We start from the raw sequence: 72,089 nt of genomic DNA, 5'->3' as shown, positions 1-72,089 counted from the left end.
TTTTCCTCTCGATTGCATACATGGCCAAATAGCTACATATTACACTAATCAGATTTCAGATATAGGCCTATACAAACAATTGTTCTTCTTCTGACACATATCTAAAGGATATTGTGGTGTATAAATACATAATTGTAAGCCTGATGAGTGTGTGTTCTTAATAAATAAATAAATAAATAAATATATATATATATGGTAATTTGCTAGATGTCGTTGCATATAGACCACTTTTACACTAAACCTAACCTTAGTGTATACAACATATACTAAAACACTAACCTAACCTAACGTAACCTGTCACAGATTAAGGTAGAGGTTAGGTTAGGTTAGTTTAGGATTTTAGTATATTTTGCAAAAACAAATTTTAGGTTTAGTGTAAAAGTGGTCTATATGCAACGACGTCTCCTAGCAAATTACCCGGACATCAATGAAATCATCGAGGATCAGCAAAAAATTAGGTTTGATTTGTTCACGTTTTTAATATGCCTTGCATATATATCAGACTATACAAAAAAAATTTGAACAAACGAAACCTAACCTGTCACTGATCCTCGATGTCCGCCATATTAACCGAAGTACAGTTTTCTTTTTGATTTAAAAAAAAAAAAGGCAAATGTCTTCCTTTCGTAACACACTAAATACAGTGGCTTGGCCGTGAACCATAATTACATAAAATGAACTTATTCAATATCACAGTAAAACATTATTACGACAGGGAGATAAAAAGAGAAACGATAACTTGTACCTTAATTACCAATCATAATGCACATATTATGCATTACTGTACCTTAAGACTGCGAAGCAAGTCTACATCATCACCGTCCCTCTTGAAAGACATAACCTACGAATGAAGAAAATAACAGAGTATAAAATAATTTCCAAATAAGGTATTTCATGTCTCTCATTTTCGAATATAAGCGTACTCACGCTGCTAAGTACGTGCTGTACACACTTAAAACCAAATGCCACTACAAAATCACAAAACCAGAACACCGGGAAACAATACAATCATGGGTAACGCCGCAAATCCGCAGACAAGATATTTCTGAAGTGAAGGATCCAGTGTTGTCAGATTATGTTCCTATAATTTCCCTCGATATAGGTTGAAATTTCCCTTCTACGAACAAACTTTCCCTCGACCACCCTTACATCATGCAAGGCTTTTTTAAAGCTAAAGAGCCTTGTACATCACGGCCGCGCTTCACGTATGTTATTCAAAAGTTCCCATTTTGAAATGGTAATAAGTTCGTCAAATTTCTAGATTCCACAAAAATAAAAATACGAATTTGTTCGCAAAGAAATGGGATTTTATTCAAACACGAAAAATTTAAATATGACCACCACCGTTGTTCAATAAGAAATAAGTTTTTTCTTTTATGCTATAAACGGCATTATATAGTAAGCACATTCTTAGGGATGTTTTCAATGACATCCGGTATTGATTGTACCAGTTACTCACGTGTAGTAGATCCACTAAGAAATACATTTTCTTTTAGATAACACCATAATCAGTAGCCAGCGGGATTTATGTCTGGTGACCTAGAAGGCCAACTGTTCGGAAAATGCTTACTAATTACACTATCACCAAATGTGTTGCGCAATAGTGTTTTTACATTATTGTGTACGTGAGGTGGAGCGTAGTCTTGCACGAAAACAAAGTTTTCGATTTCATGATTTTGTAATGCTGGTATTGCAAAGTCTTACAAGATTTGAAAATATCGCTGTCACTTTTTATTTGTCCATTTTCAATTTCTTCATAGAAATACGATCCTATTATGAAACATGTAAAACAACAACAGACAGTAACTTTGATATAATGTAATCCTTGCTGTACAATTGTGTTCCGATTATCTTCTGCCCATGTCCTGCAACTATGTGTGTTAACCATAGACAAATAGAAGTGTTAACACCTCCGTTCAATTCGAAATGTCCATTTCTCAATCCATGTAACGTTCGATATCTTCTCAATGCATATGTATATTGTCTATTGCATTCGTAATAGCATTGAAGGAGGCCAATTCCAACTCGTAAAGGTAAAACCGTTGTGAATTATTAAAATTACTCTCTTACAACTGGTGTCTGTAGGCCGGTATACAAGTGTGACACAGTTACCGTAGCATCGAAACACGCATCTTAAAAAAAAATCAGATCTTCTAACAGTAATGGTAGCCTACCTATATAACCAAACTGATATGTACAGAAGATACAGCTTTTCAAATTGGGAACTTACTTTTGGATAACTATTATAACTAGAGTCCGAAGGTTTAGCCAAGTGAGCTGTAATAGAAGCCCCTTTTCTAGCCCGCAACATGTAGCCTTACATTTGTTTACTGCTGCAATATGCAATAAATCAAGGTGTTAGACAAGGATGTGGTCTCTCATCACTTTTGTTTATCACATATATGAACCACATCCTCAAAATTTGGAGGCAAGGCCATCATGCCAGAATACAAATCAACCAGAACATTTGTCTCGACACTCTGATGTTTGCTGACGATCAAGTTATTATTGCAACATCAGAAGATGAACTGCAACGAGCCATCCACAACTTACAAATAACTGCTTCAAAATTTAATATGGAAATATCAACCGAAAAAACAAAAAAACATGGCCTTTTTAGGAAAAGATCCAGTTCCATCCAAAATCATTATAAATGGCACATTAATGGAACATGTGAATTCATTCAACTATTTAGGTTATAATCTATCATACATCACTGATGAGGATATAGATAACAAAATCTCAAAATTTATAAAAATTGCTGGAACCATCAACAGTGTACTCAAACCTTCCCAAGTACAGACATACAAGGCTGAAAATCTACAAAACTCTCGCAAGACCAGTTTTGGCTTATGGCAGTGTAGCATGGACACTAAGAAAATGCGATGAAAGATGGCTAACAACTGCCGAAATGAGATTCATGCGAAAAACTGCTGGATACTCTCTTCTTGACCATCATCAGAACGTAAATATTCTGAAGAAATTAAAAACTGACCCTATTGTCCATTATCTGCAGCAATACAGGTTTCAGTAGCTCTAGATGGCCCAGGCAGATTTTGTTGTATATCCCAAGAGGTCGAAGAAGTTTATGAAGACCTAGGACACGCTGGCAAGAGACAGTAACAGATCCACTGGGATCTAACACTTGAAGGCTGATGATGATTTTGAGGTGGAACTCAGGTAATGTATGTGTTAGAGAAAATATCTTATAACAGGTTTTAGTAATATTAATTTTCATCCAATTATCGTTGCACCAATGTTTCAGTGAGGCAGAGGCATTATTTATTTGTGAATTTAGTCTATGTTGAAGATTTCGAGAAGTGGATGTCCAAATTATTAAGTCATGTGCATGAAGTGTACAATTAATGTTTTAATTTTTGATGGTAAGTCATCTATCATAATATTAAAAGTGTTGGGCTAAGTACTGAACCTTGAAGGAGACCTATTTTCATTTGTTTGTACTTTGATATTACATTACCATATTTTGTTGCACAAAATCTTTGATTAATGAAGCTGTAAATCCATCGTAGCATATTCCCATTAATATTTAAATTCATGATTTCATCCAAAAGAAACATCTTCTGCAGACCTCTGAAAATAGAACTAAGGAAAAGACTAATGAAGTTATTTGTATGGAGTGTGGCATTGTATGGGGCAGAAACATGGATATTACAACGAAGTGAAGAGAAACGACTAGAAGCATTTGAAATGTAGATATGGAGAAGAATGGAAAGTGTGAAGTGGACAGACAGAATAAGAAATGAAGCTGTGTTGGAAAGAGTAAGTGAAGAAAGAATGATGCTGAAACTGATCAGGAAGAGGAAAAGGAATTGGTTGGGTCACTGGCTGAGAAGAAACTGCCTACTGAAAGATGCACTGAACAGAAGAAGAGTTTGGGGCCGAAGAAGATATCATATGATAGACGACATTAAGATATATGGATCATATTATGATGAGAGAAAGAGGAAGGCAGAAAATAGGACAGACTAGAGAAAGCAGTGAAAGACCTGCCCTTGGGCAGAACACTGAAGGAATGGTTTTATCCATAAGTTTCATTTTCCAAACTGACCCAAAACCATCTTCAAATTCAACAAAGATAGCTGCGACAGAATTACACACATCTAAAGAATCTTTGATTTCTTGACTCATTTTAAGAACTTGCTCTATTGTGGAGTGATGTGTTCGAAATCCAGCTTGGGCCGGTGATTTTACATTATTTTTTTTCTAAATACCATGTAAGTCTAGCTTGAACCATTCACTCCATTGTCTTAGAGAATATACTAGTCAATGAAACTGGACAGTAACCAGAAGGGTTCAGAACCATAGTGGGCCAAGTACCATTTACTAAAACAGTAGAAATGAAGTTATTACCATAATTCAATGAAAAATATAGCAAGTAATATAAAGTATATACATTAAAACTAAATGATATGTCAATTTTCATTAAACTGTGGTATTGACTTAACTTTAACCCTTGCTTACTCCGTTTTTAATAAATGGCGCTTGGCCCACTATGGCTCTGAACCCTTCATATTATGTTATCTGCAGGTTTATTTGGTTTCAAAATCGGGATAATGGCTTTTTTCCACGCAGAGGGTACAATGGTGTTCCAAATTTGATTAATGAGACAGAGACAGGTGGACAATGCCTTAGGTCCTAAATATTTAAAAAATTCTCCAAAAATATGATCAAGACCTGGCTGTTTTTTTGTTTTTTAATTTAACTATAGACTGTTTCAATTCTTGTATAGTGAAGTCTGAGTTGAATAGACTGTCTTTATGATTTTGGTATACTGTTTCAAGTTCTGTTTAATTCTTTTTTCTTCATGTTTATGCTTTTTAATTTTGCAGTTCTTTTTAGTAAAATGTTTGGCGAAGGCATCACTTATTTTGTGGTCATGATATAGAGTTTTATTAGACAATTTTAATGGTTTTCTTTTTTGCATTCTTGCATTGTTATTTAGGGTTGATATATAATTATAAACTTTTGTGCTATTGTTTCTATAGTCTAGGTTTTCTACAAATTTTTGAAAACACTGTTTTTTTGCAGTTATGATTTCTCTTTCCATTTGGGCAGCTTTTTTTTCTCCATACTTGTTGTATGTCTGATATTTGTTTCGTCTGTTTTGAGGAGGAATAATGGTGTCTGTATAAGGGAACATTCGTTTGAGGATGGTCCTTTCTAATAGGTAATTTATTATGTGTATTCAGAAGACATATCAGTCTTTTGACAAAACACACAATTCTTATTCTGTTTAGGAATTGTAATGATTTGTGAATGTTTCCAAGATGACAAGAAATACTGAATTTTCAATGCTGAGTTGAACAACTTAGTAATATGGCATATTCCGTAGCGTTCTTTGGTAGATTTGTTTAGAGCTAATTTACTAATTTTGTCTGGTTCAGGAGATTTTGAAAATTTTAAAGTCTTAATAATTTGTTTAACTTCTGAAAGGGTTGTATGACGGATAGTACTTGTATCATGAGCTTTTAAATTTCTTTGAATAATTATCAATCATTTCTTGATTTAGGTCATGTAGTTCAGGTCAGCAGAAGAGTTAGCTAAAATAATCTTTAAGATATTCATATGCATCACACACAGAGACTAAGAGGAAGACAGAAAATAGGAAAGATTGGAGAATGCTAGATTTGCAGTGAAAGACCTGCTCATGCGCAGAACACTTATGTATGTATGTATGTATGTATGTATGTATGTATGTAAGATATTTAGCAATTGCTTCAGCTTTATCTTGTGGATTGTATTTAATGCCATTTGTAGTATGTATGGGTTGCTGTTTATTGTTGTTGCTCGATGAAGCGAGTCTTTCTGTTATTTTCCAGATACTATTTAAATATGCAGAATCTTTGACATTGGCTTCAAATTTGTCTATTTTTAGTTTAAAAGCTCTTCTGTGCAATTACATTTTTTGCACGGTCATATTTTTAAAATTGCAAATTGCAATTGAAAATTTAGAGCAATATTATTCCAAAGTCTTCGCAAAACTGCACTGTAATGGTAACTAAGTAAGAATAAGTGCATCGTAATGAGTCTATTTCATTATAGTTTTATGTTATAAAGAATAGTTTCCCTATCAACAAGTTTCTGTGTTGGAATTCTAACTTTCAAGGCCTAACAGCAATAGCTGTAAATACAACAAAAAATACGATCGTGCAAAAACAAATAAAGCTAGCACAAACAAACATAGACAAATAAAAAAATATGAGAAAATAATCAAACACTGGCAAATAAACAGAGTATGATGCAGGTTAACACATTTATACAAAGACAAAAAGAAAAATTAACATACAAAGACAAAAATTAAAATATAAAGGGTTAAATTTCTAAATACAATATTTACATCACATTCCATGAATTCATAGAGTAGAAAGGTCTATTCAACAAGCACCTATGTACACAGGACTTCAACCTATTTATTGGCACCTTTCTCGCCTCCAATGGTGGCTTATTAAATATGTTGACGCCATTAAAAAGCTAGTTTTAGAGCTCACACTCAAGCTGTACCTTGTGTAATCTAATTTATCTTTATTTCTAGTGTTAAAAGAATGTATATCTGATCTAGTCTGATAAAGATCTATATTAGATCTAAGGAAGATCAGTTTTGTAAATGAATAGACTGTAAACTGACATTACCTTTAACTCTGTAAATAGTGGCCTATATGATTCCTTGGTATTTTTTTTTTAATGTTACCCTCAGTGCCCTTTTTTTTTTATAGTAATATGATGCTATTGACTAGTGTTGCATTTCCCCATATATGAATTCCGTAGTTAATGTAATTTTCAAATAGTGCAAAGTATACTGTATGTTATTATTATTATTATTATTATTATTATTATTATTATTTGAATATAAAGGAACAGAACTAATTCTTATATATTACTGGTATTTTGAAGCTGAAGGGCCGATGCTAATCTTCTGCAAAATCATGTCAACACAAGCAGATTGATTTGTTTTATTTCACATGCAACAGTTTACAGCAGAATGCAGGAGAGAGCAGTCGCGTGTGCACAACTCGCTAACACAGTATAAAGGCTATTGGCCTGAGGAAGAATACAGTAAGAGAAGATGGAACAGTGGTTACAGAAAGAGACATCAGGAAATGATAAAGTAAGTGAATTAAGTAGAGAGGAAAGGAATAATAATGCAGGCTTGAATCAAGTAGAAGTAGAAATAGAGAAATGAACAAGTGACAGCAATAAAATTAGTACTAACATTTGAACGTTGGAACAGTAATTGAATAAAAGGTCAAAGAACAAATAGGCAAATAATTCAATATGATAATTTATAGAGAAAAACTGAAATTGAGAGTTTAGTGAATAGTAGTTAGAGAATAAGGGGGGTGTGAAAGGAGTACCATATATAATATTAGATATATTAGGATTAATGAACAAATAGAGAATAGCACATGAAATGTAGGGAAATACTGAAGGGGAGATTGACCAAGTAACAAAAAAGATACATAGCATAATTGGAAGTATGTGTGTAGACGTGTACTGCAAATAATGTGTTATTGTAATAATATGTTAATGGTGGCACCGGATACAGAAATGTGAGGTACACTATTACATGTAAAGAAGTGCTGTGAAGAAATATATATCATATCATATTTCACATGTAATCTGTTTTTAATTTGGAAATTTATAAAATAAAGTGTCACATTCAGTTAACAATCTCCGAATCTGTAAATGGCTTAATTTCTGCTATATGCAATTATGCATACAGTTAAGTACAGACAGAGCACTCTTGGTCTACTGCGCACGCTATCAACATTGGAAACGTAAATCACGTGACTCTGGTATGCTGCAGACGATTCTGTAGTGTTTTTTATATGTGGGATCTTGCTTGTGATTCATTGTACAGACTATATTCATAGTAAGATAATAAGTTATGAACCGATTATAACCATAGTGACGATGAATTACTGCTGTTGCTATGGATACAAAGAAAAATACGTGAAAGGAGAAAACATATAGTTTAGTTCTTAACACGTAACCTCACTTGTAAATTTCATATTTAAGACTTAGTTTCTGGTTCTCACATAATTTAAATGATTTATCATCATAATTTATCCTTCATTTTTATAGTTTTTCTAGAAATCCATTCCAGGATATCTTTCTCTCTTCCGTGACCCTTTTCTAAAACAATGCATAATTTTTCTTCCAGTTCTGAAGTTTTTATGCATTTTCTGTAATTAGTCTTCCTTGATCCCTACTTTTCTTTAGTTCTTGTAATTTCTAAGTTCAAAATGGACATTGCTGAGCATAGACCCCTTCCATTTGTAAACCAAAGATAAAAATATAACATTTAAACCAACACACTTGTAGTTTCATTTCCTAGACTGGGTGATGTATTCTACATGCCTATGTATCCCTGAACCCCTGATAGAGCGCAATTTTTTTTTTTTATTGTACGAATGTATTTCCTTAGTGAAATTTCCCCTTCTTAAGTAATCCCAAAAGTTTTCTTATTTTTAATTCTAGAAACATACTGATGTTACAAGTTACTTTGGAGTGTTCATTCAATATTAACCATTATCTTTTCATATTAATGATATCGTTAAGGCTGCTTTCCAGTTTAGACAAAATGGACTAGTAAAACCAATATTTTGTTCATGATTTTTCAAGATGTCGATAAATCCTGTTCTTTGATTATGCTCACGACAAAATTATCAGTACCGACTTAATAACATGACATGTATCTCCCAAATTTTACAATTTGTAAAAGTCCATATCAATATAAAAATAAATGTAAAAGACGTTCAAAATTTCTGAAAATAATTTGTTTATAAAAAAGAAAATTCTGAAATTAAATAACAGAATAGTATATAAGAAATAATAAAGAACTGTAAGTGAAAAAAGTCTGAAAAAATTGGATAAATTTCTGTTCTTAGTTAGGGTGAGATGTGAAGAGAAAGTGAAGTTATAAACTTTGCATTGCTGTAGCTGTAGGTTACAGATAAAATATTACATAATTGTGTAGAAGTCTCGTTGTGTTGCAATAATGATTAAATAAGGTAATGAAAAATATTTTAAATTTAACAAGGTATTAAGAGTACCGGTAAGTTTATGAAGTAGTTATATGATCACCATCAACTAGTTTCGTAGAGGTATAGAAGCAGGGGCGTATATTGCAGGTGTTCAAGGTGTGCACTGGACACCCTGTAAATTCGGTAATCTCATTTTTTTATTTTAAGTTGTTTTATATAATGCAACAATAATTTTAATTTATCACAATTTAAATGCGTGTTAATCTCATTGGCAGTTGACGTATATAGTTCAAGACTAATTTTAATTTATTACCATTTAAATATTTTAAATGCCTGCTGGTTGAATGTGCACACCATCCCCAGAATGGCTTTCGTTTTATAATGTACACTCTGCCTGACGAAGTGGGATGAGTTCTGGTCTGGTTGTTCTGTCTGTACAAAAGAACATCCCCTGCTGAGAGTTACTGCTATAATTCTCTGCATGCGCAAGGTGGCATGGTGGGGATACTCGCTTCTCTCAAGCTCGCAGGTCGTCCTGTATACAGGCAGCTCAACTTGTCAATAGCGTTACAAAATATTGTGTTTGACGTGTGTGTTTACGTGAATTTACTGTGTTTAAGTTTTACTAGGGTTCATAGTTATGTGCCAGCACAGGTGAACAATTTAAATTACTTATTTAATGATAATAGCACTTGGAAATGTACACTGTACAAGATCTTTTGCAAAAGCCATTCTCTTCTCACCCACTAGGAAATTACATATAGTGAATAATGGTAGACCTACCCTGCCACTTCCGAATTTAGTGTAACAATATAAAACAAAAAGCGAACAATACACTAGACATTTTTATATTTCACAATATGAAATTGTAGAATAGTTAGCGAGTTGTGAAACTTCAAACAGGTTATTTTGCTGGCCATGGTTATTGTTTGATCATAAATAATGCAATTTTGAATAACATTATTTGTAGTTGCCTCCTTTCTCCGGCATTTGCAGGGCAGTCATTGAAACAAGATGATTAATTTTTAAGAAGTTGTGGTGCGAGTACTTTGAATAATATTTAAATGTCATTTTCTTTTAATTTTATGTCATTTTTCCATTAGTTTAAGGGCATTTTAATGATCATTTTAAGTAGATTTTTAGGTCATCAACATCCGCCCCATAGTTATTATTTATAAATAATACTAAATTATATATTAAAAATGGCAGTTAATGTTGACCCGATATTTCACTTAGGCCTATAACAATTGTGCGAGATAGATCAACTATATATTTTTAACAGAACACCCAAACTCCAGGTTCAGCATATGCCACTGTATACAAGTCACCTAGAATCAAACTCCACTTTCTCCAGATTATGAAATATGGGTTTTAGACATGTTTCAGTGCAGAATTTTGCAGGAAATGTGATAAACTGCTCATTTGAAGTCAAAGCTGATATTATTTATCTGCCTTAACTTTAGTAATAGTAAAATCACCGTTTTAAGCCTAACTGCACTAATTTTTCGTCTTTCCTGAAAAATCAGATTTTTTGATAAAGTGCAGTTTTATTCTAGGCAACTTGTATATTCGATATATTATTATTATTATTACTACTACTACCATAAAACACTCATAACTGTTCAATCTGTTCATCTCCTTACAATGATGTATACATCAGGCCAGTTTCTCCTTTCGATTCTTCTTCCCCAGCATGTGTTTTATACATTTAACAGTGTCTGATTCATAGTCTTTATAAGCCTGTTTGCACAGTAGCCGGAGCAATGACTGCTACACTGCATTATCCTCTTAGTGCACTATGGATCTGATCTATACCAGACTTGTCAGTCACGACATGTAAGTATTATAAGTAATAATGCATATTAGTAGATGCTGAGTGTGAATGCAATCAGGTAAAAGTCTGACATTTTTTTGCAAGTGTGAGCAATCATTTAAAAGCCATGTTCTAAAAATCAACACACCAATGCAGTACTTTAATTACACAACCCTCTATAACTACAGAGATAGGCTACTGACACTTGGAGCTAATATGGTGATCTTATATTAATAATGGAGCAACAGGAGAATGAGAGTGATAAGAAAAATCGAAGTACATCAAGAAAAATTGCACTACAATTCACAGGAATTGAATTCTGTTCTCTTTGGTGGGGACGAAGATACAGCTGAGTTCTAATCAACACATTGTTGAAAAATCAGAGTTCACTTTTGAAAATATAAAATTTAGGAATGATTTTAAAAACGTGAAGTCTTATTGCACATGTTCACACATTTCCTCTTCACTATGATGTTCTCGAACTCTTCCTCTGCCACATGGAGGGCCTGGGTTAGTCTCTTGGGGCACTCCAGTTCTGCTGCTAGGGCTTTGAGTGCATCAATAGTGCTGAGTGCTTGGTTCAGTGGCAGGGCATCGACCTTGGGCTGCTCTAGCCCTCTCACCTCCTCATCACCCCAGTCACTGCCCACATCATAGCAGGGTGTGGCTCGGCTTCCATCAGAGTCCAGCTCCACCGTGATGCCAGCCACCTCGCCTAGGGATGACACTTCCACTGCAACGTCGTCCAATTCTGTTGCTACATCATCCTCCAGAGCTGCACCTGCCTGCGCCATCTTGATGCCACACATGGTGAAGAGGCGGTGGGCCACTGATGGCTTCACGTCTGCCCAAGCAGAGTGTACCCATGCCACAGCATCAGACACTGACACTTGCTGTGAGAGATTAGTGATACTTGACCCATTCATCCGAGCCACCAGAGACCGCAGCATCCGCCGGCGGTACAGAAGCTTGAAAGCCTGATCCAAGGGTCGGAGACAACTGGCAGAGCTTGCAGGGAGGAACATTAAACTCACGTTGGAGAGTTCAAGTGGTGGATGGCATGGAGCATCATGCAGGAAGAGCAGCACCTTTCTGTTCTCTGCTACCATCCTATTATTGAATTTAGTGGCCCACTGGCTAAAGATGTCTGGGGTCATCCACGACTTACTATTGGTGTACCACTCCACCCCTGCGTCGCTGTCTCTGCAGTGTGTGCAGTAGACCACAACAGGGGGCTCCTTCTCTCCCAGCACATTGATGCACAAAGCCAGCGTCACCCGTTCACTAGGAAGATTACTACCACAGTCTGCCATCTTGTCAGGCACAGTCCTGAAGAAGAGTCCAGTCTCTTCTATGCTGAACACATCTCGAAGAGCATAGCCCTCACATGCAGCGGTCACGCGGGATCGCCAGTCCGCCCCCTCAGCCTCACTTTCCCCAAGAATATCCCTGAAGACAATGTTGTGGCGCTTCTTGAAGCTGTCCAACCAGCCATTACTGGCGTTGAACTTATCTACGTTGAAAAATGCGGCGAACTCTCTGGCTTTCTCCTGTAGGATGGGTCCACTAAGAGGCAAGCCCTTGGTGCGCGCCTCTTTAAACCACTCCCACACGAAATTGTTCACGTTCTCATGCCTCTGTCTTCGTTTCCTTCTTGGGAACTGACCCCCTCCATCCCTCCACTCCCGCAGCAATCTGTCTTTATCTTTCAGAATGTTCTGAATCTGAGTCTTACTGCAATTGAACTTGAGGGCCAATGCCCTCTGAGAAAGTCCGTTCGAGCTCTCCCTGATCACTTCAACTCTCAACTTCAAAGACAGAACCTCACCCTTTTTCTTCTCACTAGAAGCCTTGATTGGTTTAGTTATGTTCCAGACACATTCCTCATGCCTAAGGATATTAGGCCTATTTCCAGTGTCGGCAGACATCACACTTTCACACTTCGTTTGTCATTGCTGTATACAAAAGTAAAGACACGGGGTGAAATTTTCGTAACAATTCACGATTTAAAATATTGCTCTTTTACGGGAATCCTTCTCCCGATAGGCCTAATTTAGTTACCAATGAAAGCTTTCTTTCCATTTTCGCAGAAAGAAGCATCGCCCTGGCGGTCAGACCCTTTTAACTGCGTGCTGATAGCGTTTGTCTGGTTTCATTTCTTCGAACAACGAATGCCCCAACAGAAATCGTCCTATCGATAAAAGCAGGGTTAAGATCGTCATGGTCGCTCAGATTTGGTTATCGGTATTTCATTAAAACAAAATTATTGGATGTTATTGCATATGGATTAACGGTAAGATCAATAACAAAATGTAAATTCATTATTCATCAAATTTAGTTAAGTCTTTGAAATAAAAAACTCTACAAAATATGATATTTGTCATGGAACTTAAGAACGCTCCCGAAATGTACTTCATTTACAAAATAAATATTAATTTCTCAATTTAAACGCAGCAGTCACTCACGCTTAGTAAAATAAATTCACTGTGCTATATTCGATAACACTGTCCAGATATCTAAATGTCAGTCTTTTGTACTGTATTAATCGTAAACTTCGTTCACAGTTAATTACATTATTTAAAAAACTACCAATATACAGACTAATCGTTGCATGAACAATGCATAATAAAATCTGTCACTTCAGTTTTATTCTGTTGACTTTTTTGTACAGAGTCAATGTTTTGGTACAGTACATCCTACCGGCATAGTGTAAATGTACAGTCCAAGCCAAACGAATCGTGCTTTCGTGCTATCAGGTTCAGGGTTGCCACAAGGCAAAAAATGTTCGTACTAAATTTTTCCCTATAAAGATATTAGATCAGAGGTGCTTACGGTGGGGAGGAATCGGACATGCCCTGGGCGAATTGTGCATGTATCGGGAAGGCAAGGAGTTCAGTGGCGTCCACTCAGTCGCTAATCTCCTAGTGAAAGTGTTCTTAACCTATGGTACCTATACTTATTTTTTTGAAAGATGGGACATGACAGGAGCGATGCGATCGGAGAAACAACTGAATGTCACATAGAGTGGTAGGCCTGTTGCTATGGTAACAACGGTTGAGTTGTCAAACTTACCGTTCCCACATGGCGAGTGCTTATAGCTCTCTTGGCGACATTTATTCTGCACACAATGTTAGCATTGGTACGTTTCGTCTTTGATTCTCTGTCGATTTTTGTATTGTTTTCTTATCTTTGCTTCAATTGTCAATTAATGTTTTAACGTCAGCCATCGTAACGTCAATTGATACCTTCCATCAGCTGGCAGCGTGGTAGTCCATATTGGCAATATAGCACTGTAGTTTCAAGTTCGGCCGCTAAACTGTCATGTCCCATCAGTGTCCCATCTTTCAAAAAAACAAGTTATAGGTGGTCCTTAGATGGGCTTCAGGGTGTCCGTGAAGATCACATAAAAATTAACATGTATATTCAATATATTATTTCAACGTAAAAAGCAGAAACGTATTTAAAATTGTTTCTCACTTTTTTTTACATTTTTTTAGGCAGCTTTCACCAGATTTCAAAGTTCATGACTCAAAAAAGATTAAGAACCACTGTCCTAGTGGGATTGACAATATTTTATCGCATTTAAATATCATGTCTTTTAAAATTTATTAGGAAGTCGTATTTATAATATATTCACATTATCTAAACAAATTTTTTTTTGCTCTATGCATTTTCTTTTATATATATATATATATATATATATATATATATATATATATATATATATATATATATATATATATATATTAGCACATTCGCCAGTTTGAACAGAAAGAAACCATTCCTCTCATTGGAACTTGAATCACTTTAAATGTAGTGCCAGTACTTGTTCTGTTCTCTTCGTAAATAGTTCTCTTATTGTAGCATAAAATACTTCAACTCCAGTAATTTCATCCCTATATATAATTATTATTCGTTTAATTTGTATTCAGTAATTAATACTTTCTTCGTTTTTAAATTCTACAGTAAATTGTGCAGTCTTTATTAATCAGGTAATGTTTTAGTACTTTGATTTTATTATAAATGTAGTTGTAATCCCATGGTAGAGGGGAAGAGAAAGCCAGATGATCTTATCTCTACCAGATTAAACAAATAAAGAAAGGAAGAAAAAAGAAAAGACAGGAATAAATAAATAAAAAGGTAAAGAAATAAATGAAAGAAAGGAAAGAAGAAACAGTAAGCAACAAAATAAATAAAGAAAGAAAAACAGAAAGAACGAAAGAAATAAAATAGAAGGAAATAAATACAGAAAGAAAAAGAAATAAATAAGTCTGGTAATGAAATAAGTATCTGAATAATAAATAAGTAAATGAATAAATGTACAAATAAATGAATACCTTGCCATTTTACGAACTGTCAGTGATGTTACTGTTTGGTTACACTAGGATTGAACAGCAGACACTGTTTGCTGACATGTGGAGCAGGTTTCCAGCACACGCACAGCTAGTGCCCCGGGTACACAGTGGGCAAAATGCACACCGTGAGCACATTTGTACTAGATCATACAGAAACGTACTAGATTAGTTTTCTCTGAACATATATGACGATTATATTCATAAGACAAATTTACATGAAATGCCCAGAAAATTATGCATTATGTGAGTTGGAACTCAGTTGAGCTGAGCACTCCGCAGATTAAAGACTGCAGTTTAACAAAACACACATTTATAACTCTACAAAACAATCAAGAATATAATTGCATTGTATTGTATTGTATTTATTTACATTCCACGGTATTCATACATCGCTTCATAGCTAGAATATGAAACATAGTACCGTACTACAAAGTCTTAATTATAGTCACAGTCTAGTTGAAATACGCTACTGTTTGTGAAAAGTGCAATACCCAGAAAGAATAGCCCGAACGACTCCAAACTCGGGAGATGTGTAGAACAGTGTACCACCAATAATTATGTTTCCAGAGAGATGGTATACACAACATAGACTCAACAGCGACGTCTCTTTTGTCACCAGCAAGGTCAGTGTTCTGCCTTGCTCAGTCAGTGCAGAGCTTCCAAAAGAAGTGGAAACGTGAAAGCTAGTGCAGGTATGCCTCGTTGACATGGAAGAGCGCAATATCAGCACGTAAGTGAGTTCTAACGGAGCAGAATGGTTGCTCTCCAGGAAGCAGGTTTGTCATACTGTGACATTTCGGCTCGTACAGGGCTGCTACGGCAGTGATGCATGTGTGAAACCAGTGGATAGAAGAGGGTCGAACCAGAGACGAGCGGGTACTGGACTACATAATGTGACCACAGCATGGAATGACCACCATCTTGTTTGCATGGCCATGACGGACAATACAACTTCATCCCAGTGTTCAGTCGACGTTGGAGTACTGCAACGAGTGTGGACCTGTCTATATCAACGGTTTGTCACCGTCTTTTGAGGGCTGGACTAGTGGCTCACATGCCGTTGTGTCGGCTTCCATTGTCCAGAAACCACCAGTGTCTCAGATTGCAATGGGCACGTGAGTGCCGTCACTGGCGCGCTGAGTGGCAAAATACAGTTTTTTCGGAAGAGTCCCTCTTAAACTTGTCCTACAATGATGGCCACATACGTGTTAGACGCCATCATGCAATCTGAAAGCCTGCATTGTTGAGTGACATAGCGAACAAATGCCTAGTGTGATGGTTTGGGGCGCCATTGGATACAATATATCTCGCCTCCTATGTATTCAAGGCACTCTGACCAGCAACCACTACATTAGGGAAGTTTTAGAACCTGAGGTACTGCCCCTCCTTCAGGCAACTCCACATACCATATTTCAGCAGAACAATGCCAGGCCACATGTGGCGAGGATTGTGCAAGCCTTCTTTGAAGAACGACGGGTATTACTCCTTCCCTGGCCTGCACGTTCGCCAGACATGTTGCCCATCGAACATGTCTGGGATATGGTTGGTCGGCAACTTGTTCGTCATGGTCCTCCAGCATCCATTCTTGATGCTTTGTGGAATCGCATACTAACTTGTGAAGGGAGATTTCCCAGGAACATATCCAGACCCTCTTTGATTCAGTGCCACGACGCTTAGAGGTTCTGATTACAGCGCATGGAGGCTTCACACCATATTGAAATCTCATGGTCACAGATCAGGTACAGTACTGTAATTCTAATCATTTGTGTATTGTCATGTACCTAATCTGTGGTATCAATTTAATTTCAATCACATGTATCCTTCTTGGTGTTGTAATTTCCACAAACATTAGTGTATATGTTGTTGTTGTTGTTGTTGCTGACCATTGCTAAGGAGCTTGGATTTCTTCCATTCTCCTGCAGGCATCCCAATAGTATTTGGTGAGCTGTGATGGTAATTCAGCATCTATTTTCTTTACTGCTGGACATTGTAGCAAATGTTCTTTATCCATGATGAAGTTCCGATTTCTACAGAGGTTGCACTGTGGATGCTGGTAGATATTAATTCGATGTAAGTGAGAGACGAGACAATCATGTCCGGTTGTTAAGCGAAATATAGCAACAGCCTTTTTTTTCGTGGTAAGTCCGAGATGTTATTACTGTTTAGCAGAATGTTCCAAGATTTGCCTTCGCGTTTCTTCAGGAATTCCTGTTTACAAAAAGACTTAAATTAGGTTCCGAGGCCATAATTCCATACTTCATGCATATATTTCATGTTCCCATAAACAATGCAGCTATTCCATGTGACTGGAAATCAGCTATAGTGGTACCCATACATAAAGGTGGTTTCTAAATTCTGCCTGGTAAAATACATATACAGAAGAGTTTTACAATATACTGGTATGTACCCCTGATCCAGGGTACAACACGGAGTTAGTATCGATACTTAATACAAGACAGAAATATTCGTGCAGCATTGTTGAATTTCTTAAATTCACCTACAGAATAGAAGGTGTCAGAAATTAGCTATTTCTTTAATTTGGCGCTAAATAATCTTATGTTTTGATTTTTTATATCAATAGGGAGGCTATTAAAAATTCTTACTGTTATTATAACACACTTCTTTTTGATAGCACGATAGACTTGCCACTGTTGCATTAATTACAAAGTTTTGACGATTACATACGAGGAAGTTTATTAATGAAAAAATATACTGACAAGACATGGGGATTATTTGTAGTTTTTTTTTTAAATAGTTCTACATGATTCCCTAGATTTGGCACCTACTATTATTCTAATTACTCTTTTTTGTAGTAGGAAAAATATTGTTACTACCTGTAGAATTTCCCCAGAATATTATTCCAAAACTCATTACCGAGTGAAAGTATGCAAAGTATATTGTTTTTAAGGTATTGATATTTACTATCTCTTGCATAGATTTAATACCACACATGTTGAATTTATGCACATCTAGCTTTCAGGTAAAGCTCCCTGTGAAGCAGATTTGAATAATTTCAAGGGAAAAATTGTTCCGGGGCCATGTATTAATCCTGTAAACTTTTGGCTGAGTGGACCAATGCTATACCAACTGAGCTACCCAGGAATTTCACCCGACACTGTCTCAATTTTTCCCTTTATATCCACATATGAGTGGACTTACAAGATGCCAGAAAAAACCGCACATCGAGTGTACACAAACCCTGTGTGACTTGAAATTATGGTTTTTTGTTAACATACCTACAATAACGCATATAAATATAGGCCTATATAGGCTACATAAATTGTATATTATGAATTCACATCTAAGACCACTCTAAAGAATAATGTTTAACTTCTAATTAAACAATAGATAGGCTACATCAATTGTAGGCTATATTATGAATTCTCATCTAAGACCATTCTAAACAATAATATTTAACTTCTAATTAAACAATAGATAGGTTACATAAATTGTAGCCTATATTACGAATTCTCATCTAGGACCACTCTAAAGAATAACGTTCAACTTCTAATAATTAAACAATATAGACCTATAGGCTACATAAATTATATATTATGAATTCTTATCTAAGACCACTCTAAAGAATGACGTTTAACTTCCAATTAAACAATAGATAGGCTACATAAATTGTATATTATGAATTCTCATGTAAAATACACAAAAGAATAACGTTTAACTTCTAATTAAACAATAGATTTTTTATTTTAGTAGGTTATTTTACGATGCTTTATCAACATCTTAGGTTATTTAGCATCTGAATGAGATGAAAGTGATAATGCCGGTGAAATGACTCTGGGGTCCAGCACCGAAAGTTACCCAGCATTTGCGCATTTTGGATTGAGGGAAAACTCCGGAAAAAATCTCAACCAGGTAACTTGTCCCGACTGGGAATCGAACCCGGGCCACCTGGTTTTGCAATCAGACACGCTAACCATTACTCCATAGGTGTGGACTTAAACAATAGATAGGCTACATAAATTGTATATTATGAATTCTCATCTAAGACCACTGTAAAGAATAACATTTAACTTTTAATTAAATATATAGGCTACATACATTATAATATATTATGAATTCTCATAAGACCACTCTAAAGAATAATGTTTAACTTCTAATTAAACAACAGATAGACTACATAAATAGTATATTATGAATTCTCATCTAAGACCACTCTAAAGAATAACGTTTAATAATGAGTATATTTTTGCGACAATGGTACATACAGAGACAATAATTCTCAACAGTGTTAGTCAGTACATACCAAATTAGATTGCAATCTCCTCTGTGCTTTTCAAGTGATAATTATGTCGTTCAGTTCCTTGTGCTGAACTGTACAATCGGTCTAGTGGAATAAAATGTTCAATGTGATAAAGTGAAATAAATTTCCAATTATATAGGCTGACTCTTTAAGAAGTGCTTTCCAAAAAAGAGAAATAATCTGAGTCTTTGAAACGTTAGGCCTGGGCAGGAAATGCAGTATTTCAGACTTTCTTGAGAAATGCTACTAAGAGGGAAAAAAAAAAGAATGCTGAGGTCTCCACATCTAAAGTGTCTTAGAATTCGAGAATGATTTGGCGTAGAGTGATGTAAAAGAGGTAAGTGTTCATGAATTGGTATTCCCTTGTGACATTGTGACAAATTTTTCATGGAATTCCACAGCCTAGTTCAAATCTTAAAAACAGTCCTCAAAAGAGAATACAGTAATTAAAAGAGGTGTTTTGAGGCAGAGTGCTAAAGAACCAAGAGGCTTGATTAATGCCATAAAATATAAACAAAGGGTTTTTGGCACATTTGTTAATTTTCAGCATACATTTAAAAGAAATTAAACATTCATCAGATATGCTGCAAAGGTGAGGCAGTCTTATTGAATAAGCCCTTACCATAGTTGCAGCTAGGTACAAGAAAATATAAATGTCCACCGTGCAACAGCCCATCAAGAGCCAACCAGCAGACTGCTGGCCTCACGTCCACATGCTTCAACAAAGGTGAACGATCATCCAACCAGAATGAAGTTATTGTGTGATTAACAGTTCCGTTCTTCTTTGATTTCAGTTCAATCTGGCAGAAAGTGAAATGCCTTTGAAACTGAAACAGGGATCAAAGACAGTGATCAACTTCCTAGTCGCGCAAGAAGACTTCCAGACCATATTGTAAAATTTGTAGTGATGGAAGGTTTCCACAGACATACCTTTCTTCCTATTCTAGAGAAGATGCTAGTGGAACTGGACAGAAGATTTGACCAAAATAATCAGATTTGACCAAAATAATCACATTTTGGAAGCTATCATGTGTCTACTAGCATCGTCCATTACAGGCGCTATGTTCAGTTCAAGTTTGTTGAATATGGCTAAGTTCGATATTTGTCGATGTTTGCACTCGAGGAGGAGGCCTGTCATGTTTGTTTCACCTTGAAAATTGATATTTTGTCTTCCTCCAATCGCTATTCTAATTTGTAAATGTGGTGTCGATCTCCTATCTTTGTAAGCACATTTTGTTTCATATGTCCAACTTGAAAACAGTTTTTATTTTAATTTAAAAATAATGATCTCAATGTTCTCTAAGTATGAGTCATTTTACACAAAATATATAAAAAAAAAAACACGCATGCACACACACACACACAACGCAGCACATTCACAGAACACCAATGTAGCACAACATATTATTGTGACGGTGAGGTTAGCCAGACAGGCCAGCTGTTTGTAATAATCCCCACAGTAGGTTTTCACCTGACGACAAAGAGAGATCCACTCTTCGAAATGTTGTGTTACAATTTTGAAAATTAGCAATGGATAAAGTCCAAACAGCTCAACCATTGAACAATTCACCGTTGCTCTCCCCCTCTTTATTCAGACTAGGCTAGACACGTTTCATACCAAGATGTAGTGAATCGATACTCCCTCCCCAGTCCCCCCCTCAAGCTTACGAGTCACATTCATAGCCACGCCTTTAGAGGCTTCTGCCATAAGCCTCTAGCACTGAATTCTCCATCTTGGAATGACTGTCAACAGTGAACTTAATATATGGAAAGATCAGAGTGAAACCAAGTGTTACAATACATCGTTATCACCTTCATATCATTCATTCGCAGGTAACTGCAGCAGTTGATAAAGCGTCATAAAATAATCCACTAAAGAAAAAGAAACACAAACTTTTAGACAAGAATTGGCCTTGGTCTGGATGAAAAGAAACTTAAAATATGATTATAGAGGTCTCAAAAAGTCATATATATGTATAAATCATAAAAATGGCCAAATGGACTGAGTGAGTTTTGGTATCACACTCTTCAATTGCTATATATGAATTTCTTTATAGTTTTTCAGATTTTGCCTTGGTTTCCACATGTTTTGATGTATGCAGAACTTTTTTTACTAATTCGGTTCTCGATTCAAAAGTTAATGATTAGGGTTTGAATTTATGACATATTTTTATCCTGGTCTCCTTTTACTAACTTAAATATATTTTGATGCTTTTCTGAACATGGTTATTCGTCACATAAATGCATATTTTACCATTAAGTCATATTTGATAAAATGGCATAAAAGCATATTTCTGGCCATATTAGAATTGTTTTAACAGTTATCCAAGTATTATTCACATTTTCTGTGTCAAGGGATTTTATTTGCTTTTGGTACTTTGGTTTGTACTCCTTAAATATTTTGTGGTTAAATGTAGTTTGAAAGTAATGGAATTCACCTGCAGCGAGTTGTGAAAACAATTTTGTAGAATGATGAATAAAAATGTCTCCTAAGTATTTTTTGACAATATTTAATTTCCTTTGCGTCATAGTACCAAGTTTTTGTCATATTTTGATATTTTTAGAGGCATAAATATTTCCACACATTTTCTATTAATGATTATTTTCATACCATTTTTATTGATATTAACAATCTAAATAAAGTAATGCGATTGCAGGTATTAAAGAGATTTGCTGCTTTTTCTCTTCAATAAGGATTATGAACTTTCCAGCATTTAAATCATTTGACTTTAAAATTTCGTTCCTTGTGTGTTTAACTTCGTGTAGTTTTTGCGTGTTATGATTCAGTATGTAGGTACTACATTACTGCTACGTACTAAACCAGTAAGTTTTGTTTCGGCCCACATTATTTAGAAATTAAAAGGCAGTGCAATGACTAGATATGATCATGTATTTAAAACATTAGTGTATATATTGTCGGATTACTTATTATTAAATTTAATCACAAAATAGCAACAAAAACATTTTTATTGGTCAACATAGTTTCAATAGTTTAGCTACCTAGGATGCACACATAACAAAGTTGGAGGAAAACTGGAGCAACCATTTACTTACTTATGGCTTTTAAGGAACCCATAGGTTCATTGCCACCCTCAGTTCCTATCCTGTGCAAGATTAATCCAGTCTCTATCATCATATCCCTCCTCCCTCAAATCCATTTTAATATTATCGTACCATCTACGTCTCAGCCTCCCCAAAGGTCTTTTTTCCTCCACGACATGGTGCGTCCTCACATTGCAGATAGAGGAGACGGCCTCCAGATATAGAGGGTAGCTGCAAATATACGGAATAAGCAGTCGTGGACAGCCAATAAGGAGTGGTACTCCAGCTTGGAGGTTGAGCGAAGGGCCAACAACCCATCACCGTAAAAAACAGTTTATGAAAAAAAAATACCAAGGAGAATTCTTATTCTTACCCTGAGTAATGACTTTCCTAAATAAGAAAATTTCTCACAGACAGCATCACTTAAGCATTAAACAACCAAAACAGTATGTCTTGACTGAGCAAAATGTCATGAAGTTGACCTGGATGTCAGGACATTGTAGGATCAGAAGCAATGAAAATCTGGTAAATTTGAAAATGCAGGTTCACTGATCCCAAGAAAAGAGAAGCAGAAAAGGGGGGGGGGGGAGAGGAAAAGGATAATCATCAAGTCAATCCTTATGTTCAGATGGCAAAGTAGAGAGTGTGCAATTTTTTAATTTACTTTAATATCATAACAAGTACATCAGTTGTAGGTCATGTAGCGAGGTGTGGCTGAAAACTTGGCATAGGATTTTATCACTTTGTTCACAGCTTCCAGGAAGTCCTTCTCCGTGGCAACCTTCCTGCGGGCACGAATGGCAAACATGCCTGCCTCAGTGCAAACAGACCGGATCTCAGCTCCTGTGCTGTTGGGGCACAATCTAGCAAGAAGCTCGAATCGAATGTCGCGTTCCACGCTCATGGAGCGTGCATGAATCTTGAAGATGTGGGTACGCCCCTCCAGGTCTGGCAACCCGAATTCCACCTTCCTGTCCAATCGCCCAGGCCTCATAAGGGCAGGGTCCAATGTGTCTGGGCGGTTGGTAGCCATAAGCACCTGCCAGACACACACAATTGCAACAATGTTTAATGTGCAATTCCTCTTGCTAATGGTGGATATACTATTCAAACTGTACTGGCTCCTCTTTCTATTATAGTTCTTGTAAAACTTAATGATAGTTATTTTTTGTACTATTTGAGTAAGAAAGCACAAATCAGTTACATTAATTTAGGTCAGACATAATGGTAGGGAGAGGATCAATAACTATTATTCATCCAACTCATGGGTGAAACCTGATTTAAAAAAAATGAACATGTTGTGATGTTTCATGATTGGCTGTGTGCCATAGTACACTTCTTAGTGTAAAAGAATATAGTCTGATATACAGAGTGAGTCAGCCAGGGCTAGACCGGCATCAGTGGAAAGTCATATGCGTAGTAACTGCTGCACCATCACAGTGATCAGACCTCTTGCTCGATATGTTTCGTGTTTAGTTACGTAAACACATTCACACAGTGAGGGTGCAGCTGTATACCGTACATTTAGAGTAGTGCAGTAGTATGTCTATTATGAAATATAGCCTTGAACAACGAGAGTTTATTTACGACAACTTTGTGAAATACGAATCTTGGAGAACAGTTGTAACGAACTTCTTTCAGTCATTCCCTGATTCGCCAGAGCTTTCTAATGCAATGATTTACAATTTAGTGAAGAAATTTCGTACAACTGGACCAGTATTGGATAAGAAATGAACATGTGTGAAGTGTGTTCTCACTGAGAAGATGTTAGATGAAATTGGCCACCGACTAGAGAGAAGTTCTACGACATCATCCCACCGTGTAGCTCAGCAGGTAGGGGTATCACAGTCTTCAATGATTAAAGGTACGAAACAATTAAAATTAAAACCTTACAGTTTTAACAGAACTCGATTATCAGAGTAGACTTAGTTTTTGTTATGGTTTCAACAATCAGTATATAATGGAATACTTGACCCCACCTTAATTTTAGTGACGAAGCATGGTTCCACCTCAGTGTTATGTTACTCAAAACAATTGTTACTGGGACTGAAAATCCACACTGTTTTCACGAACAACCGCTACATGACATACATTTGAGCCATTTCGGAGAACAAACTGCGGTGAGTTGCTGGACATGTCTTCAGGAGATGTGCAGTCTGTCAGATATCACAAGGCCGTTATTTCGACCATGAATTAAGAATTCGGTAAGTACATCATTACGCAATACTAACTGCAAAAGCATGGAATGAATCCTCCACATATGGTAGCATTGTTATATATGAATCAGATACTGTGAGTGCGTTTAGCAGTCTAGGCCTGGCTGGTTCACCCTGTCTTTTATATTCTATTATTTATTTTTTATTTTCAAATAAAATCTATGTTAAATAATTCTAATTTAAAAGTTATACAATCCCTCACATTCACAGGCAATGCTATAAATTCGATCTTTCCTCCGACTTGAGGTAACTACTCTATCAGAAAACACATTTTCAGCACTTCATTTGTTTGCAGAAGAAATTACTGTTAAGAATAATACCTAGAAGCAAATTGAAATAATAATGTCAATAACAGCAAGATTAATACCAGTTATTCGGGTAGAGATTGTAGAACAAACATTTTTCAAATAAACCAAATGAAAACAAAACACATTTACCTACCGTATAATATCCATAATGTAATTAAAAAAAAAGCCACATAAAATAATAAAGCATAGTACAAAATCATCCAGCTGCAAATTCAACTAACTCAACTTCCTTCCCCTCTTGTCTCCAATGGAGATTACAATATGTAAGAAAAGATAAAGTTAATAAATTGATACTAGGTACACACTAACTTTACGTAGTAACACTATTATCCTTTATTCTACCTCTGAGCCTGGTATTATGTATATATAAAAATATCCAACTGGATTGGGATTCGAACCCATACTGTTCAGTTAGAAGCAAAGTGCTTTAGTCTCCATGCTAACTCATGCAGTTTATTACTATATTCATGGTTATATGGAACCACCCCTTATGCGAAGGATACCTGAATTCCATTCTCATCCTACGCATTACATAATTAATAAACCACCATTCAGTAACTGATACATTCAACGGTCACTCTTAGAATGATGTCATTAGGAATGGAAGAGTGTCTATGTAAATGATATCCAGCCTGTCGTACAGTTGACATTATGACAAAGTGAGAAGATAAACGTGACAAAGCTCTAAAAAGTGGATAGCAGACTATTGTTCTGAATGTTCTAATACATTTTTTTTAACACTATCCTTGTGCGAGTTAACTAAAATAAGAACACTAATTTCTCTAACAACTTATGATCAATCAATCTTCTTAAAGTATCCAGCTGTTTGCTTACAACATAAGGTCCATTATAATTTACTGTAGTCTTTTGAGTTATTATGATAAACAGAAAGAACAGGTGCGTTGTTAAGATAAGAATGCATGGAATCAAGTTGAAGGGTAGTTGCTAAAGATAGATAGATGCTGTGAACTAATCACAACACTTGAAAGTGGAGTGATATAAACTGCATTGTTTATGTAAGGTTTCTTTCTTGAGCTGGATGGATAATAACTTAATGGACCACAATCTTTATCTATTATGCATCTCCAATCTTAACCCTTGAACAGTTCAGCAGTTTGAGAAAAGGTCACAGTGCTGTTAACTGAGACTTTGAAAAACTCGCGTAGGTAAAATGTAATAGTCACTTCATTAATTTCAATGTTCGGGGTTTGGAATGCGTAGGTAAAATGTAATAGTCACTTCATTAATTTCGATGTTCGGGGTTTGGAATGCGTAGGTAAAATGTAATAGTCACCTCATTAATTTCAATGTTCGGGGTTTGGAATGCATAGGTAAAATGTAATAGTCACCTCATTAATTTCAATGTTCGGGGTTTGGAATGCATAGGTAAAATGTAATAGTCACGTCATTAATTTCAATGTTCGGGGTTTTGAATGCGTAGGTAAAATGTAAGTCATTTCATTAATTTCAATGTTAATGCTCTGAAATGTTGGTAGCTGAACGGTGAAATAAAACTGTTTTGGCTTTCTGATAAATTGCGTCGTGAGTTACAACAGAGGATGATCTGAACTTTGACAGCATGGTAATTAAAAGTCTTGCATGATTATACAGTACATTCACAGGACGAACTGCAGAATTAGCACAATTTGAAGAACTATGTCCTTGAATTTCATGGTGTTGGTGTAGAGGCAGTGGTCGGTAAAGATTACATCATGAAATGCAGCTTGCAATACACAGCAAAGGGGAAGGTAGGAGGGGGACGATACCCAGACTGCTTAATGTTGAATGAACAAGTGATGGTTAAGGGGAGGGAGATCATGCCTTACCTCTCCACCCTGCTCGTGTATTAAGGGGTTGACTCATGGGTCACTGATGTAGAGAAAACTGAAGTCCTTGCCATTTGACCAACAGAGAGCCAGTCATGTCGTCTTTATTGGGCAGAGATTACTGTGCTTGCCATTAGATCTAAACTTAATAAGTTAAAATCTGGCCAAGGTAATAGATTTTGTGGAATAACAAAAATCTTTAATACGACATTCTTTGAAAGATAAATGAAGTCAGAGGTCTCAAATAGATTTACAACTGGTAAACGAATTCTGGATCAAATAAGGCTACAGCTGTTTCTCGCCTCATCATATTTCCTGCTTTGTAGACAGATGTTTCTGCAGGTCATTCCCAGTGAGACTGCAGACATCTCTACTGAAAGACATCTTCAAAGACTGCTAAGATCTTTGACAAACAAGTATAATAAGTCTAAAGGTTGCAATGTATTTGAGGCTGAACGGCAAACAAACAGTTCATTATCATGGTACCTTGATGTTTCCACGGGGGTCAAACCCATCAAGCTGGTTTATCAATTCCAGCATGGTACGCTGAACCTCATTGTCACCTCCTGCCCCATCATCGAAACGAGCTCCTCCAATGGCATCTATCTCATCAAAAAATATCAAGCAAGCCTTCTTGCTGCGGGCCATCTCGAATAATTCGCGCACCATTCTGGCCCCCTGCCAACAAATACAATAATTGATGAGTAAATATTTCAAGTTTGCTTAAAATTATAACCACAGTCTAGTATATACAGTCACGCAGCTAAATACGTAGTAAATATGCATCAATAGACAGTTGCTAACCACTAGGATCGCTACAATCGCCTCATTACAGACAATGTGAAATAGTACCTGCACAGTCTATTGTTCCTAGTATCCTCATAAAATCAAGCTTCATGACTGTTTATACTAAACTTTGTTATAACTTTAGATAATATGTTGTTAATTGTGTGCTTAATGCATAAGTCAGTCTTCAATTTCAGATTTTGATCTTTACGTTATCTTACTCGATTGATGCAGTAAAAATGTGTCTCTTTTCTTTGTTAAAGGAGTACATTTTTAACAAATGTTCAACATTTATGACAATTTTTACACATTACAATTACTAAAGCTTACTACTCTGTAGATAATGTGCTAGACTATCATGTTCTGTATAAATTCGCAGCTGTCTCTTTCTTTTGTCAAATGTGAAAGGCTACTGATAACATAAATATCTATGTTGTCATTACTATTTGCTGTTTTGCCTATTTTTTCATTTCATTTAGTTACTGTCTCTCTCTGATCGTGGCTTAATTTTCTTGTCTGTACTATGTGCTGAAGTTCTTTTCTGTTGCTAATATGAATGGAGAAGTTATATCTTACCGAAAAATAAAGATCACTTTTCATAATTTCAAATCTAGCTGTTAGTACATCTAAATATTGGAAACTATTCCTTCAGTTTATTAAAGATCAGAACCCTCACCATCATATACTGCAATCAGCAATCTCGCATCAGATTAGGGAGGCTTCACAAGGTTTAAAAAAAACCAAAGTGTAGCTTTCTGTCTTACAAATGCTTCACCAAAGAGGCAACCTTGCAATTTTATTACTGTATTCCACTCAACCTTACGATCACAACATGAACCAGACTCTTACCTCTCCAACATATTTCTGCACTAGCTCTGACCCAATTACACGGATAAAGCAGGCATCTGTCCTATTGGCCACAGCTCTTGCACACAGTGTCTTGCCTGTTCCAGGGGGACCAAAGAGTAAGACTCCCTTCGGAGGTTCTATGCCCAGGTTCACAAATTTCTCTGGCTGCAAACACATACAATGAGAGACATCAGGCACAGTAATCATAAAAAAAAATCAGCCAACTGTACTGGGATGCCAGAAAGTTGATGGAAAGGAATACAGTCTAGCCAGAAGCAGCAGTAGCAACAACAATACACAACAACATCAGACATGAATTCAACAAACCTATATAGGGCAAACTCAAAAGCCATGACTTAAGCAATATAACTCGTAGAATAAATTTCTTGTTTGGCTCTGCTGACAATAAAATGAGTCTGATGTTATATACAACTCAAGCCAGTAGTACAATAGGCATTAGAAGCCAATGAACAAACCACTTCCTTCACACTTACGTGTAGCAATGGTGTCTCCACAACTTCTCGCAGCTTCTCAATCTGCTCCTTGCAGCCACCAACATCACTGTATGTCACGTCTGGCTTCTCCTCCACCTGCATCATGGTGACTGTCGGGTCTATTTTGGGGGGCAGAGGGATGTGGATCTGGTACTTGTTTCTGTCCACACTGCAACATAAAACCTGATGAGCCAAGCAATTGTAAGTTAAGTGTCTAATTGCAATATATAATATGTACAGTACATCACTACGCATGTCTTTGTACTAAAAAGGGTTGCCTTCAAGAATTTAGTGTGCCCATTAACAAGGCATTGTTTCCATAATCATAAATACACATGAAAATCTCAAACATAACTTTGAAGAACTAGAAGAATATAACAACTGCCTAGTAATCTATGGATGTGATTTATTAATGACCGGTTTACAGACATTTATCACAACTTGCTTGAATATCAAATTAACATAAATTAATTGTAAGAACCATTTATGAAGACTGATATGATTACGAACATTGATTAAATGAAAATTCATGATGGTACTGTTGATTAATTTCAATTAATAATGACAGACAAAGCTTGGTTTCATTTAAGCAGTTATGTCCATTCTCGGTTTTTTTGGCAATATTGGAGATGAAAAACAGTATGTTTATTTCTAGCAGGATAACTCCACTGAACATACAGCCACTATATCATTAGAAAAAGTGTTTGATAATAGTGTAATTAATCATGCACCTTTGCCAGCTCATTTTTCAGATTTAAATACAGTATTTGTGATTTTTATCTGTGGGGGAATTTAAAACAGAAAGTGTATGCAAATAATCCACATTCTCTGGAGAATGAAATCAAGTGAGTGCTGAGTGAAATTACAAATAGAGAATTGCAGAAGGTGTTTCAGAATTTTCTACACTTATGTGATTCTTGGAATCAGAAAGGTGGACATCATTTTCAAAATATGCATTGATAAAAGGTAAGATCAATATAACGTCTTATAACCTCTTACCAGTGCATTACAGCAAGGGGATACAGCCACTAATGTGGATGTTTATGAATGGATGTTGCAATCTGTTCATGATGGTACAGTTGATTCATTTCAATTAATAATGACAAAGCTTGGTTTCATTTAAGCAGTTATGTCCATTCTCAGTTTTTTTTTTTTTTGGCAATACTGAATGGAGATGAAAAACAGTATGTTTATTTCTAGCAGGAAAAGTCCACTGCGCATACAGCCACTTTATCATTAGAAAAAGTGTTTGATGATAGTGTAATTAATCATGCACCTTTGCCAGCTCATTTCCCAGATTTAAATATTTGTGATTTTTATCTATGGGGAATTTAAAACAGAAAGTATATGCAAAAAATCCACACTCTTTATCTTTGGTTTCTTCGGAGGTTTTCCCCAGCCGTGGGACTGAAGCCGGATGGTCTATGGCGAGTCCTTGGCATCAACCCCTTTGATTTGATTACCCCCTTTGATTTGATTACCTGGTTGGGTTTTTCCGAGGTTTCCCCCACCGAAAAGGCAAATGCCGGGTAATATTTTGGCGAATCCTCGGACCTCATCTCATCTCATTACATCTCGCCAAAATGTAAAAAAATTGTACAAAATTGTAAAAATTGTAGAAAATTACTAAATTGTAAAACTATAAAAATTTGTAAAAATTGTAATTGTAATATTGTAAAATGTTGACATGTTCCACATCTTAAAGCTTCATTGCTCATGTAAGATCTATGGAACAAAATAAATGAATGAATGAATGAATGAACTGAAATCAAGTGAGTGCTGAGTGAAATTACAAATGTGACCCGTTGCACAAAAAGGGACCTAAAGTCGTGAAAGGAAATTTTACAGGAGAGCAAAATAACGAATTTGAGGTGTAAAAACTGCATTTCTATGTTTTGACATCTTGCACTACTTGTAGGCTTTTTTTACATACTAAACTAGGACATAATTTTAGACAGTGCTTCTTAAATACCTAAATCTTTCTTATAGTTGCTAAGAACACAAATGAAAACTTTAATTTCCATTTTTCTCGAAAAGTACATAATGTAATATCAACATTCAATAAGTAATATATTAAAAACTATAGCACCTAGAACCATGAATTTTTTTTAATGCTCAGTATTTCATCCTCTTTTTGAAATCACAAAAAAAAAAAATAAATAAATAAATAAAAAAAAAAAATTCCACTTTAGGTCCCATTTCCTGCAACTAGTCAATAAAGAGTTGCAGAAGGCGTTTCAGAATTTTCTACAGCTATATGATTCTTGCAATCTGAAAGGTAGACATCATTTTCAAAATATGCATTGATAAAAGGTAAGATCAATATAACGTCTTATTACCTCTTACCAGTGCATTATATTTTGTACAGGATTAAAGGCCTAAATCACCACCATTCACCACCGATTCGTTTTTCTCCCACGTAAGAGAGTGGTCAGGTCTCCCCACCAAACACGTATGCTATGACCAGTAGTTGTACACATGTCGCACACTATATTTACCAAACACTGGATAAAGAATATCACCTGTTTAAAAGAAAGGACTCCTATATTAGTACTCTCACCTAAGACAGTTAAATATTCCCTAATCCCATAAAAATCTATGATTATAATATAACAGTCCTTCATAAGAATAGCAGAAGATACCTACTGCAGTCTTTGCATTGTAAGAGAAAACATGAAAAGAAGACTATTGAAAAAATTTCATGAGGATTGTTACAAACTTTATGATTGTATTCATTGTTAAATTGCCAATGGGATAAATAAAATACCAATACCACAACCACTAGGTAGTGGTAGTAGTAGTAGCAGCAGCAGTAGCAATAGCAGTAGTAGTAGTAGCATAGTCTAGTATATACAGTCACGAAGCTCAATATGTAGTAAATATGCATCCATAGATAGTTGCTAACCACTAGGATCGCTGATATTGCCTCATTACAGACAATGAGAAATAGTACCTGCACAGTCTATTGTCCCTAGCACACTTACTAACTTCGTGACTGTAGGAAGCCCTGCTAAGAATTTTATCGCCCTTTAAAATCCACCTCTTTTGGCTGAGCTTGAACCCACAAAACTCGAATTAAATAGCCAGCATGGTAATTGCAAAATCACCAATACAAACTGCCATTTAGCACCGTCTAGAAGTCTGTCTATATCCTCTGGACCCTTCTCCAATATTATTATTTTGTTCTGAAGCTATTTAAGTCAACTGGATTCTCCTCATGATATCTCACTGACCTTTTCCTCACTCAAGTACGAATCTTCTCCTTCAGAATATTAAAATCAGTGAATTTGCATTAATCACAAAAATTACTTATGTGAGTAAGATCACTTCATTCTCTTCACTTACCCTACACGCATGCCCTCTTCTATGTCAGTGGGTGCCACCGAATCTGCCAAGTCCACCACGAATTTGGCGAACTGCTTAACATTTATGATGTACTTCGGATCATCAGAGTCTGCGTTGATGATTTTGGTGCATCTTGCCACCTGCAACAATCAGGCATGAAAATGCTGAAGGTCTAATCAACTGCTGACCTAGTCTATCTGAAAATATCTACACCAACAGAGAGAAGAGTAAGAATGGGGAGAAGAGAAAAAAAAACAGCAACATAATGATCATAAACAACTGCAGAGGTTATTCAGTGTTGAAATTCAAACATGGACGACGAGAAGTGGCAAACAAATTTTGCCTGGAATGAGTTCTTTCAAATGCTGTAAATCTACAATATAGGTCTTCCTTCCTGCAGGAAGCCATGCTAAGGATTTTATCATGGTATATCATTTGCCAAAATGCTAAAGAAATCAGCTTTCCATGCTGCTGATAACCCAGGTTCGAATCCTGGTGAGTCCAAGTAGAATTTGTGGTGGACAATGACGGTGCTTGATGGTAGGTTTTGCAGCGCACTCCCATTTCTCAGCATTTCACCACAGTTCCATTAATCATCATCATGATGCAGTACTAAGTAGTTCTGCCTCTTATGGTACACGAAGGCAATGCCTACAGGAGCAAAAAAACACAACTTTGACACATACAGTCCCTCAAGAAAAGAACGAGACGATCGAATATTCTAAGTCCCAGATACAAGACAATGCATATGATCACAGACTCAGAGCCAAGATACAGAAAAGAACATGTAATTCAGTAATTTAAATTCAATCTGTTTGTTTTGTTGCTGGTACTACGCCTATTCCGAAACTCACTTGAAAAACTGTAAAAAAAAAAATGTACATGTATTGTAAATATAGATAAATATAATATATATAAAAATCGTGAAGAACATCAGAATTTGAGCCTTCATGACGAGAGTGACATGACTTGCAGAAGAGAAGCCTTCCATCTCGTCTCAATAGCTAAGGCTTTTTCATGTCATGTGAAAGGGAGCAGGTTCGAGCCCTATACTTTTTCTTTCCTTAATAATGTTAAAACGGAGTTTTACAGAGTCCTGGAATTAAGCAGCCAATCACTAGCACAATGAGATTGGTTTTTGATAAATGTTAATGGTCACAAACATTAATAAATAAAAAGTTATATACAGTGAAACTTGTTCAAATCGGAACCTGAATAATCCGGAATCCTGTCTATTTCGGAATAATTTATTGGTCCTGGCGAAATTTGTATGTATTATGTGTAATTTTTCCTGAATAAAACAGGAAACTGTCCAACGCGGAAACGGAAACTGTCTGCTACTGTTCAAAACGGAAACAATATTTTGGACACACTATATTTTGTAACTATATTTTAAAAAAAACAGCGTGTAATTTGAAGGAATATACGAAATATGTAGGTCACTAAGATAAAAACAAGTTTTCTTTGCAAAATTTTAGAGGGTACGAGGGTGTGTTGGCCTGTCGGTCATAAATTTTATTACCCTGTTGACTAGGCAGACGAGTCCCTTCAGAGATTTTCAATGCTTCACACCCGTATACTGTCGTAGCGCAAGTGTAGCGATTTCCAGGTAAAAAAAAAAGTTGCATAAAATGTGGCATTAACATTAAGTGATGAAGTAAAAGTTTTCGAGATAAAGGAAAATTAGAAACAAAGTCTATGTGAAATAATATTGAAGTAGAGTTGTGGAAAACTCATAAAGATCATAATGAGTAAGTGGCGTGCGGCCAATATTGGTGACACAAAAGGAACCAGAAAGCAGCTGTTTATGTGAAAATAAATAAACTGTTGTGGGAGTGGGTTCTTCATGATCTTTCAAAGAACAAGCCAATTTCTGGATCTGTTCTGCAAAGCAAGCTATTGAACTGGGAAAGAAATTAAATAAACCAGAATTCAAGGCTTCTAATAGATGGCTCCTAGTCTAATTAATTAATAATATACAGTGATATGCAGTACAGTATTAGAGTATAGTGTTAGATATTAAATATAATGAGATTAGTAAACTTTAGTAATGTTTAATGACTAATGAGTGAGTTACGATAATATTTATACAGAAAATGAGATTTTAATCAAGATGATTCACCAACGTAATAAGCGACAGAAAGCTGATTTAATGTGATGAGTGTTAAATGGAATATTTTATACTTCTTGCAGTTTGGGACTGCCATTTTGTTTTTCATGTATATGAATGACAAAATATTCCATTTTAATGTCACACCTGAATAATACGGAAACCTGTCCACAACGAAAAAAAAAATAGGACCATGTCACTTCCGTCTTGAACAGGTTTCACTGTATTATAAAAAATTAATGAAGGCATTAATTATGAAAAATATATATATTAAGAAAATGCGTGACTCTGCAAATATTTTAACAAATAATAATTATACTTCAGAACTTAAGATGTCATTCTAAATGGACTAATTTTTCTTTTTAATAATAACAATGAATGTTTTTAACAGCAAGCATTAAGAAACTGATTTTAAATAGCAATAACAATTACATTTATTATACTAACCATATGAACCACAGAGACAAGTGACGACGCAAGCATTTATGCAGCCTTTTGTTTTCACCACAGGCTGGTGTTGTTCCAAAATACTGAAAACAATGCTAAATCACGACAAGGACCAACACAGTGATCATGACAGAGACCAAGACAAGCACAACAAGGACCACAATACGACAATGGTGCTTGTCATGGTCCATATCATGATCCCTGTCTTGGTTCATGTCTTGGTCATTATGATTCTTGATGTGAGCCTTACTGTTGTCCTTGTTATTGAGCTCATCATGGTGTTTACCGTGGTCCTTGTTATCTTTGTCATGGGCCTTACCTTTGTCCTTGTCTTCTTTACTGCGATCTTTATTGTGGTCCTCGTCTTTGTTATAGTCCTTATCACGATTTCTGTTGTCTTTGTTTTGGTCCTTATCATGGTACTTTTTCAGTCATGGTCCTTATTATGCTTTTGGTCCTAGTCGTGATCCTTAGCATGGTGCTTGTCATGGTCCATGTCGTGATTCTTATTGTGACCCTTGTCGTTGTTTCTATCTTTGTCTGTGTTGTGGTTCCTCTTATATTTTTATGGTCCTTATCATATTCTTTATTGTACCAATGCTGTGGTCATTATGGTCTCAGTCATTATCCTTATCTTTGTTTTTCCTTGTGATTCTTATCATGGTCCTTATTGCCTTTGTTGTGGTCCTTATCATTGTCCTTTTGTAGTCCATGTCGTGGACCTTATCATGATCTTTGTCATACAGCTTGTTTTTGTCTTCTTTGTGGTCCTCATAGTGGCCCTTTTTGTCTTTGTCATGTTCCTTATCGCGGCCCTTGTTGTCTTTTTCATGTCCTTATCATGGTCCTTGTTGTCTTTGTCACGCTCCTTATCGTGATCCTTGATGTCTTTCTCATGGCTCTTATTGTTTTACTCACTGACTTTGTCATGTGCCTTATCATGGTATTTGCTGTCCTTGTCATGACCTTTGTTCTTATTGCTGGCCTTTCATGGTCCTTGGAATCCTCATTGTGGTCCATGTCGCAGTCTCTTTCATGATTCTTATCGTGCTGCTTTTCGTGTCTATGTCGTGATCCTATTCGTGGTCGTGGTCATCATCATTATCCTTGTCTTGGTCCATATAGTGGTTCTTGTTGTCTTTGTCATGACCCTTATCATGGTCCTTGTCTTTTTTATGGTGCTTATTGTGATCCTTGTCTTTTATCATGTTCTGTATCATGATTCTTGTTATCTCTGTCCAGGTCCTTATCATGTTGTATTGTTGTTGTTGATTTGTTATGGTCCTTATCATGGTCTTGGTGCTTCTAGTGATACATGTCATGTTCCTTATAATGATCCTTGTCGTTTACCTTGTCTATATCCTTGTCCTTGTAATGGTTCTTATAACGGTTTTGTCTTTGTCATAGTTATTATCGCAGTCCTTATTGTTTTCCCTTAAGTCCTTATCGTAGTCTTGGTCTTCGTTGTTATCCTTATTGCGGTCCTTATCGTTGTCATTGTCTTTACCTTGTCCTTGTTGTGGTGCTTATCATGGTCCTTGTTATCTTTATCGTGGGTCTTTCATAGTTCTTGTCGTGATATGCATCCTAGTCCTTGCAATTCAGGTTGTTGTCCTTAATGTAATCCTTATCATGGTGCTTATCATAGTCCATGTCGTATTCTTTGTTCTTGTCATGGTCCTTATAATGATCGTTGCTGTAATTCTTATAGTCTTTACCGCTGTTCCGATCCTTATAATGATTCATATTGTGATTACTACCCTCGTCCTTGTAGTGTTTCATATGATCCTTATCGTGGTCACTGTCACTGTCCTTGTAGTGTTGCATGTGATGGTAAATGTCATTGTCCTTGTAGTGGTCCATGTCGTGATTCTTATCATGGTTATTGTCCTTGTAGTGGTCCTTATCATGGTCACTGTCATTGTCCTTGTAGTGGTCCTATCTTAATCCTTATCATGGTCACTGTCATCCTTTTAGTGGTCCTTATCAAGTTCATTGTCATTGTCCATGTAGTGGTCCTTATACTGGTCATTGTCATTGTTCTTGTAGTGGCACTTATTGTGATCCTTGTTGTGGTCATTTTCATTGTCCGTGTAGTGGGGTCCTTATTATGGTCACTATTACTGTCTCTTATCATGGTCACTGTCGTCATTGATCTTATAGTGCTCCATTTCGTGATCCTTAACATGGTCATTGTCACTGTGCTTAAAGTGGTCCCTATAGAGATTCTTAGATCATGATCATTGTCACTGTAGTGATCCTTATCCTCATCCTTATCATAGTCATTGTTTTCATAGGGTCCTTATCATGATCCTTATCGTGGTCACTATCATTATCTTTGCATTGATCCTTATCATGTTCATTGTCATTGTTATTGTAGTGGTCCATCTCGAGATCCTTACCATGATCAGTGTCATTGTCCTTGTTGTGGTCCTTATTGTGATACTTGTGGTTCTTGTTGTGGTGTATATCATGATGCTTACCATGGTCCTTTTCGTTGTCCTTATTACGATCCTTGTGATCTTTGTCGTGGTCCTTATCATGATGCTTTCATGGTCCTTGTGATCCTTATCATAGTCAATGTTATGTTCATTATTGTAATCCTTGTGCGGTGCTCACTGTTGTCCATGTCGTGACCCTTATCTTTGGTCCTTATCGTAGCCTTATGCTCTTAGTGGTCCTTGTTGTCTTTGTTGTGTTCCTTATGGTGATCCTTGTTGTCTTTGCAATGGTCCCTATCATTTTTCTGTTGTCCTTGTCATGGTCCTTATTATGGTATTTGTTATCTTTGTCATGGTTCTTATTGTGGTATTTTTTATCTTTGTCATGATCCTTATCGTGGGTCTTTTGTGGACCTTGTCATGATTCATATTGAGGTCTACATCATGATCCTTATTGTGGTGCTCATCATGGTCCATGTTGTGATTCTTATTGTGGTCCTAGTCTTCGTATTTGTCCTTGTCGTAGTCCTTATAATGGTCCTGATCATGGTTCTTGTTGTTTTTCTCATATTCCATAATATAAGGTCCTGGTTCTTGTCATGATCCTTATCACAGTCCTCGTCTTTATCCTTTTCATGGTCCTTGTTATCTTTCTCGTGGTCCTCGTTGTCTTTGTCATTGCCCTACATTTGTCATTTCATAATAACATTGTTTCTTTCCCCTTCGGTAAGTCACTTTTTGTCAAATGGTTCCTTCCATACTTTCATCAAATATAAAAGATCACATAAGTAATCAGGGACCTACACCAGAAATGGATAGATAACTGGTAACATTTTAACTGGTGTGTACTTTGGAATAGGGTGAAAATACACATGTATGACCAGATGTCTTTCTGCATGGTTACGTCGATATCGTGTGAATTGCGCTATAGAACTTCGACTTTCACATCACCAAGAGTCGTCTTATTCTTTTTGTGGGGGACTGTACCTTGCAGATGGGATGCTTGGGTGAATGCAAAGTAAAATACTCACCATTTGATAAAAAAAAAAAAAAAAGTGGGAGGATTTTATAACCCTTTAAAATTAATTCTCTTTGGCTGGATTTAAACCAGCAAAACTCTAATCAAACAGTTTGCATGGTACATGCTAGACCTGTATACCAGAAACCACTTTTTTCAGTGTCAGAGATGTTGAAAACATGTACTTTCGTGAGAATTTTGAAATCGATTTTACAGCATTACTTTACATTACCTTTGCACTTATATGAAGACAAGGTGCAAGTGAAGAGACTGTTGGACTTACGAGACCAAACAGGTGAACAAGTGACTTAACACCATACAAGTTCAGCATCACCTTACCTGCAGAGGCTGCTCATTCTGCAGCGTCTGTTTGTCAGCAGCCAGATCCCACAGAGCAGGTGCAGCCAGCCCTGTGTCTGACTCTTTGATGCCTGTCAGCTCATTCACACGCTTTATCACAGTCTGAATGTCATCCTCCACACCCTTGATACTCTTTGTGTACTGGCCCTGGCCCTGGAGAACGATAACCAAGAAGAATTGAGCAACAATAATATACACATGCATTGTTAAAAGATCATTAATTACAATTATTATTATTTATTATTATCATTGACATGTTATAGTTCAAACGCTTTCATAAGACATATCATCACCTGAAAGCAAGAACTAAGTAACTTGATTTTTCCTATTGTGACAGCGACGTGAGATTCGAACTCACGACCAGCGTCCCGCGAGAGAGCATATCGCGCGGGCTTCGCGGGGAAAGGGGAAAGGAGCCTACACGCGAGGGGAGGCTGCACGCGCAGCTGCTACTTAACGCAGTGAATGTGGAACGACCTTCCCAACTATTCCAGAAGTCCGTCGAAGTGGAGATATCGAGATAATTCTCTACACACCTGTAGAAATTTCTCGCAACTATGATTTTGCTATAAAAGAGCAAGCGCCAGCGAACTAGAGCAGAGTTTTCAGTTATTCAGTCAGTGAGTAAGCCAGAGCAAGCAAGCCAGACTTGTGTGCCGGAGTTCGACTCGAGTGTGCGTCCGCATCTGCGTCAGCATCCGAAGGCCTGAGTTCGAGTGCAGTGGACCGCAGTTGGAGGGACCCGAGTTCGAGTACAGTGAACTGTCTCTGAAGGTCTGTGGTTCGAGATACCGTGAACTCGAGTGACTGAGATAGAAGAACTGTGAACTGAGAACTGGTAGTTCTGATTTGTAAATAGTGCTTTGTAAATATTAGTTAAGATTAACAGTTCATTGTTGTGCGTAATAGTCCAAGTAAATTGTCATTGTCGTCGGTGGAGTGCTATAACGAATACTGTGTTGAGTGAAAATCCAATTGTTGACGAGAGCGTTTAAGGCGAACTGTAGAAAGGAATTATTGTTGTGACGAATAAATTACACTGTTGTAACTAATAAAAGTCACACTGGTGTCAGAACCGGGATATTATCGACAATGGAGAACCTACAGCAGATCCTGCAAGCCATCACGGAAATGAAAGCAGAAATGAACAAACACATCAGTGAGGTGAAAAGTGATATAAGTGACGTGAAAGCAGAAATGAAAGACGACATGAACAAGCACATCAGTGAGGTTAAGAACGACATAAGTGATGTGAAAACAGAGATGAAAAGTGACATAAGTGAAGTGAAAGGCGACATAAGCGTAGTGAAAGATGACGTCACTACGCAAATTGAAAGCGTTTCGGCCCACGTAGATGGAATTGTCGCCATCGTGAAAGACGAACTTAAGGCCGATTTGGACAACCTAAACAAGAATTTTACAACTATAAACGAGACAGTAGCCGAGTTGAGACAGGAGGTAGACCATTTCGACGGCAAGATCCGCGATCTCGAACGTCGTCAAGAGGAAACGTGTGTGCTGATGGACCAACATGCTGTAGAAAACAAGCACATCCTCGCGGTGGTGGATCGCCAGGCTAGAGAACAGAAACAGATAATTGCCGAGGAAGTTCAACGGGCCGTGGAAAGATCGACGTCAGAATTGAGGACCTCATGTAGTGGCCATGTGGAACCATCGCCCTCAGCCAGACATCACAACGTCAAGACGCCAAAGTTCGACAGTACGACGTCTTGGGCGATATTCCGTCGCCAGTTCGAGGCCACCGCAGCACATAATGGGTGGACCCCAGCGGAGAAGACTACTCAGCTGCTGACCGCGCTTCAAGGACAGGCGTCGGAGATTCTTCACAGCGTTCCAGAAGATGGGACAGCCGCTGAGATAATGGCGGCTCTAGAGGGACGTTATGGTGACCATCAACTTGCTGCAGCATTTAGGACCCAACTAAAAACGAGGGTCCACCAGTCAGGCGAGTCCCTACAAGAATTCGCGATGGCGGTGGAACAACTGGCCCATAAGGCCCTCAGGGGCCTACCTAATGATTTCATCGCTGGAGAGGCGGCCTACACCTTCGGCAGCGGAGTTCGAGACCCGGAAATAAAACAACAGCTACTCTTAGCAGAGCATCGCACCATCAACGCAGCTCTGGCGGCGGCCCTCAGGATGGAGGCAGCCAAGTTGACTGCGAACGTCTCGGCATCGCACCGGATTAGGAGCGTCGCGGCGGCCGACGTCGAGGAGCGTCAACCGAAATCACCAGAGCGACGAAGACGAGGAGTGCCTACCTGCTGGTCCTGCGGCGAGCCTGGACACCTGAGGAGGGACTGTGACCGATCTGGTCACAAACAGGAAAACTAAAAGGGGCCGATGCGATGAGGGGCACGTCGGCGCCGTCATCACCATCCCCTCGGCTGATCTTGAAGACGGTTAACAGAAGATGCGACGATGGGCTGATTGCTGACGGATGGATAAGAGGCCGCCCATGCAGAGTACTGGTAGACACCGGGGCGTCGCTCACTATCGCCAGACCGGAAGTCGTGCGTGGACTACCTGGGAGGACGCCGCTGCGCCGGTATGAGCTACGTACTGCCTCAGGCGAGAACCTGCCCATCCAAAAAGAGGTTTTCCTGGACTTGACCTTGGGAAAGAGGAGACTGGAGATGTGGGTGTTCGTCGCCAACATCACTGAAGACGTCATCCTGGGACTCGACGCCATGCGGATCTTCGATGCAACGGTGGATGTCAGGCGCCGTATCCTGCGGTTTGGTCAGGATAAAGTGTTCCTGAGGGACGTCGAAGACCAACCCATTGCAAGCAGACTCACCTTGGAGAATCATGTGACAATCCCGGCAGGCTGCGAGATGGTGGTGACGGCAAGACTGGACGGACAGCCGAAGAGAAACCTGCTCCTCGATTCGCAAACAACTCCGATAGATGGGGTTTATGTGGCCAGATCCCTACTCCCGAAGCAGAAGGTGGTACCGGTGAGGGTCCTGAATGTCACCAATCGGGACAAGGAGGTGCCTAGTGGAACTGTACTAGGTAACGTCGAGCCGGTGGTATCTGTGACGTCGCTGGCAGAAAACGAGGAGTGTCATCGACCACGTCCAGATCTAGACCCATCACTGAAAGAGCTGGCTCGAGAATTGCCGGCGAATTTAAGCAAAAAAGAAAGAAGACAAGTCCACGATCTACTGACAGAGTTTCAGGACGTGTTCAGTCTGTCTGAAAACGACTACGGGAGAACGGAGAAAGTTCAGCACCGCATTGACACCGGAAATGCTCGCCCAATCAGACAGCCTCCTCGACGCGTCCCTCTAGCTAAACAGAGGGAGATTGACAGCCAATTGGAGGGCATGAAAGCAAGAGGGGTCATCGAGGAATCCGACAGCCCTTGGTCATCACCTGTAGTGCTGGTGAAGAAGAAGAATGGGGACCTGCGTTTCTGCGTGGACTACAGAAGACTGAATGACGTCACCAGGAAAGACTGCTTTCCCCTCCCACGAATTGACGACATCTTGGACACCCTTGCCGGAGCAGAGTGGTTCTCGACGTTGGATCTCAAGTCAGGATACTGGCAGGTGGCGCTACATCCTAAGGACAAGGAGAAAACGGCATTCTCTACAGGCCAGGGACTATGGCAGTTCACCGTTATGCCGTTCGGCCTCTGCAACGCCCCGGCTACATTCCAGAGACTAATGGAGTCCGTAATGAGACGCCTGACATACGACACCTGTTTGCTGTACCTTGTTGACGTCATCGTGGTGGGCAAGACTTTCGGCGAACAGCTGTTGAACCTGAGGAAAGTGTTCGAGAGACTGCGACAAGCCAGACTGAAGTTGAACCCGAAGAAATGTCATCTATTCCAGAAGAAGGTCAACTACTTGGGACACGTAGTAGGGACCAACGGAGTGGCCACGGACCCGGAGAAGCTACAAGCCGTCAGAGGATGGCCGAGACCGAGGGACAAACAGGAGTTGCGCCGCTTTCTCGGCCTCTGCACTTATTACAGAAGGTTCGTAGCTGGGTACGCCAACATCGCTAAGCCTAACCCAGCTGACCGAGGAGAAACGACAATTCCAGTGGACGGACGAGGCGGAGTCATCCTTCCAGTCACTGAAAGAGGCGCTCTGCACTGCTCCTGTACTGGGATATCCCATCCCTGGAAGGAAGTTCACGCTCGACACGGACGCTAGCAAAGTAGGCATCGGCGGAGTACTCTCTCAGGAACAGGACGGGCAAGAGAGGGTGATTGCCTACTTCAGCCGAACATTGTCCAAGGCTGAGAGAAACTACTGCGTGACCCGTAGAGAACTTCTTGCCATTGTGGAAGCCCTGAAGCATTTCCACAAGTATTTGTATGGCCAGGAATTCCATCTGAGGACAGACCATTCTGCACTCACCTGGCTATTGGGCTTCAAGAATCTGGAGGGGCAGACCGCCCGTTGGGTTCAACGTCTGCAGGAGTACAACTTCACCTCTGAACACCGACAAGGGAAGAAACATTCCAACGCTGATGCCCTGTCACGACGTCCGTGCCTGGATGGCTGCAAACACTGCCTGAAAGTAGAAGAGCGGGATGGCGCCCACGCAGTCCGAGCAATTGCCGCCCAGCCGAGCCCAGGATGGGACAACGCCGCCATATGGAGGGAGCAGCTGGAGGACCCAAACATTGGACAGCTACTACGTGATGTGGAGTCCGGCCAGAGACCAGTATGGGCCGATATCGCCAACCGTAGCACCACTTACAAGAGCTACTGGGCCCAGTGGGAATCCTTCACTGTCAAGGACGGTATCCTGAAGAGGATTTGGGAGTCGGCCGATGGAAGGACCCGCATAGAACAACTTGTCCTGCCCAGGAGCAAGGTGAAGGAAGTGCTGGAGGAGACTCATGCTGGAGTGACTGGAGGCCACCTGGGAGCCAACAGGACGCTGGACAAGTTAAGGCAGAGGTTCTATTGGTTGCATCAGAGAACCGACACGGAACAATGGTGCCGAAGATGCGACACCTGTGCAGCCAGTCGCGGACCAAGGACCCGCAGCAGGGGAGCCATGCAGCAGTACAACGTGGGAGCTCCTTTTGAGAGGATCGCCATCGACGTTGCTGGACCGTTCCCGGTCACGGATCGCGGGAACCGCTACCTGTTAGTCGCCATGGATTACTTCACAAAATGGCCAGAGGTGTACGCGATTCCCAACCAAGAGGCTTCGACGGTGGCCGACGCGCTGCTTGACAACTTCATCTGCTGATTCGGGGTGCCCCGGGAATTGCTCGAGCGTCTGGGGGTGCACAAAACCAGGACCACTCCCCTCCACCCACAGTCCGATGGTATGGTGGAACGCTACATCAAAACCTTGGAAGAGCATCTGCGGAAGGTGGTGTCCAACCATCAACGAGACTGGGATGCCAGAGTCCCACTGTTCCTCTTGGCCTACAGAGCTTCGGTCCACGATACAACAGGGATGACACCGGCAAACATGGTCTTCGGGAGAGAGCTGCGCCTGCCCTGTGATCTGCTGTTTGGCACGCCACCCAGCGCCGACCAGCCAGCAACTGACTATGTGGCAGAACTCACCGAGAAGTTGAATGGAGTTCACCAACTGGCCAGAGAGCACCTCAAGATGGCCAGCGACAGGATGAAGGTGCGCTACGACAGATTAGCCAACTCTGCAGGATTCCAGGAGGGCGACCTGGTGTGGCTGTATCGACCTACCAGGACCAAAGGGAAATCACCAAAGCTGCAGCGTGCCTGGGATGGACCATAACGCGTGGTGACCCGGATCAACGACGTGGTGTACCGCATCCAGCGACAACCTCGAGGGAAGATGATGGTGGTGCATCTGGACCGATTAGCAGCCTACCAAGGGACTGCCCGGGACGAGCAGCCCTAAGGAGGGAGCAATGTGACAGCGACGTGAGATTCGAACTCACGACCAGCGTCCCGCGAGAGAGCATATCGCGCGGGCTTCGCGGGGAAAGGGGAAAGGAGCCTACACGCGAGGGGAGGCTGCACGCGCAGCTGCTACTTAACGCAGTGAATGTGGAACGACCTTCCCAACTATTCCAGAAGTCCGTCGAAGTGGAGATATCGAGATAATTCTCTACACACCTGTAGAAATTTCTCGCAACTATGATTTTGCTATAAAAGAGCAAGCGCCAGCGAACTAGAGCAGAGTTTTCAGTTATTCAGTCAGTGAGTAAGCCAGAGCAAGCAAGCCAGACTTGTGTGCCGGAGTTCGACTCGAGTGTGCGTCCGCATCTGCGTCAGCATCCGAAGGCCTGAGTTCGAGTGCAGTGGACCGCAGTTGGAGGGACCCGAGTTCGAGTACAGTGAACTGTCTCTGAAGGTCTGTGGTTCGAGATACCGTGAACTCGAGTGACTGAGATAGAAGAACTGTGAACTGAGAACTGGTAGTTCTGATTTGTAAATAGTGCTTTGTAAATATTAGTTAAGATTAACAGTTCATTGTTGTGCGTAATAGTCCAAGTAAATTGTCATTGTCGTCGGTGGAGTGCTATAACGAATACTGTGTTGAGTGAAAATCCAATTGTTGACGAGAGCGTTTAAGGCGAACTGTAGAAAGGAATTATTGTTGTGACGAATAAATTACATTGTTGTAACTAATAAAAGTCACACTATTTTGAGATATAGCCTATTTACTTATTTATTGCACTAAGGAATATGTCTCGTTTTCTTTTACCTAGTTGTTACATTGAAAAACAGATGTTGCTGGTATCATCTGATCAGTTATCTAGTTCTTACATTACATTCTGTGCAATTTTTGCTATGCTGTAACAGAGGTAACTAAAAAATGCAAATTTCGAGTTACCTAGTTCTTGCATTCAGTTGACGATATGAGGAGGGGACAGTCAGAGCTTGTATAGGGTGATTGGCGTATGACAGGAGTGCAACATGGATATGTATTAATTGAATATTCAACACATAATGAATTCTCTTTGTCTTTATTTCTCTCCCGCTAGCAGTTTAGCAACAGCACAGTAATGTTGATGAGTACTGACTGAACTCATATATCTTCTAAAAACTGCTGGTGGTATAGATGCTGATTACAATTAGCAGTCCACATGCTAAATTTAATATTTCTTTGGACTCCCTATATTTCTTTTGACAATTGTTTTACAATTTTAGTTTTTATATTTCTGAGTAACTTAACAAGTTTTCTTTCAGAATATGTGTTATTGCCTTTTTATTCTATTACTGAAATCCACTATTTTAATTCGGTCTGATTATTATCTATGTTTCTTTTCATAACCTCTCCCTTTCTTAGTGTCACAATTCTTACAAACTTTACTGAATTTTCTTCATGTCTGATTTTTTTTTTTTTACTTGGTTATTTAACAAATTTAACAACACTTTTAGGTTATTTAATGTCGATGGGATAAGTGATAACGAGATGATATTTGGCAAATGAGGCCGAAGATTCACCATAAATTACGTGACATTTGCCTTACAGTTGGGGAAAACCTCGAAAAAAACCCAACCAGGTGATCAGCTTAAGCGGGAATTGAAACCACATCTGAACGCATCTCCGGATCGACAGGCAGGCACCTTAGTCAACTGAGCTATGTCATTGGCAGTGTCTGATCTTGTCTTATTTATTAGCATCATATTGTTTTTTCATTTTAAATGAGATGTAAATCCTATGTAAATGTAACTTCTCATCATATTTTTTACAATTTAATATTTTTGAAATAAGATTCAGAGCAAAATATATGAAGCAGTTCACAATCCAATCATGTGTTTCAAGACTCTCCAACAGGAAGACATTCGGACAACCTTTGACTAAGATATTGTTGACAATTTAGAAAAAACATTTCAAAATTCTTTAAATTACTAATTGGAAAACAATTTGTCAAGACCAACTAACTCAGAAATATATTATGAAGTCAGTAGCTAAAAGCTGTTGTAGTCTGTAATATATAGAGTTACCAGATACTCTTGGGTTAAAAACAGGACAAACTGGTTCAAAAAGCAGAACACAAAAACAATTGTAGATGTCCTATTTCTTAGCACTTTTTTTTAGATACAAAAGTTAAATTTAAGCTGCAAAATTGATATTAGGCCTATTCTGTAATTTGTGTGGCATATATTAAATAATTATCTGTACAATATACTAAAATAATTAAAATACAGTTAAAACAAAAAATACAATTACAGTACAGTACCTTTCAGTGCCAGCACTGTATATATGAAAAACACCAACCAATTTTTTATTAGGCCTACCAAATTTTACGAAAACTACTTTACTTACCATATACACATTCGCTGAAGGTGACTAAAACAATGGGTTTCACTAGACTCAAAACAATAATTTCGCATGTTTACAATTTTACTGATGCAGATTTTCAGGTGGAAAAAAAAAATTTTGGCTTAACATCATGTTACTGATGGTGCAGTGGAACATGCTACTGTTTATGCATGTTGATTGGCCGATTTTATGAACAAAGTGTGATCTGCCATAGTTTATTCATGGCTTGTATTCCAAAGAGAATACTGACCAGTGACACTAACACTTGAAGCACTATTGTACCACTGAAGTCAGTTCAGCCTCTGAATAAAATATATGAACGAAAAACTAAAGTATTATTCACAGTTCAGAATTATGTTTTCAAACATAATTATTGATAATTAGATGATTGGGACTTTTTCATAAAAATACGGACATTTAACAAATCTTAAAAAATAAATATCGACAGAAGGACAACCTTCAAAATACGAACATGTCTTGCTAAATATGGATGTTTGGTAACCCTAGTAATATATGATAAGATATAACATAATATAATACAGAGCCTTCAAATAGATGTCAATTCGTGAGTGTGAGGCAGTGCACGGCAGCAGGAAGCATGCTGTTTGCCGGCAAAGTCGGGTAGTCATAGGTCCATAAGTCAAGCATATAGATAGCTGCTAATGCAAATTACAGTTATAATAACCACCTACCTTTGCCAAAGAAGATTTTGGAAATGATGTCCTTGTGCCACCAGATATTTCTCACACCTTTCAAGAATATTTTCATTGAGACATATTAATTCTTTTTCTGAAATTGCTGCAATTTCCCTTCTTATATTGTCCAACGTATGTGGGTTATTCCAATACACTTAATTTGTCCAGTTCCCCCATAAAGAGAAATCGTATACAATAAGATCTGAGAATCGTACTGGCCATATTCCCTTACTAATGATTTTAGCTTCAGAAATTTCCGCAATTATTGCTAACAAGAGATCAGTCTTGTTAAAAAATCCCTATGTACATTCAATACCAGATAATTCTTCTAGGAATGATATGATTATGTTATCCCTGTATCTCTGCGCATTCATGGTATTTAAAAAGAATATAGGTCCTATAATTCTGTAAGCATTTATTGCGCATTATACACTAATTTTTTGGTCAAGTAATAACATTTTGTATACAAGATCAGGTTTTCTATACTCTAAGATCTGTTGTTCTATGTCGCTACTTGACCAAGTAATTAACACCATGTTTCTTCATCCGTGAAAAAATTAAATGTGGATCAATAGAGCCATTATTAACATTATCCAAAACCCAATTGCAGAAATTTATTCTTACATTATCACGTGGCTGTGATTCCTGAACAAATCAAGTGGTACATGGCTATTTTTTTATTTGACACATTAATTTCGTTATTTTACAGTGTATATTCTTCTAATACCGTATGTAATTTCTATTTATGGGGAAATTAAAAAAAATAAAGTGTATCATAATAACCGGCATATGTTTCAAGAACTAAAAACAATATAGGAAAGGAAATTGCAGCAATTTCAGAAAAACTAATGCGTGTTAATGCAAATGTTCTTAAAAGGTTTGAGAGATGTGTGGCGGCACAAGGACATCATTTCCAACATCATCTATAATAAAGGTAGGTGGTTATTGTAATTATAATTTGCAAGAGCAATCTATGTGCTTGACTTAAAGGGCTATGAATATCTGACTTGCAAGCGAATAGCATGCATCCAGTCACCACGCACAGCTGCACACTCAATGATGGATGTCTATTTGAAGGCCCTGTATAATACAGAGCAAGTCAAACCAAAGTTACCAACAGTCTTATCTAGCCATGAGACTGTTTTCTAACAGGCAGCACATTGGGTTTTGCCAGCCTCTTGTTTGTTTTATGCCTAGTAAAGGACACAGTGCATGCATTTTTCTAATCAGTTCTTGCATTGCAACAGCAACACAATTGAGGCACTCAGAAGCAAAGTGATACAAGTGACATTTAGTAAGTTTTGAGATAAGTGACTTTGAAGTTGAAACGGAAATTTAAAAAATCTGTTACAGGACTATGTTGCTGTAAATTTACAGTTGTATATGTTGGTACCTATATTTTTTAACTTCTAAATAGAAATTATCTACTCTAAAACAGTTTAGGTAAAATAGGGTCCTAAAGTCACTTGTGTTATTTTGCCACGAAAATATGTTTGTGGAAAAGTAATATAAGTGCAAGGGTTTTCAGTATTCTTATATTATTTAAAACAAGAATAAGGACATTGCTTACAACATTGAAACATTTCAGTCTTAACAGCACTTGAGCTTTCTTATTATCATATTATAACAAAAAATGTGTCTGTATAACCGAAAGAATCAATCAATCAATCAATCAATCAATCAATCAATCAATCTTCTTAATGTATCCAGTTGCTTGCTGACAACATAAAGTCAACTATAGTCTACTGTAGTATTTTCAGTTCTTCTTTTTCATAGTAAATTAGGGGTATTTTGATCGGTGTTCATTATAGACGCCTGTTGCTAGTAGCCAGAGTTGGGGTGTAGTCAATATATACTACAGAGATGTGTCTTCTCCAACTGGTACTGATGATTTTAATTTACTTCTTTTGTGGTTTATGGATGGACAGTGTAGAAGAATGTGTTCTAGATCTTCATCATGATTATTACACCACAGACAAGTAGGATTATCAGAAAGGTGAAATTGGTGTAGGTACAATTGAGTGACAATGTGATCTGTTCTGGCTCTTGTTAAAAATGTTTGAACATGTCTGGGCAAGTTTTTGTACATTTCCAGGTCATTCGGTTTCTTTTTAACGGACTGTAAAATTTTTCCTTTGTCAGCAGAGAGCCAATTTTTTATCCATAAGTTCATAAAATGAAACTTTACTGAAGTAAAGGCATTGGATAGAGATATCACTTGAAGAGGTCTTGGTTGCAAATATGTTGCCTGTTTCGCAACGTTATCGACTTTCTCGTTTCCAGGTAGTCCACAATGACTAGGTATCCATTGAAATTTTATTTTCTTTTGGAGTTTTTTTATTCACTTATTTGTTTCTGAATTGGAATAATTCTATGTGCGTATAGGTGTGGTACATATTTGATTATATTAAATATAGCCCCCTTGGAGTCGGTTTAAGTATTCAAATAGATCTTTCAGAAATTTGAGTAACACACTAAAGAGCAGCATCAATAGCTAGCAATTCAGTGTCAAGACTGGAGGAGGCTGAACATGGTATGAAGTAATTTTCTTGATATTTTGGAATATAATACCCTGCTCCTGATGTTCCATCATCAGGGTTTAGAGATTCATCTGTATAAATTTGAAGGTAATCCTTATATGTGCTGCAGAGTAGTTCCATGGCATCTAACTTAAGAATGTATGGAGGGACATTTTTGAAATGATTTCCTGGAATTTGTAGGCAATGTTCTGGAATTATCCATTTTCATGGAGGAATTTCATTTACAACTGGAGTTTTAGCAATGAGTGTGTCTGTGTTATAGATTGGTATTTCTTCCTTGTTTATTTTGCAGAAATTACATAGGATATTATCTGACAGTTTGAAGAATATCTGAGATCTGGATGAGGCTTGAAATTTTAAATGTATTTTTAGATCCTTTTTTAATACATAGTGTCTGATTGGTTGAATATTATATTCAATTTCTAGGGCAACAGTTGATGTGGTTTATGGTACTCCGAAAGAAGAGGGGTAAGAAAGTTTCAAATTTTAAATGAAATTCAGCCTTAGTCGCTGTTCATTACGTCACTAGCCTCATCTAATGAAGTCACATCTCTCTCTGCTGAAACATCTATGTTTCTGTCATGAAGTGCATCTGTAGTGCTCCTACAGCGAATATTCCTTCAACTTCCTCTTCCACGCACTTTTCCACGTTCTGCAGTCCTTATTATAGACCCATCCTAATGCTTCAAGTCATCAAAGAAAGAGTGGTGTATGAATGGGATGAATTTCATTAGCTATTTCAAGTTGCTCCACTTAGCAAAAGTTATTCTTATTGGATCACTGTATCGTTGGTCCAGCTCAATGTGTGCAGCCTTTCCACGAATATGTTTCGAATATGTAATCTATTACCTCTCTCCATTATGGCAAATGAATTAGTCATACACAGAAGAAACGCAACAACAATATGTAAACAACGCACTTGTATTAGTTTGCCTCTCAGTGAGAACTCTGTATGCATTGTAACACAAGTGTAAGGCCAACATGGAGCAGTAATGACTGGAACTGCACTTATATTACTTTTTCTCTGAACAGAAGTGACGTTAAAGATTTAGAATATATACTTATCTCACTTTTTAAAAAAATGTCACTTATATTACTTTGCTTCTGAGTGCCTCAACTCTGTTGGTACTTTACGATGTTAATCTCAATTGGTTAGTTGTATGAATTGTATTAAGAAATACAGCACATTTTCCTCATTGAAATGTATCTACTGTAGAAGTCTTACGAGTTGTGTCGTCGTCATCATCATCATCATCATCATCCTACATATTAGACCTAGTGATTTGTTACGGTCTCTATCCATTGTTTTTTAGGACTTCCTAAGCTTCTGCAACCTTTGGAATGTATCATAGGATTCGTTTTGGCGAGTATCAGGCATTCTAGCATCATGTTCTTTCCAGTTCAGTCTATATTGATTTATATGTTGAATAATTGAGTCTATTCTTTATTCTTTGAGTATGTCCTCATTCCTTCTAAGGAACAGCCAACAGTTCTTCTCAGGAACCTCAGTTCCGCTGCTGTAAGTCTTCCTTTGTCTGCCCTCCTGAAAGTCCATGCCTCACTGCCATATGTAAGAATTGGTCGTACAAGAGTTTTATAGATCCTAAGTTTAGTGTGTGTTTGCACTTGAGTTTCCAGAGGCTACACCATTAACGAATAAGTGTATTGCTCTAACAGATATGTATTGTATGTGAGGATGAAGTTGAGTCCAAGAAAAGCACTCCTCTCCTAGCACACTTTGTAAGTGTCAGTGACTCATAAATTGAATTCAGGTCACCCGGTAGCATGTAACACAATTTCCTCAATCAATCCCTGATTTTTTTTTCTTATTGGATGCTGGAATCAATGCCCGATTTTTTTTTTCTAATGAAGCTTGGTTTTACCCAAATTGCTTTATGAACACTCAGAATACCCACATTTCTTCTCATGAAGTCCCATTATATTATTAAAAAGTGGGAGTATGGCTTGTGTGGCTAGTGTATGAGGAATAGTTGGGCTCATAATTTTTTATGAAACACTTAATTTGGAATAAATTCTGTGAGTGTTCACAACTTCTCACGAGATAAAAAAATTAATTATCCATTTTTGAGCACATACACACTGGCACAATCAATGGAAGCGGTACATAAAATGTTCGACTATGAACCATCCTCACATGCATATCTTCAATTGTTTGTCTTAGAGCATGTTTCGATAATTTCTTTCTTCTTATCGAGAAAGGAACCTGTTTCTCACCACTTTTTAAATAATTTCACAACAGTGTTATTCAGTGGTTGTGCAGCCTCAGGAAAATGCTGCCAAAACTTGCAAAATTCATATGACTTCAACAGATACAATCCAACGAGGAAAATGCTTTGCTGTACTGTGTATCTAACCATGGTTAAAATACGTATTTCTCAAGACAGTTCAAACAGCTAAGTGAGATCGACAATGTAAGGTAAGATACCAGCAGAATTGTCTCTGGCTTAGTGCAACAACTGATAAGGAAAACCCATGCACTGTGTCCTTTGCAAGGCTTACGCCAAATAAGAGCCGGGAAAACCCAAGTGACGCCAATAAAAAAAAAAACAATCTCATGGCTAGGAAAAGAATATTTTCCGTAACTTAGGTTTTACTCACTATGTATAATATAATATGAGGTGCAATCAAATGAAAATGAGTCACAATGCGTATATCTCACTGCAGGCAAGTTGGAACCACTGGAATTTGATTGCTGAACTGACATCTGGTGGAAACTTGCGAAAGCACAGTTACAACCTCTGCTTACACACTAGTTGTTCGTTTATTGTGGTGAAAGTAAGGATAGAGATATGCGTGTTCATCCAGCATCACCAATGGAGGCAGGTAAAGAAGAACAGTGAAGTGTAGTGCGATTTTTGACTGCTGAAGGAGTAGGAGGATGAGAAATCCATCATCGCATGTCTGCTGTTTATGGCAACATGTCATGTTCACATGTAATGGAATGGCACAAGAGATTCTGAAAGGGACACATGTCACTGCAAGACAATGCTCGCCCAGGACAGACTCATCGTGCCATCCTGTTATTGCTGAGGTTCATGGTCTTGTACGGGGAAAACCGATGGATCACTGTGGAAGAATTTCGTCGTTATATTAAAAGAAATTTCGGCACAAGTATAAGGAGAGACATAAGACAGAGATTATACAATATAATGCCAAAACCAGCTACTAAATATACCTGTGAAATGTGGACAATGAGTGCACGAGATAAACAGTGATTTGAGGCTGCTCAAATGATGTTTGAGATCCCTATGTGGTGTGACAAGGGGAGACAGATTGAGAAACGAAGAAATCAGAACACAATTAGGAGAAATAAACATTGTATGTAGAGGAGACAGAACAATATCAGAAGAAATGTAGGTATACTGAGGATATCCAAGACAATCACTAAAATATCAACCAAGGGGACAAAGAGACATGGGACAACCTTCCAGGATATGGATTGTTAGCCTTGGAACAGTTATAAAGGCCTAAACCTTGTCAGGCAGAAGAAGAAGACTGCTTGCTATTTTTCCAAGGACACACTTTTGACAGTGGATGTACAATCTTCCTAGATAAACTGATGAATATGAACATAATCTCCCCAATAGCTAACGAGAAATGAAACTGCATCGACAGATAAAACAGTCAATGCCAAGATCCAGGTTTGTGTTATCAGGTAGATTAAACGTGTATTTCAGTCAGTGGCGGCCAGTGAGGCATTCTGGTGGTGGTGCCAAAAATGAAAAAAGGTTGCACGCAAATCACTCTAGTGAAAGGTGACAATCACAACTCACGTTTACATTATGTTAAATAAAACAAATTAATTAAACCAGCTATTTCACCTGGTGTGCAGTTAATAATGCACCTAGTAACAGTTACAATACCATTTCCGAAACTAATAACGAAATTTACAAATACGCTAACGCAAAACTTTCACAGTATAGGCCCTAGTTAAGTCAAATACTTTTATAACTTTATGGTAAAATTACTGGCAAAAACACATGAGATGAACAATGATACAGATAATAAATGAACATGTTTGCACTTTACTTAAACAGGCCAACGAATCCAATGCGGCAGCCTGAATAACACATGTTCATGTCCTACACAGATCTCATGTATCGTTAACAAAAGCATCAATACTAGCAACAGTGTAGCGATATTTAGGCCGGGTGCACACAGAATCAGACGCAGCGTGACGCGACATTTTGTCTCGTGGTACTTGTCTCCCATTGATTTCTTATGATGTGGTGCACACAGAATCAGACGCGGCGCAACGGTCGCGAGCAGACACAAGGAGACACGAAGAGAGAACATCGAATTACTGCTAGAAGTTCGTCGCAAGGAGACTGTCTGATAGCTGCAGTGTACTGCGCATGCGTTAGTAGTGGCTATGATTGCACGCTTTCATTATTTACAAAAAATACTATTGTTGTGTAGTGCACATTATTCATAATGGAGCTCGATGCGGATAAATTAGTTGATTTAGTACAGGAAAGATACATTTTGTACAATCTTTGAAACAATATCACGAGAATAATGTGGTTTCTGAAAATATGTGAAAAATTGCAAATGAGATGAAAGCACCAGGTGAATAATAATTTATAATAATAACACTGCGTAACAAATGTTAACATTTTTTTCGCGCTAGCCATGTGATATGTTTTCTATATAATTTGAGCCTCCCTTTATACGAATATGACAATAAAAACAGTTGTTGGTTACGGTTTTTGAGAAATTTTGGAATTTATATCTATTCAAAATATTGTTTTATATAATGGCAATAAGGCTAAATATTCACTGTTCAGAAGATTACAGCTTTCTTTTTCTCCATTTTCTTTTACACTGGGCATCAGCTACATCACGTGCTAAAGTCCAACAATAGTCTGTTAGCATATTGGTACTCCACTGTCCTTGGTATCTTTTTTCCATAGTTGAAATTTCTTGAAGGAAGCGCTCATCATGCTCATCACTGAAATCGCACAATTCTCGGGAAAAAATAGTCAAGATGTGAGTGAAGGAAGTGAATTTTCAGGGAAATTTTACAACCCCTAGTTTAATACGCCAACAGTAAATTTTTCACTAGTTCTTCATAGTTCTCACTTCTACAGTTATCCAGAAAATTAATTCAACCTCCTTGAATGCAACCCAGATGGCTGTCTCTTTTCCTTCCAGCAAGGATTCGAAGTGATTGTCCATTATTTCTCTAATTTGTGGTCCATTGAGAAATCCCTCTTTTATTTTTGAATCACTAATAGCAGGAAATGTTAAGGAATGCGCGCTGGTCCGAGTCATCATGGGAGAAGAAATTTTGTCATGAAATTTCGGTCAGTGTATGGGACCGATGCCCACCTAGTATCGTGATGCACTTGGGGAGCTACGATAGGTAGCGAAAGCCAGATATAATGACTGGGGGATCATCGTGCTAACCACACAATACCTCCATTCTAGTTGGATGATCGTCCACCTCTGTTTTGGCATGTGGACGAGAGGCCTGCAGCCGGCTGGACTCTTCATGGGGTGTAGCGCCACAGATTATTAATAGCAGGGAATTTTTCCTGGATATTTTTAAATGCTTCAGTTTTATAATTTATCCCTTTAACAAAATTCTTCATTAACCCTAACTTATTGTGTAAAAGGGGTAAAATTACTTCGCTTTGAGGTACAAGGGGTTGATTTATAATATTTTTCTTCCTTGGCTCTAGTGATTGTCGTTTTATTTTATAATGCTTATCTCGAGCGCGAGTCCACACCTGTGGAGTAACGGTCAGCGCGTCTGGCCGCGAAACCAGGTGGCCCGGGTTCGAATCCCGGTCGGGGCAAGTTACCTGGTTGAGGTTTTTTCCGGGGTTTTCCTCAACCCAATACGAGCAAATGCTGGGTAACTTTCGGTGCTAGATCCCGGACTCATTACACCGGCATTATCACCTTCATTTCATTCAGACGCTAAATAACCTAGATGTTGATACAGCGTCGTAAAATAACCCAATAAAATAAAATAAAATATCTCGAGCGCGACTGTCCAATTCGTACAGAAAGCAGCAAAATTTTGTGTAGCCTAATTGCATTTCAAAAATCAATGCTACAACCTTCAAATCCGCACATATAAACCATTCGTACTTTGAATATTATCATTAAAGCACACTTTAAAGAAATACACGTCTTACATAGAATACTAACACCACAGAAATATCCTGGTAAACTGAAGCGTTTTCATACAGCAAACCTGTTTCTTCCCCTCCAAATGGAACCGAAAAGGGCAATAAAACAATTTCCGCTTCTAGAAGTGGTTTTGACATGGTGGTATATTGCAAAATATAAACTACAGTAATGTAATTAAAGCTCATAGTGAAAGAAATGCACATCTCAAGTAAAATCAGGTAAACTCAAGTGCATTTATACCGCGAACCTGTTTCACTCCCTCGAAATAGACTCGTAGAAGGGCAATAAAATAATTTCCCTTTCTACAAGTGCTTCTAACATGGTGCCCTACTTATACTAACATTGTTTTCACATAATGGGTCTTCACATTTGTAAAACAAAATAGTTACACACGAAATACGGTAATTTTTTTAATAAAATGAATAGAAAATTAATTATATTGTGCATCTCAAAAACCCGAAGTGATGGAACATTTTGCTTGTTATTTTTTTAATTCAGGAGGTCGAAATTAGTAAGAATTTGTTAGTTTTATGTCTGGCGCAAAATGACTGTTGACCAGTGCAATTTGTAGTAAGCCTAATTTTTAAGACTCTTTTAATCGTATAGATTTTTAGGAGCTTGTGTCCTTAGGAAATAATAAGCAAATACAATAGAATTTTTCATATAGACAGTCCTCTATTATTGACGCCATTTTCTAGCCTAGGCCAGTTTTCCAATCCCACAGCCAGCAAATCAGTTGTCGCGAGCAGACAGTTTTAAGCTGTTGCGAGACGTTGCAAAACGTCACGCCGCGCCGTGTCGCATCTGATTCTGTGTGCACCAGGCCTTAGTTGCCACAAAATGTTTTCGTGCAAGTCTGCGCTTGATGGTTCCCTACCTAATGCCTCCAACATCCCTGCCACCTAACGAAATTTATGCATTACTGCACTCTAGGGGGCAGAATGTTAACTACAAGTCAAATTGAATTCGGCTCAGCCTGCCATAAGAAACGCATATAAACCAGAATCAGTAGCCTTTTGTACAGTGATATATGGAAACAGACAATGCCACACCGAACTGGCTCCAATGTTAGGAAAAACGCTGCAAAAGTGCATCCTGATCTGTGTGCGCACTCGTTCAGATGAAATACAAATAAAATGTGTATAAAATAAACTATTACAACTGCTTCTTAGGATATTATTTTTTATTTCTTTCATTAGTGGCGCCATGGCACACTGGCACTGCCCCAAAAGCCTCCCTGATTTCAGTCATACTTTCGAAATCGAATTTTGCACCAAGAAGTTACTTTCTCCGTAAGAAAATTTAAACAAGATTGATAATGGAACACAAAATTGAAATCTTATGAACAGATTTACTATGTCATATTATTATATAGCTATATTCTTAAACACAGTTTAACTCTGATGTAAGAAAAACATAAGAAAGCTCGTGAGTACAAAGATGAGACCAGTGCAAAGATTACAAAATATACACCAAAACGTTCTAAATTGCGGGGAAATTAATGGTAGATTATTAAAAAAAAGATGTGACTTGAGATTTTTCTATTGCTGGTGATGAATGTAAAAATCATCAGATATTCCGCTCATTGGAGTCATTCACAAAAGGCTAAATTCCTGTCAGTCACGCAGATTTAGTTATTTGTAATGACTCCAATGAAAAGGATGTCATTTTTTGCCAACCTTCCCACACTCCTGAAGGCGAGAGTAGAGCCAACTTTCAATCGTTATGAGATTCTTACATTCGTGACCAGTAGCAGAAAAAGCCCCAAGCTACATCTTTACATTCTTCTTCTATGACACAATTATCGTTTAGTTACCTTAGTTTCCCTAATAATAGCCATCCAGCACCTTCTTATAAAGATATCATATCAGCCTACAGTTTACAGAAGTAATTAATGGAAACAACATAAAATGACAGTAAATTCGAAGTTCATAAATATTAACTTCAATTGGATAATAAGAACACATTTTAAAAATACCTGAATTATACTTACATAAGTCTTGAGAAGGGCGATATCTGCTTCATCCAGAGCTGCAAGAGAAAGAAACCCCAAAACGAATTAAAACCAAACTTTCTTGTGATGTAAAATGCAGTTTTCGAACTATTGTATGTATTTATTAGCCGTCAGAATACAAGGATTCATGGCATCGTCAGATAACAATTAGATGTTAATACAATAGTATAATTGTAATGTAAACAAATACAATAGTAATGACAACAATTATAATTACAACATAATAATAATCACTTTGTAATATTGTATATTTTATTATAATGACAATCTTGGCAGTTCAACTTATGACCAGCGTGCTTCTACCAGGTACCTGGAGAGGATGGTAAGGAGCAGTAAACAGGGAAAACAACAGCAATCAATAACAGTATATAAAATAGAGATTGTTACATTTCCTGTTCAAGATTAAAATTTAGGTACTTGTTTATGCTCAGTGGCATGTGCTTATATATATAATATATATATATATATATATATATATATATATATATGGAACTTCGGAAAATGTATTATGTGTCTTTCACGTGTTCATATTTCGCCTTGCTATTGGCCATCATTAGGCGTGTGTGTGGTGTGTTTTTTTTTTTTTATTTTATTGAGAACATCAACTGCATGCCCCATTACATAGTAATATTACATGCATTATACTGAACAATTTACACGTGGTATTACAATAATATGCTACAATTTCCTTTTTTTCATAATATGAGAGTTGAATTTGCCCATCACCTTAACTAATTTTAATACTCTAATTATAAGCTTGAAATTTCTATATATATGCCTTGGGTTATTTACATTTAAAATTACAATATTCCTGATAATAATCTTACATGTTTCCATAATATGAAAATGAGTACATCTTATCTTTGCCAATTTTTATCATTTATAGCCTACCTAAATAAAAAAAAAAAAAAAACTTGAAATGTCTACATTATATCTAAAGTGAGCCATATGTACAATTTTATTATTCTTTTACCTTTTGATTATATTTGTTTGTAAGACCGACTACCTGAATTTTATATCTGCTTAACCATCTGTTTTCTTATATTCTATATTTACAGTTTGTTTGTCTTATTGTTATTTTATAATTGATTCCATTATTGTGTATCTACAAGTTAATTGAGTATATATACTTACAAAATGATCTCAAATGAAATTTTATGACAAAATGTACAATTTGATATTTATGTACAATAGGGATCATATAGTAAATACACACGTTTGTGACGCTATTTATAGAATACAATTGTTTTTGGAATACTTATTATTTTATTGTTCTGTTTTTTGGAGAGTTATTTTGTGTGTGTGTGTGTGTGTGCGTGCGTGCATGTGTGTGTGTTTTTTTTTAATGTCTTTACTGAACAACATGCTCCATTACATGAGTAATACTACATGTCTATTTGCGCTTAGAAGATTGCTATTTTCTTACAATCAGAGATGAGACAAAGTGTCATAGTTCTATATGGTCTTGATAATTATATTTACTATTCTCTATATTTGTGTTTCCGTATTGCTTCACACTTTGCCTACTTTCTAAATCTACCTCTCGTATGAATTTACAATATTCCTTGAAGTATTTGGAAATGAGATCAGGTCTGTTTGGTGGCCACCTTCCTCCTTTGGAATTTATGATCTTTTCCAATTTTTGTGTGTATGTGTGTGTGTGTGTGTGCGTGTCTCTATATATATATATATATATATATATATATATATATATATATATATATACATACAGGGTGTTTAAAAAATACGGGGCATAATTTCAGGTATGTATTTCCCACATGTAGACAATCAAAATAGTTCATTACAACATGTGTCCGGAAATGCTTCATTTCCGAGTTATGGCCTTCACAACATTGAAATTCACCGGAACGTTTTTCTTTCCGCAGGTCGTTGTCGTCAAAGGAGACATTAAGAGGGCACTCTGACAGTTCATTCCGAGGCGAAGGTTACATTCAGTGTTGTATAGGCGTTAGACTGTGCGACATGTATTCAAATCAAGAGCTGGCAGAGATACACTTCATGTACGGTATGGCGGACGGCAATGCTGTGCTGGCTCGTCATTTGTACCAGGAGAGGTACCCACAGCAACAATGTCCTGATCGGAAGACATTTGTACGTCTTCATTACCGTCTGTGCGAGTATGGAAAATTTAACTCTCCTGGTTTGGGAAGGGGCGATCAAGATCTACAACTCCAGAAGTACAGGAGGAGATTCTGGAGGCTGTGAACATGACTCCTTCTATCAGCACACGAAGGGTAGCACTGCAAGTCAATGTTCCTCACACGACTGTCTGGAGACTGTTGAAAGAGTATCAATTGTATCCTTATCATTTGCAACGTGTACAGGCCCTGTCACCAGCAGATTACCCTGCACGAGTTAGGTTCTGTCAATGGTTCTTGCAGCAGTGTAGTGTAAATCCGAGCTTTCCTGCCTTAGTATTATTTACAGATGAAGCACAGTTCACACGAGATGGCATAACAAATTTCCACAATCAGCATGTATGAGTGTATGAAAACCCACGTGCGTGCAACTGTTCCATCTCATCACCAGGTGCGGTTCTCCCTCAACATGTGGGCCGGTATCATTGGTGATCGATTAGTTGGACCCCATGTACTGTACTTGTAAACAGACTTACGGGGCAGGTGTACACAAACTTCCTGGAAAACACCATACCTCATGTTTTAGAAGACACTCCACTGATCAATCGTCAACACATTCACTTCTTGCATGATGGCGCTCCTGCACACTTCAGTCGTACGGCTCGCCAGTACTTGGATCGAAGGTTTCCTGATCGATGGATAGGTAGAGGTGGCCCAATTGCTTGGCCTCCACGCTCACCTGATTTGAACCATCTCGATTTCTACTTGTGGGGCCATTTAAAATCAATGGTTTATTCGTCTCTGGTGTCTGATTTGGAATCCCTTCGGAATCGAATTGTGGCATGTTCTGAGGACATACGCAATACTCCTGGAGTTTGGGATCATGTTCGCAGGTCAATGAGACATCGATGTGAGGTCTGTATTCAAGCAGGAGGTGGACATTTTGAACATCTTCTGTAATGAAAACGACCTGCGAAAAGAAAAACGTTCCGGTGAATTTCAATGTTGTAAAGGCCATAACTCGGAAATGAAGCATTTCAGGACACATGTTGTAATGAACTATTTTGATTGTCTACATGTGGGAAATACATACCTGAAATTATGCCCCGTATTTTTGAAACACCCTGCGCGCGCGCGCGCGCGCACACACACACACACACACACACAATTTAGGTGTTCAAAATTGTGGTTAAATCTGCCTATACACATAACAAGCATCTTCTGAATATGTTCCTTGAAGCCTGATGGAATATTCCTACAAATAATAACCATAGATTTCAAATCAGAAAATCTACACCATTATTCACAAAATCTTGAGACCACACACTGCTACTCTCAACACTATCACTGAAAACTTCAAATATTGTGGTCTGAATAGGAGTGATGTTTTCAGTGGCATTATAATACAGAAAATATTAACAATTATTTTCTCTCAACATAAAGTCTGCAAAATATTAGTCAAGTCTACAAGGCCTATAACATCTCCGGTCATTTTTGTGTACACACTCATTCACAGTTCCACCCAGCACATGTGCATACTGTACTAGGAATGTGTGTTCCATGTGGTGTTCCAATGCCATCGATGGACCAATCCTGGTGCATTCTATTATTACCAAATGCTACTGTTCAAAAGGATATTAGAATATTACTGTCATGAATTGACAGACAGATTAATTTCTGTGACAAACAGCCCAGAGTTCAGTGACAAGGTTAGAGGTTTGATGCGGGTATTGGTATGTCTTGTACAGAAAATCAGATTAGCTTGGCTTAGCTTGTTAGTTCCGAGTTCTGCGACAAGTTTAGAGGATTTGGTGAGGGGATAGCTATCTCTTATGCAAAATACTAGGTTAGCTAGGCTCAGATTAGCCCAAAGTTCAATAACAAGGTTAACGGGCTTGGTCAGGGGATAGCTATTCCTTGTACAACGATTATGTTAGCTTTGTCAAGCTTAGACCCTAGTTGGGTGATAAGTTTAGAGGACTTGGTGAGAGGATAGCTATCACTTGTACAAAAAAAATAGGTTAGCTTGGACCCTAGTTCAGGAACAAGGTTAGAGGGTTTTGAGAGGGGACAACTACCTCTTGTACCAAAGATTAGGTTAGCTTGGCTTACCTTAGCCTACAGTCCAGTGACTAGTGGTGTGGTGTGATATGAAGACCTGTGATTGTGTCACTGTGACAAGTGTCACTGGTTCCGACTGTGACTATAGTTCCAAAATCACAGCTCCGAAAAATCGCTATCTCATTGTCAGACTGATGACTCATAGTAATGGTGACTGATGTATGTCGGCTTACATGTTATAGCTCCATAGCCCAGACAACATTGCAAGTCAGTACATTAACTTGAAGAACAACATAACTGGATATAATTAGTTAATGTTCCACTTGAAAGGTTAACATCAGCAACTCTTTGATACTGTAATGAAACTGGAATGCGCTCTCTATATTTGGAAACATACTTGGGAGAAAATACGTGCCCTCACATCATGATAACACACCTCAGAGTGTTTTGCTTTTAGTATACTCACTGCAGTAATCACTACTGTTATTATATTACAGGCATCAGTCCTCCTGAGTCAGTTGTTTTATTTTTAAAGTTAAAAAAAAATGACACTGACATGAGGAAAAATGCTGAAAAAATTCTGCAAGTTACAGTTAGGGCACAAATGCAGATATAATATACTATACTTCGGGTCTCTGCACATACATCTTACATCATAATCATGTAAGAAGTATAGTATAGTATAGTAAACTATACTACTCTCAGGACTCACGAGGATATCAATGAGTCATTCTGTGTCAATTCATCCAGAAAATTCTGAAAATGTCACCCTATGTCACGGATTTTCATAAAAACGTGTTGAATTGTGCTACAAGCATATCTATGGATAGTCTTACAATTTGAATGGATTTTGCGGATTGGTTGCAGAGTAATGACTATTTATTTAGTATTTATTTATTTAACCTGGTAGAGCTAAGGCCATCAGTGAGTCAGTTGTTTTATTTTTAAAGTTAAAAAAAATGACACTGACATGAGGAAAAATGCTGAAAAAATTCTGCAAGTTACAGTTAGGGCACAAATGCAGATATAATATACTATACTTCGGGTCTCTGCACATACATCTTACATCATAATCATGTAAGAAGTATAGTATAGTATAGTATACTATACTACTCTCAGGACTCACGAGGATATCAATGAGTCATTCTGTGTCAATTCATCCAGAAAATTCTGAAAATGTCACCCTATGTCACGGATTTTCATAAAAACGTGTTGAATTGTGCTACAAGCATATCTATGGATAGTCTTACAATTTGAATGGATTTTGCGGATTGGTTGCAGAGTAGTGACTATTTATTTAGTATTTATTTATTTAACCTGGTAGAGCTAAGGCCATCAGGCCTTCTCTGCCCCTCTATCAGGGGATTACAACTATAATATGAATAAAATTACAATTAATATTAAATTTACAATTACAATAAAAATTAAAGTATGACAAGATTACCTGATTAATGAAAGCTAGACAATTTATCATAGAAGTTAAGAACAAAGAATATTTTTGTATTTACTGAATTACAAATTAAACCTAGAATAACAAAATTCTATAGTGATGAAATTACCATATATTGAGATATTTTGTGATAGATTAAGAGAACTATTTACAAGAAACCATGACTGAACGAGTCTCAATTACTGACCAAGTGTCTAGTAAGTTTGCATTTGAATTCAATTTTATTTCGACAGTCCCTGATGCTAGCAGGTACCGAATTCCAGAGTCTTGGCAGGGCTATTGTGAAAGAGGGTGAGTATGAGGAGGTGTGATGGGATGGTATTGTTAGTATTGTTTCATGGCGAGAGCATGTGTTCAGATTGTGGTGGGAAGAAAGGTAAGTGAAGCGAGACAACAGGTACGAAGGAATAGAAGAGTTCAAGATTTCGAAGAGAAGGAGAAGTGAATGTAAATTCCTTTTCTTATCTAGTTTAAGCCAATCTATTGTTTCCAGGGATGGAGTAATATGATCATATTTACGAACATTGCTTACAAAACGTACACACAAATTATGAGAACGTTGAAGTTTCATTTTGTTGTCGCTGGAAAGGTCAGTCAGTAAAATGTCAGCATAGTCAAAATAGGGAAATACAAGTGTCTGCACAAAGGACTTTTTTAAGCAAGAGGAAGATGAACAATTACCATTTTTAGCACATGGATAATAGAATATATTTTTATGCAGGTTTCTGTGATTGGAAGTTACAGACTTAGGATTGAAAATTGTTACATGTTAACACACAAAATATCCTGTACGTTCTACAGTTTTTGAGCTAGACATTTGATCTTTTGAAATGAAACTGTAGAATGACTGTCTTCTGAATTAGATAATGTACTGGTAGTTTCCTAATTTGAGTTCGTGATTTATGTAGTCAGCAGTCAGCCTCTGTACATAAAATTTAATTGCGAAAGTTCACTTTTTTTTTTTTCATATTGCCACACCTTCAAATTCCATGGACTCATAAGGTTTTAACAGAAAAAAATTGTCTTGGAGAAACAATGGGTTAATATTTGAAAAGTATGTTTTCAGTAGAAGAGAAAAAGTTAGTTGCTTTCGTCATAGTTTCATGCCTGTTGTCATTCTCTTTAGGTAAATTTGAAGGTCATTGAAGCAGTTGGCAGGACAGTCACTTTCTCTGTAATATTTGCGTACAAGCCAAGCAGTTGACAGGATTGCCAATTTATCTCTCATATTGTTTAGAAGCCAAGATGTCAGATGATGGGTGTAAATATAAGAAGTGAAAATTTAATATAACACGTTTTAAGTATATATATCTCTCTAAAAACCTATATTTCACAACATATAAAAATACATGGTTATTCTCTCAGTAAATACAGAATCACAACTCAATTGAACAGATTACAATGTTTGTTTGTTTGTCTGTTCACTGCTAGGTAAATAGCAGTTGCCCTTGCATTCTGGGAAGCTTTCTTGGGGAAGAATGCAGTCGTGGTTTGAAGGTATTGAATATACTGACACACGAAGAACAGAAACTTATACTCTGGCATAGTCATATTCAATCCATACCTCTAGATGACTCCGCTATTTGCTCAAAACACATAAACAAATAGGCCTATCTAGGTTGATTCGCACTCCATCAAAGGTTATGCTACTGTCCAATTAAATCATCCCTAAGTGAAATAACATTGGAAGAAGAAAAGGAATTAAGAGATAGTGGACTAGCTGTGACTCCTGGGGAGAAGCTCTGTCCAACGTGTAGGAAATGCTTATGTGAAGTTTGTAGCATGCAACTCAAAACACTTCTTCTTCTTATTCTACTTCTTCTGGTGAAGAAGTTACTGATTGTGAGTCTACAGATTTGATTTAAGAATCACCAAGTAGATTGAACACCAGCTTACTTCAGTTAGATATATCCCCTATACAATTGCACTAAGTTCCTAGTCATGCTGATCAAGTGCACCTAAGAGAAAATTTCAATCAGTAGCGCAAGCACTTCAAACTAAAATCAGTAAAATTTATAATACTGAACTAGCAACCAAACCAGAATTTGAGACAACAGAAGAGAATGTGCAAGAGAAAGCACAATATTTTGATGAGTTAATGGGGCAAATTAAAGATAAAATTAAACATGTCAACATCCATGAAGGAATCAAACTACTTACACTGGTACCACTGTCATGGCCAAGAAATTAAGTTAGTGAAATGCCTGATGCTCTGAGCATATGATATGCCAGGCATGTGCACTTGTAAATAAGAAAGGTATTCTAGCAGCAATGCCCGAACCAAGGAAAGGGAAAAAGCTTTCAGAAGGGACAACCAAGAAAGTAACTGATTTTTATTTGGATGATGGCAATTCAAGAATGTACGGAATGATTGACAAAGTAAGTATAAGTAAAAATGTTTATAAACAAAATCAGCTTGCTTTAAGCAATCTGTCGGAGCTGTGTTCTTTGTCTGTGTTCTTTTTTCAAGGCAACATTCCTTCACAACAAGATAGATTTATCTAAATTTGCAATCCTCAGACCTAAAAACTACATAGTTGCAATGTCCTCAGGTACACATGCTGTCTGTGTGTGTACAATCCACCAGAATGTTCAGTTGCTTCTGGAAAATATTCATATGAAAGGAACTTATAATCTGATGAATTTTTTATTTTAGTTGGTTATTTTATGATGCTTTATCAACATCTTAGGTTATTTAGCGTCTGAATGAGATGAAGGTGACAATGCCGGTGAAATGAGTTCGGGGTCCAGCACCAAAAGTTACCCAGCATTTGCTCACATTGGGTTGAGGGAAAACCCCGGAAAAAAACATCAACCAGGTAACTTGCCCCGACCGGGAATCGAACCTGGGCCACCTGGTTTCGCGGCCACACGCACTAGCCTTTACACCACAGATGTGGACGATCTGATGAAACTAGTAACTTGATATACATAACAAAATTTGCATGCTACATCTTTTCACAAAGTGCCCTAGCAATCTTGTCCTAAAAAACATATTCAACAATTCCCAGATGACTTTGATCCTGATGAACCAATCCAGTACAGACAATGAGTAGCAACAGATAGAGTAAATATGGTTGTTGAAGTAAGCACTTTCTCTGAATTTTGTGATTTATTAATACAGAAAATTGAGAAAATCATTTCACATTCATTTAGAGCAAAAGCACAGTCTTCTTACTTGAAAATAATAATAGAGAACCTGGATAATGAATCAGCTAACATTTTATTGAATTTCAGTGGAAACTACAGTTTTGTAATTCAAGTCGAAGCCCAAGGGTTTCATTGGGACACAGGTAGCTGTACACTTCATGCTGCAGTGGCATATTACAAGAAAGATGAAGAAAGACTTTATTCAAAGTGCTTGTGCCTAATTTTTTATGACATGGATCATGATGTAAGCCATCTTTCATTTACCAAACTCAAAAGACCATAATCAATTTCTTGAAAACAGAGTTCTCCTTTTCACATGTTAAAACTGTAGAATACTTCTCAGATGGTTGTGCTGCTCAGTAGGCCTACAAGAACAGCTAGAATTTCATTAATATATGTAATCATGAAGCAAACTTTGGTGTGAAGTGTAAATAGTCACTTTTTGCTACTAGCCATGGAAAATCTCCTTGTGATGGAATTGGAGATACTTTGAAAAGGATGCATACCAAAGCCAGTTTACAGAGGCCATTTAATGAACAAATAACCACTGCATCACAGGTTTTCAACTTTTGTATGGAGAATCTCAAGGAGATTATTATTTTTTTTTTTTTTTGTAACAAAAGAGGAAATGGTTCAAGTCTGAAATGATCTCACTGAACGGTTTGAAAACACGAAAATCATTCCTGGAACATGCTGCATGCATCAATTTGTGCCTTTGTCTACATATGAAATTGGAGCAAAGTGATTAATTCTGATACAGACTAGTGTGATAGTTGACATATTTAAACCTGTTGTGAATTCAAATTTCAAGGTAAATGTTGCTTGTGTGTATGAATATTTGTGGTATGTGGGTTTTATTGAAAAAGTCAATTATGAAGAAGGTAGTGCTACAATAAAATTCATGCATCCACATGGGCTCTCTACATCATTTTATTGGCCTGACAATGACAGGTTGAAAAGTTTCATTTTCAAACATTTAGTGCCAAATTGATGTCAGTACGGCCACAGGAAAGACCTATACTTTAAACCAAGATTCTTACAAGAGAATTGAAGCCAAACAGTCTCAGTTGTAAAAAGTTACATTTTGTTCACATTTTGAGAAATGTGCCTTACACTTCTGTATTTCTCATTACTATATATAATTTTCAACATTTTCTAAGGTGTGGCACTTTGGAAAAAAAATAAATTTCCAATAAACGCCAAAAAAGAAAAAATCCTAAAAAAGATGAAAGCGTCATAGTAATTTAAATGTGCAATTTTTATAATCTCGAATATAAATCTCTGTTATAGAGCAAGTTTAATAAAAATCCAATGATTACATTGGAAACTATGACATTATTTGTAATTTTTTCAACAGCTGACATGTGACTACATTGATAACAATAAGTATTACTATTTTCTGCTTCAATGACTTCACAAATTTCAATACAATTTTAAAGGAACCCATTCACTGATGTATGACACATTTATGGAAAGTCTCAGCAAAATTGGAAACAGTGAGTGATACGGTCTGGATGAACTGACACAGAATGACCCAAATTCAACTTGCAGAAGAGCGATAAACATAAACATCTGTTGGCTCATCATGAGAAACACAATCACCAAGAATCATCCGAGCACAAAAAGCACAAAATCGCTATTACCCATCACAGCGATTTTTCCGGAACTGTGAGGTCTATCTCTTGAAGAAACGATTCGGTTAGCTTACCTTAAGCTTAGAAGAACCAAGTCTTGCAACCACTTACAGGGTTGGGCATTGGGAGTGCATCTAGACTCTAAACGGGGATGCTTAACATTCATCAGTCACAGAATCAACACTGTGTGGTGTTCGGCGGGGAGGAAAGGGGATGAAGAGAAATCATATCTAAATTTCTAGCATCCTGGCATATCATTATTCTTACTATACACCTATAATCCATTTCTTCTTCCATTACTGCTACAATATGGGTTAATTGCCATCATTATTCTTACTATACACCTGTAATCCATTTCTTCTTCCATTACTGCTACAAAATGGGTTAGTTGCCATCATTATTCTTACTATACACCTGTAATCCATTTCTTCTTCCATTACTGCTACAAAATGGGTTAGTTGCCATCATTGTAGTGTACTATAGCTGTCTGTCGTGTGTTCAATTCTGTCTTGTTTGTAACTGTATTTTCCCTCTCAACTAATTTTACTACTTTTAACCAAATACAGCCTGACCTCATTGAAAAATCCCAAGCATAAACAGGACTAGAACCTGAACTGCCTGCTTGATAGGTCGAATGTCTGACTACTCAGTCACCACCGGGGATTCATAATATTAAGTACCCACAATAACGAAAAATAAATAATCAGGTTACCACTTAAGTGATCCGACTAGAAGTTGTTCAAATTATCACAGTAATAAAGATAAGATAGACTTATTCCTGTGTATAGATAGCTAGCATTATCAACCATCTCAAAAAATATTCTTCAAATTCAATTTAATTATTTTTCATTTATATAGTATATATTATCGGTACATGCCAATGCAGAATGTGCAACAACTCAAGTGCATTTACAAGAAAGTGTTCCTACGATTTGTTCTATGGGGACAAGATCTGAAATTTATCACTGTTCACACTTTGATATTTTCTCCATTCAATTTCAATACAGTTTAGTCTGATTCAAGCTATGATCAAAACATATATCCACATACAAACGATGGTCTATTAAGTCCCAATACACAGCTTAGATTCTGTACGAGATGGGTACATGGTGTTTTTGGATGAAAAAAAAAAAGTCTAAAAAGCGTGATTTCTTAGTAGCAAGATGTTTAAAATAGGTAGACCATCGGTATAAGGATATATAGAATATAAAAATATAGCACAACATACAAAACATAGTGCTTCCACTCTCGAGTAGTGCTTGATGTCATACTGTACTTCCACACCCACTAACTGATACGAGAGGTGGGACAGGGGTAGGCCATTTTACACTTTAAGACTGAACTAAATAACACAGTACGAATACACCAATGCTATAGGCCTAGGCTTATTAAACTAATCTAGAGTAAACCGTAGTTCACACTCTTCTACAGACTCAAGCCAAATGACTTAACCTCCACTCCAGTCTGAACAGAAGGATAATTTGGTTTCTGCGCACTTTAAAATGTATGTTGCCTGACTATACCGATAAACTTCGTGAAAGAGGTAGGTAAATAATTATGGCCGCTGCAAATATTTGTTGAAACTAACATACAGTTAGTTTTGGTGATTTCGAATAGTACTTACATCACAAAACAAAACAAAAAATCACCAGTCTTTACCGAGTGCTTGAAAATCCTGCACAGATTCGTATATGAAAGGTATAACAAAATCCTAAACAAACCTAATTTATCACATATTCGTACATGCAAGGCGCAACGAAAGCCTAAACTAACCTAACCTGTCACAGATTTGGGGCGCGCTTCCATACAGGGGCAGTGACATTTCTCTAAGGTTAGAGCCCAGTTTAGGTGTGTATGTGTATTAATCGAAAAAAATGTCATATAAACATGCGTCCTATTCTCAATATTTTCTAGCCCCTAATTTTCGATTAACGCACACATACCTAAACTGGGCTCTAACATTAGAGGAAATGCCACTGCACCTGTACGGAAGCATGCCCCAGATTCGTATATGCAAGGCACAGTGTAAGTATACACTAGCGTGAAACTTTCGTAATGTCACCAAAGTTATGAAATTGAGGAGAGGGCTTTTTAAACACTTGGTGTATAAGTGGAGTACGAGAAACTAACTCTGTGCTAGTTTAGTCCAAATGTGAAACTATTTTTTTATCATCTTGGCGAATATTGCCAAGATATTTTTGTTTTAATTACTAGACTAGGTCAAAAAATAAGAAAAAATTAAGACTGAATAAACTGTAACTACAGTCACTTAGCTATTCTAACACTGCCACAGTCCTCTGCCTCCTGTCACTTATCTATCCCCTAAAGTATTGAAAATTGGTTTATAGCGCCACATTGGCAGTGATAAAAGTGTGCAATAATCATTCAGTGGCTGGTAGATACTCTATTATCGACCGTCGCCATATTTTCTTCATAGAATTACGGTCCACTTCCACCAGGTGGCTACCGACACCAGTAGCAGGGCCGGCAATACATGCAAACAAAATTAAATTATACTAAATGTGAGGAATGTTACTACAGGTGTGTAGTATTATGTGACAGGTTAGGTTAGATTGTGTGTATTATGTGACAGGTTAGGTTTGATTAGGTGTGTAATATTATTACTATGTTCTGAACACTGAAACCCACTGTTACATTAACGAAATATGGACAATGAATTATAATTACAGCCTACAATGCACTCTAAATTTACCGAAGTATATCATGTTACGGTACACATTCTGTATTATGGAAAAGATAAAAATTGTTCACTGCATATTACTTACATTTTATTTCCTTTTCCTCTTCTTTGTCATCTTTTTTCACCTTCCTCATTTCATCTCCTAGGAAATCAGGCATTTTGTAACGTTTTAAATGAATATACTATAATTTAACACAATAAATACTCTCCAGTCTACGCTGACAAGCAATTTCACACCACTAGCAGTGTTCTCACTGTTTCATATAAAATACCTACAACATCCTGCAATGCAGCCAACGTTGTTGCAGAAGACTATGAAATAAACACTCGCAAAGGAAGACATTGTGATTTAACTTCTTGTCACCATAGTCGCTTCAGACCAACGAGTTAGAAAGAGATAAATCTCTCTTCTAACTCGTTACTTCAGACTATAAAACGTCTCTGGTCACAATCCTCACCAGTTCTGGCCTCCCTAGTGACATCCGCGTTGTGCCTCCTGCAAATCCACGGCGTCCCACGAGAGCGGATCCTTCTTTCAAAACTCTAAAAGCAGTTCGCAGCATTCCTGAAACATTCGTTCAAAATAGCAAACCATAGTGTTTCCAAAGCAACGATCCTTCTTGTCGTGCCTGTTGGCCATTGTTG

The 72,089-nt window shown here is 37.5% G+C and overlaps 3 protein-coding genes across 3 annotated transcripts in view; all 3 read right to left on the bottom strand.

Moving 5' to 3' along the window:
- Window positions 1-1,070, bottom strand: part of LOC138701502 (sodium channel modifier 1-like) — a 38,877-nt gene extending 37,807 nt beyond the window's left edge. The window contains exons 1-2 of the mRNA XM_069828453.1: window positions 928-1,070; window positions 788-841 (exon numbers count right to left, since the gene is read on the bottom strand). Of these exons, the coding sequence (XP_069684554.1) occupies window positions 788-838 (51 nt within the window). The 5' untranslated portion in view covers window positions 839-841; window positions 928-1,070. The remainder of the gene's footprint in view (window positions 1-787; window positions 842-927) is intronic.
- Window positions 1,071-6,246: 5,176 nt separating this feature from the next.
- LOC138701501 (tigger transposable element-derived protein 4-like) lies at window positions 6,247-13,578 on the bottom strand. The gene is made up of 2 exons (XM_069828452.1): window positions 12,880-13,578; window positions 6,247-12,773 (listed from the first exon to the last, which is right to left on the bottom strand). Exon 2 carries the CDS (start codon window positions 12,744-12,746, stop codon window positions 11,238-11,240), a length of 1,509 nt encoding a protein of 502 aa, XP_069684553.1. The 5' UTR covers window positions 12,747-12,773; window positions 12,880-13,578; the 3' UTR covers window positions 6,247-11,237.
- A 9,543-nt stretch (window positions 13,579-23,121) lies between these two features.
- On the bottom strand, window positions 23,122-71,709 carry Rpt1 (26S proteasome regulatory subunit Rpt1). Its single transcript, XM_069828451.1, has 8 exons — window positions 71,530-71,709; window positions 58,329-58,366; window positions 38,653-38,826; window positions 32,298-32,437; window positions 28,953-29,121; window positions 28,459-28,623; window positions 27,310-27,501; window positions 23,122-23,512 (listed from the first exon to the last, which is right to left on the bottom strand). Exons 1-8 carry the CDS (start codon window positions 71,600-71,602, stop codon window positions 23,159-23,161), a joined length of 1,305 nt encoding a protein of 434 aa, XP_069684552.1. The 5' UTR covers window positions 71,603-71,709; the 3' UTR covers window positions 23,122-23,158.
- Between the last annotated feature and the right edge of the window lie 380 nt (window positions 71,710-72,089).

This window comes from Periplaneta americana, chromosome 6, assembly GCF_040183065.1.
Source record: "Periplaneta americana isolate PAMFEO1 chromosome 6, P.americana_PAMFEO1_priV1, whole genome shotgun sequence".
Taxonomy (NCBI): Eukaryota; Metazoa; Arthropoda; class Insecta; order Blattodea; family Blattidae; genus Periplaneta; species Periplaneta americana.
Note: the sequence above shows the minus strand (reverse complement) of the source record. Positions and strands in the feature narration are given on the sequence as shown.

Excerpts from the sequence above, each read along its gene's own strand:
- Rpt1 (XM_069828451.1), bottom strand. The coding sequence starts at position 71,602 with ATGCCTGATTTCCTAGGAGATGAAATGAGGAAGGTGAAAAAAGATGAC. Across the intron at positions 32,438-38,652 it reads AGAATGAGCAGCCTCTGCAG|GTGGCAAGATGCACCAAAAT; the intron begins GTAAGGTGATGC and ends TGATTGTTGCAG. Across the intron at positions 23,513-27,309 it reads ACCCCCGTGGAAACATCAAG|GTGCTTATGGCTACCAACCG; the intron begins GTACCATGATAA and ends TGTGTCTGGCAG.
- LOC138701501 (XM_069828452.1), bottom strand. The coding sequence starts at position 12,746 with ATGTCTGCCGACACTGGAAATAGGCCTAATATCCTTAGGCATGAGGAA.